Source organism: Apodemus sylvaticus, chromosome 12, assembly GCF_947179515.1.
Source record: "Apodemus sylvaticus chromosome 12, mApoSyl1.1, whole genome shotgun sequence".
Classification (NCBI taxonomy): domain Eukaryota; kingdom Metazoa; phylum Chordata; class Mammalia; order Rodentia; family Muridae; genus Apodemus; species Apodemus sylvaticus.
The window spans coordinates 104,055,552-104,127,640 of record NC_067483.1 but is presented as its reverse complement, the minus strand read 5'-3'; positions in this window follow the sequence as shown (position 1 = coordinate 104,127,640).

Genomic DNA, 72,089 nt, shown 5'->3' with positions numbered 1-72,089 from the left:
AAAACTCTCCTGTGCCTTCTCTTTTGAGGCTACACACTTAGACATACACGCAACATGAAAGCATTTCGAGTTACAATGTGTTGTTTAGGAAAAACAAGATAATCTCGCACTATGCGGGATTTCCTTAAAACGTGATTTTCTGAAAAATTTTGACGAAAGAAATTCTCCTTTGCGTTCTCTTTTGAGGCTACACGTTGAGTCGTACACGCCACACCAATTCTTTTCGAGTTACAACGTGTAGTTTAGGAGATACAAGCTAATTTTTTTACGATTCTTTATTTCTTCAGGTATAGTGTTTCCAATAAGTACGTATTTGTCTTTACTCTGCAAAATTGTATTTCCTTATAACGTGGTATTCTTACATATTCTTTCGTGGGAAAACTCTCATGTGCCTTCTCTTTTGAGGCTAAACACTTAGACATACACGCAACGTGAAAGCTTTTCGAGTTACAAAGTGTTGTTTAGGAAAAACAAGATAATTTCGCACGATGCGGGATTTCCTTAAAACGTGAATTTCTGAAAAATTTTGACGAAGGAAATTTCTCCTTTGGGTTCTCTTTTGAGGCTACACGTTTAGACGTACACGCCACACCAATTCTTTTCGAGTTACAACGTGTAGTTTAGGAGATACAAGCAAATTTTGTACGATGCATTATTTCTTCTCGTAAAGTGATTCCAATACGTACTTAATTGTCTTTACTCTGCAAAACTGTATTTCCTTATAACGTGGTATTCTTACATATTCTTTTGAGAGAAAACTTCCTGTGCCTTCTCTTTTGAGGCTACACACTTTGACATACACCCAACATGAAAGCTTTTCGAGTTACAACGTGTTGTTTAGGAAAACAAGATGATTTCGCACGATGCGGGATTTTCTTAAAATGTGATTTTCTGAAATATTTTGACGAAAGAAAATTCTCCATTGGATTCTCTTTTGAGGATACACGTTTAGACGTACACGCCACACCAATTGTTTTCGCGTTACCACGTGTAGTTTAGGAGATACAAGCTAATTTTGTATGATGCGTTATTTCTTCTCGTGTTTCCAAAACTTATGTATATGTCTTTACTCGGCAAAACTGTATTTCCTTATAACGTGGTATTCTTACATATTCTTTCGAGAGAAAACTCTCCTGTGCCTTCTCTTTTGAGGCTACATGCTTAGACATACACGCAACACAAAATCTTTTCGAGTTACAACGTGTTGTTTAGGAAAAACAAGATAATTTCGCACGATGCGGGATTTCCTTAAAACGTGATTTTCTGAAAAATATTGATGAAAGAAAATTCTCCTTTGGGTTCTCTTTTGAGGCTACACGTTTAGACGTACACGCCACACCAATTCTTTTGCGTTACAACGTGTAGTTTAGGAGATACAAGCTAATTTTGTACGATGCGTTATATCTTCTCTTAAACTGTTTCAAAAACGTATGTATATGTCTTTACTCTGCAAAACTGTATTTCATTATAACGTGGTACTCTTACATATTCTTTCGAGAGAAAACTCTCCTGTGCCTTCTCTTTTGAGGCTACACACTTAGACATACACGCAACACGAAAGCTTCTCGAGTTACAACATGTTGTTTAGGAAAAACAAGATACTTTCGCACGATGCGGGATTTCCTTAAAACGTGATTTTCTGAAAAATTTTGACGAAAGAAATTATCCTTTGGGTTCTCTTTTGAGGCTACACGTTTAGACATACACGCCACACCAATTCTTTTCGCGTTACAATGTGTAGTTTAGGAGATACAAGCTAATTTTGTACGATGCGTTATTTCTTCTCGTAAAGTGTTTCCAATACATAAGTATTTGTCTTTACTCTGCAAAACTGTATTTCCTTATAATGTGGTATTCTTACATATTCTTTTGAGAGAAAACTCTCCTGTGCCTGCTCTTTTGAGGCTACACACTTAGACATACACGCAACACGAAAGCTTTTCGAGTTACAAAGTGTTGTTTAGGAAAAACAAGATAATTTTGCATGATGCGGGATTTCCTTAAAACGTGATTTTCTGAAAAATTTTGACGAAAGAAAACTCTCCTTTGGGTTCTCTTTTGGGGCTACACGTTTAGACGTACATGCCACACCAATTCTTTTCGAGTTACAACGTGTAGTTTAGGAGATGCAAGCTAATTTTTTACGATGCGTTATTTCCTCTCGTAAAGTGTTTCCAAAACGTATGTATATGTCGTTACTCTACAAAAATGTATTTCCTTATAACGTGGTATTCTTACATATTCTTTCGAGAGAAAACTCTCCTGTGCCTTCTCTTTTGAGGCTACACACTTAGACATACACGCAACATGAAAGCTTTTCGGGTTACAACGTGTTGTTTAGGAAAAACAAGATAATTTCGCACGATGCGGGATTTCCTCAAAACGTGATTTTCTGAAAAATTTTGACGAAAGAAAATTCTCCTTTGGGTTCTCTTTTGAGGCTACAGGTTTATACTTACATGCCACACCAATTCTTTTCAAATTACAACGTGTAGTTTAGGAGATACAAGCTAATTTTGTACGATGCCTTATTTCTTCTTGTAAGGTGTTTCCAAAACGTACATATATGTCTTTACTCTGCCAAACTGTATTTCCTTATAACGTGGTATTCTTACATATTCTTTCGAGAGAAAACTCTCCTGTGCCTTCTCTTTTGAGGCTACACACTTAGGCATACACGCAACATGAAAGCTTTTCGAGTTACAACGTGTTGTTTAGGAAAAACAAGATAATTTCGCACGATGCGGGATTTCCTTAAAACATGATTTTCTGAAAAATTTTGAAGAAAGAAAATTCTCCCTTGGGTTCTCTTTTGAGGCTACACGTTTAGACGTACACACCACAACAAACCTTTTCGAGTTAAAACGTGTAGTTTAGGAGATACAAGCTAATTTTGTACGATGAGTTATTTCTTCTAGTAAAGTGTTTCCAAAACGTACGTATATGTCTGTACTCTGCTAAGCTGTATTTCCTTATAACGTGGTCTTCATTCAGATTCTTTCGAGAGAAAACTCTCTTGTGCCTTCTCTTTTGAGGCTACACACTTAGACATACACGCAACACGAAAGCTTTTCGAGTTACAACGTGTTGTTTAGGAAAAACAAGATAATTTCGCACGATGCGGGATTTCCTTAAAACGTGATTTTCTGAAAAATTTTGACGAAAGAAAATTCTCCTTTGCGTTCTCTTTTGAGGCTACACGTTTAGACGTACACGCCACACCAATTCTTTTCGCGTTACAACGTGTAGTTTAGGAGATACAAGCTAATTTTGTATGATGCATTATTTCTTCTCGTGTTTCCAAAACGTATGTATATGTCTTTACTCTGCAAAACTGTATTTCCTTATAACGTGGTATTCTTACATATTCTTTCGAGAGAAAACTCTCCTGTGCCTTCTCTTTTGAGGCTACACACTTAGACATACATGCAACACTAAAGCTTTTCGAGTTACAACGTGTTGTTTAGGAAAAACAAGATAATTTCGCACGATGCGGGATTTCCTTAAAACGTGATTTTCTGAAAAATTTTTACGAAAGTAAATTCTCCTTTGTGTTCTCTTTTGAGGCTACACGTTTAGACGTACACGCCACAACAATTCTTTTCGAGTTACAACGTGTAGTTTAGGAGATACAAGCTAATTTTGTACGATGCTTTATTTCTTCTCGTAAGTGTTTCCAATACATACGTATTTGTCTTTACTCTGCAAAACTGTATTTCCTTATAACGTCGTGTTCTTACATATTCTTTAGAGAGAAAACTCTCTTGGTCCTTCTATTTTGAGGCTACACCCTTAGACATACACGCAACACAAAAGCTTTTTGAGTTACAACGTGTTGTTTAGGAAAAACAAGATAATTTCGCACGATGCGGGATTTCCTTAAAACGTGATTTTCTGAAAAATTTTGACGAAAGAAAATTCTCCATTGGGTTCTCTTTTGAGGCTAAACGTTTAGACGTACACGCCACACCAATTCTTTTCGAGTTACAACGTGTAGTTTTGGAGATACAAGCTAATATTGTACGATGCGTTATTTCTTCTCCTAAAGTGTTTCCAATATGTACCTAGATGTCTTTACTCTGCAAAACTGTATTTCCTTTTATCGTGGTATTCTTACATATTCTTTCGAGAGAAAACTCTCCTGTGCCTTCTCTTTTGAGGCTACACACTTAGACATACACGCAGCACGAAAGCTTTTCGAGTTACAACGTGTTGTTTAGGAAAAACAAGATAATTTCGCACGATGCAGGATTTCCTTAAAACGTGATTTTCTGAAAAATTTTGACGAAAGAAAATTCTCCTTTGGGTTCTCTTTTGAGGCTACAAGTTTAGAGGTACACGCCACTCCAATTCTTTTCGAGTTACAACGTGTACTTTAGGAGATAAAAGATAATTTTGTACGATGCATTATTTCTTCTCATTGAGTGTTTCCAAAATGTAACTATATGTCTTTACTCTGCAAAACTGTATTTCCTTATAACGTGGTATTCTTACATATTCCTTCGAGAGAAAACTCTCCTGTGCCTTCTCTTTTGAGGCTACCCACTTAGACATACACTCAACACGAAACCTTTTCGAGTTACAACGTGTTGTTTAGGAAAAACAAGATAATTTCTCACGATGAGGGATTTCCTTAAAACGTGATTTTCTGAAAAATTTTGACGAAAGAAAATTCTCCTTTGGGTTCTCTTTTGAGGCTACACGTTTAGACGTACACACCACTCCAATTCTTTTCGAGTTACAACGTGTAGTTTAGGAGATACAAGATAATTTTGTACGATGCGTTATTTCTTCTTGTAAAGTGTTTCCAATTTGTACGTATTTGTCTTTACTCTGCAAAATTGTATTTCCTTAGAACGTGGTATTCTTACATAATCTTTCGAGAGAAAACTCTCCTTTGCCTTCTCCTTTGAGGCTACACAGTAAGACATAGACGCAACACGAAAGCTTTCGAGTTACATCGTGTTGTTTAGGAAAAACAAGATAATTATGCACGATGTGGGATTTCCTTAAAACGTGATTTTCTGAAAAATTTTGAAGATAGAAAATTCTCCTTTGCGTTCTCTTTTGAGGCTACACGTTTAGACGTACACCCCACACTAATTCTTTTCGAGTTACAACGTATAGTTTTGGAGATACAAGCTAAGTTTGTAGTATGCATTATTTCTTCTCCTAAAGTGTTTCCAATAAGTATGTATATGTCTTTACTCTGCAAAACTGTATTTCCTTATAACGTGGTATTCTTACATATTGTTTCGAGAGAAAACTCTCCTGTGCGTCCTCTTTTGAGGCTACACACTTAGACATACACGCAACACGAAAGCTTTTCGAGTAACAACGTGATGTTTAGGAAAAACAAGATAATTTCGCACGATGCGGGATTTCCTTAAAACGTGATTTTCTGAAAAATTTTGACGAAAGAAAATTCTTGTTTGGGTTCTCTTTTGAGGCTACACGTTTAGACGTACATGCCACACCAATTCGTTTCGAGTTACAACGTGTAGTTTTGGAGATACAAGCTAATATTGTACGATGCGTTATTTCTTCTCGTAAAGTGTTTCCAATATGTACGTATTTGTCTTTACTCTGCAAAACTGTATTTCCTTATAACGTCTTATTCTTACATATTCTTTTGAGAGAAAACTCTCCTGTGCCTTCTCTTTTGAGGCTACACACTTAGACATACACGCAGCACGAAAGCTTTTCGAGTTACAACGTGTTGTTTAGGAAAAACAAGATAATTTCGCACAATGCGGGATTTACTTAAAACGTGATTTTCTGAAAAATTTTGAAGAAAGAAAATTCTCCTTTGGGTTCTCTTTTGAGGCTACACGTTTAGACTTACACGCCACACCAATTCTTTTCGAGTTACAACGTGTAGTTTAGGAGATACAAGCTAATTTTGTACGATGCGTTATTTTTTCTCGTAAAGTATTTCCAAAAGGTACGTATATGTCTTTACTCTGCAAAACTGTATTTCCTTATAACGTGGTATTCTTACATATTCTTTCGAGAGAAAACTCTCCTGTTCCTTCTTTTTTGAGGCTACACACTTAGACATACACGCAACACAAAAGCTTTTCGAGTTACAACGTGTTGTTTCCGAAAAACAAGATAATTTCGCACGATGCAGTATTTCCAAAAAACGTGATTTTCTGAAAAATTTTGACGAAAGAAAATTCTCCTTTGGGCTCTCTTTTGAGGCTGCACGTTTAGACGTACACGCCACACCAATTCTTTTCGAGTTACAAAGTGTAGTTTAGGAGATACAAGCTAATTTTGTACGATGCGCTATTTCTTCTTGTAAAGTGTTTCCAAGATGTTCGTATTTGTCTTTACTCTGCAAAACTGTATTTCCTTAGAACGTGGTATTCTTACATAATCTTTCGAGAGAAAACTCTCCTTTGCCTTCTCCTTTGAGGCTACACAGTAAGACATAGACGCAACACGAAAGCTTTCGAGTTACATCGTGTTGTTTAGGAAAAACAAGATAATTATGCACGATGTGGGATTTCCTTAAAACGTGATTTTCTGAAAAATTTTGAAGAAAGAAAATTCTCCTTTGCGTTCTCTTTTGAGGCTACACGTTTAGACGTACACCCCACACCAATTCTTTTCGAGTTACAACGTGTAGTTTTGGAGATACAAGCTAAGTTTGTAGTATGCATTATTTCTTCTCCTAAAGTGTTTCCAATAAGTATGTATATGTCTTTACTCTGCAAAACTGTATTTCCTTATAACGTGGTATTCTTACATATTGTTTCGAGAGAAAACTCTCCTGTGCGTCCTCTTTTGAGGCTACACACTTAGACATACACGCAACACGAAAGCTTTTCGAGTAACAACGTGATGTTTAGGAAAAACAAGATAATTTCGCACGATGCGGGATTTCCTTAAAACGTGATTTTCTGAAAAATTTTGACGAAAGAAAATTCTTGTTTGGGTTCTCTTTTGAGGCTACACGTTTAGACGTACATGCCACACCAATTCGTTTCGAGTTACAACGTGTAGTTTTGGAGATACAAGCTAATATTGTACGATGCGTTATTTCTTCTCGTAAAGTGTTTCCAATATGTACGTATTTGTCTTTACTCTGCAAAACTGTATTTCCTTATAACGTCTTATTCTTACATATTCTTTTGAGAGAAAACTCTCCTGTGCCTTCTCTTTTGAGGCTACACACTTAGACATACACGCAGCACGAAAGCTTTTCGAGTTACAACGTGTTGTTTAGGAAAAACAAGATAATTTCGCACAATGCGTGATTTACTTAAAACGTGATTTTCTGAAAAATTTTGAAGAAAGAAAATTCTCCTTTGGGTTCTCTTTTGAGGCTACACGTTTAGACTTACACGCCACACCAATTCTTTTCGAGTTACAACGTGTAGTTTAGGAGATACAAGCTAATTTTGTACGATGCGTTATTTTTTCTCGTAAAGTATTTCCAAAAGGTACGTATATGTCTTTACTCTGCAAAACTGTATTTCCTTATAACGTGGTATTCTTACATATTCTTTCGAGAGAAAACTCTCCTGTTCCTTCTTTTTTGAGGCTACACACTTAGACATACACGCAACACAAAAGCTTTTCGAGTTACAACGTGTTGTTTCGGAAAAACAAGATAATTTCACGCGATGCGGTATTTCCAAAAAACGTGATTTTCTGAAAAATTTTGACGAAAGAAAATTCTCCTTTGGGTTCTCTTTTGAGGCTGCACGTTTAGACATACACGCCACACCAATTCTTTTCGAGTTACAAAGTGTAGTTTAGGAGATACAAGCTAATTTTGTACGATGCGTTATTTCTTTTGTAAAGTGTTTCCAAGATGTACGTATTTGTCTTTACTCTGCAAAACTGTATTTCCTTATAACGTGGTATTCTTACATATTCTTTCGAAAGAAAACTCTCAAGTGCCTTCCCTTTTGAGGCTACACACTTAGACATACAAGCAAGACGAAAGCTTTTCGAGTTACAACGTGTTGTTTAGGAAAAACAAGATACTTTCACACGATGCGGGATTTCCTTAAAACGTGATTTTCTGAAAAATTTTGACGAAAGAAAATTCTCCTCTGGATTCTCTTTTGAGGCTACACGTTTAGACGTACACGCCACACCAATTCTTTTCGACTTACAACGTGTAGTTTAGGAGATACAAGCTAATTTTGTATGATGTGTTATTTCTTCTCGTAAAGTGTTTCCAATACATACGTATATGTCTTTACTCTGCAAAAGTGTATTTCCTTATAACGTGGTATTCTTACATATTCTTTCTAGAGAAATCTCTCCTGTGCCTTCTCTTTTGAGGCTACACACTTAGACATACACACAACACGAAAGCTTTTCGAGTTACAACGTGTTGTTTAGGAAAAACCAGAAAATTTCGCACGATGCGGGATTTCCTTAAAACGTGATTTTCTGAAAAAATTTGACGAAAGAAAATTCTCCATTGGGTTCTCTTTTGAGGCTACACGTTTAGACGTATACGCCACACCAATTCTTTCCGAGTTACAACGTGTAGTTTTGGAGATACAAGCTAATATTGTACGATGCGTTATTTCTTCTCCTAAAGTGTTTCCAATATGTACGTAGATATCTTTACTCTGCAAAACTGTATTTCCTTTTAACGTGGTATTCTTACATATTCTTTCGAGAGAAAACTCTCCTGTGCCTTCTCTTTTGAGGCTACACACTTAGACATACACACAGCACGAATGCTTTTTGAGTTACAACGTGTTGTTTAGGAAAAACAAGATAATTTCGCAAGATGCGGGATTTCCTTAAAACGTGATCTTCTGAAAAATTTTGATGAAAGAAAATTCTCCTTTGGGTTCTCTTTTGAGGCGACACGTTTAGCCGTACACGCCACTCCAATTCTTTTCGAGTTCCAACGTGTAGTTTAGGAGATACAAGATAATTTTGTAAGATGCGTTATTTCTTCTCATAAAGTGTTTCCAAAACGTAACTATATGTCTTTACTCTGCAAAACTGTATTTCCTTATAACGTGGTATTCTTACATATTATTTTGAGAGAAAACTCTTTTGTGCCTTCTTTTTAGAGGCTACACACTTAGACATACACGCAACACAAAAGCTTTTCGAGTTACAACGTGTTGTTTAGGAAAAACAAGATAATTTCGCAAGATTCGGGTATTTCTTAAAACGTGATTATCTGAAAAATTTTGACGAAAGAAAATTCACCTTTGGGATCTCTTTTGAGGCTACACGTTTAGACGTACACGCGACAACAATTCTCTTCGAGTTACACCGTGTAGTTTAGGAGATAAAAGATAATTTTGTACGATGCATTATTTCTTCTCATTGAGTGTTTCCAAAATGTAACTATATATCTTTACTCTGCAAAACTGTATTTCCTTATAACGTGGTATTCTTACATATTCTTTCGAGAGAAAACTCTCCTGTGCCTTCTCTTTTGAGGCTACCCACTTAGACATACACTCAACACGAAACCTTTTCGAGTTACAACGTGTTGTTTAGGAAAAACAAGATAATTTCGCACGATGAGGGATTTCCTTAAAACGTGATTTTCTGAAAAATTTTGACGAAAGAAAATTCTCCATTGGGTTCTCTTTTGAGGCTACACGTTTAGACGTACACGCCACTCCAATTCTTTTCGAGTTACAACGTGTAGTTTAGGAGATACAAGATAATTTTGTACGATGCGTTATTTCTTCTTGTAAAGTGTTTCCAATTTGTATGTATTTGTCTTTACTCTGCAAAATTGTATTTCCTTAGAACGTGGTATTCTTACATAATCTTTCGAGAGAAAACTCTCCTTTGCCTTCTCCTTTGAGGCTACACAGTAAGACATAGACGCAACACGAAAGCTTTCGAGTTACATCGTGTTGTTTAGGAAAAACAAGATAATTATGCACGATGTGGGATTTCCTTAAAACGTGATTTTCTGAAAAATTTTGAAGAAAGAAAATTCTCCTTTGCGTTCTCTTTTGAGGCTACACGTTTAGACGTACACCCCATACCAATTCTTTTCGAGTTACAACGTGTAGTTTTGGAGATACAAGCTAAGTTTGTAGTATGCATTATTTCTTCCCCTAAAGTGTTTCCAATAAGTATGTATATGTCTTTACTCTGCAAAACTGTATTTCCTTATAACGTGGTATTCTTACATATTGTTTCGAGAGAAAACTCTCCTGTGCGTCCTCTTTTGAGGCTACACACTTAGACATACACGCAACACGAAAGCTTTTCGAGTAACAACGTGATGTTTAGGAAAAACAAGATAATTTCGCACGATGCGGGATTTCCTTAAAACGTGATTTTCTGAAAAATTTTGACGAAAGAAAATTCTTGTTTGGGTTCTCTTTTGAGGCTACACGTTTAGACGTACATGCCACACCTATTCGTTTCGAGTTACAACGTGTAGTTTTGGAGATACAAGCTAATATTGTACGATGCGTTATTTCTTCTAGTAAAGTGTTTCCAATATGTACGTATTTGTCTTTACTCTGCAAAACTGTATTTCCTTATAACGTCTTATTCTTACATATTCTTTTGAGAGAAAACTCTCCTGTGCCTTCTCTTTTGAGGCTACACACTTAGACATACACGCAGCACGAAAGCTTTTCGAGTTACAACGTGTTGTTTAGGAAAAACAAGATAATTTCGCACAATGCGGGATTTACTTAAAACGTGATTTTCTGAAAAATTTTGAAGAAAGAAAATTCTCCTTTGGGTTCTCTTTTGAGGCTACACGTTTAGACTTACACGCCACACCAATTCTTTTCGAGTTACAACGTGTAGTTTAGGAGATACAAGCTAATTTTGTACGATGCGTTATTTTTTCTCGTAAAGTATTTCCAAAAGGTACGTATATGTCTTTACTCTGCAAAACTGTATTTCCTTATAACGTGGTATTCTTACATATTCTTTCGAGAGAAAACTCTCCTGTTCCTTCTTTTTTGAGGCTACACACTTAGACATACACGCAACACAAAAGCTTTTCGAGTTACAACGTGTTGTTTCGGAAAAACAAGATAATTTCACGCGATGCGGTATTTCCAAAAAACGTGATTTTCTGAAAAATTTTGACGAAAGAAAATTCTCCTTTGGGTTCTCTTTTGAGGCTGCACGTTTAGACATACACGCCACACCAATTCTTTTCGAGTTACAAAGTGTAGTTTAGGAGATACAAGCTAATTTTGTACGATGCGTTATTTCTTTTGTAAAGTGTTTCCAAGATGTACGTATTTGTCTTTACTCTGCAAAACTGTATTTCCTTATAACGTGGTATTCTTACATATTCTTTCGAAAGAAAACTCTCAAGTGCCTTCCCTTTTGAGGCTACACACTTAGACATACAAGCAAGACGAAAGCTTTTCGAGTTACAACGTGTTGTTTAGGAAAAACAAGATACTTTCACACGATGCGGGATTTCCTTAAAACGTGATTTTCTGAAAAATTTTGACGAAAGAAAATTCTCCTCTGGATTCTCTTTTGAGGCTACACGTTTAGACGTACACGCCACACCAATTCTTTTCGACTTACAACGTGTAGTTTAGGAGATACAAGCTAATTTTGTATGATGTGTTATTTCTTCTCGTAAAGTGTTTCCAATACATACGTATATGTCTTTACTCTGCAAAAGTGTATTTCCTTATAACGTGGTATTCTTACATATTCTTTCTAGAGAAATCTCTCCTGTGCCTTCTCTTTTGAGGCTACACACTTAGACATACACACAACACGAAAGCTTTTCGAGTTACAACGTGTTGTTTAGGAAAAACCAGAAAATTTCGCACGATGCGGGATTTCCTTAAAACGTGATTTTCTGAAAAAATTTGACGAAAGAAAATTCTCCATTGGGTTCTCTTTTGAGGCTACACGTTTAGACGTATACGCCACACCAATTCTTTCCGAGTTACAACGTGTAGTTTTGGAGATACAAGCTAATATTGTACGATGCGTTATTTCTTCTCCTAAAGTGTTTCCAATATGTACGTAGATATCTTTACTCTGCAAAACTGTATTTCCTTTTAACGTGGTATTCTTACATATTCTTTCGAGAGAAAACTCTCCTGTGCCTTCTCTTTTGAGGCTACACACTTAGACATACACACAGCACGAATGCTTTTTGAGTTACAACGTGTTGTTTAGGAAAAACAAGATAATTTCGCAAGATGCGGGATTTCCTTAAAACGTGATCTTCTGAAAAATTTTGATGAAAGAAAATTCTCCTTTGGGTTCTCTTTTGAGGCGACACGTTTAGCCGTACACGCCACTCCAATTCTTTTCGAGTTCCAACGTGTAGTTTAGGAGATACAAGATAATTTTGTAAGATGCGTTATTTCTTCTCATAAAGTGTTTCCAAAACGTAACTATATGTCTTTACTCTGCAAAACTGTATTTCCTTATAACGTGGTATTCTTACATATTATTTTGAGAGAAAACTCTTTTGTGCCTTCTTTTTAGAGGCTACACACTTAGACATACACGCAACACAAAAGCTTTTCGAGTTACAACGTGTTGTTTAGGAAAAACAAGATAATTTCGCAAGATTCGGGTATTTCTTAAAACGTGATTATCTGAAAAATTTTGACGAAAGAAAATTCACCTTTGGGATCTCTTTTGAGGCTACACGTTTAGACGTACACGCGACAACAATTCTCTTCGAGTTACACCGTGTAGTTTAGGAGATAAAAGATAATTTTGTACGATGCATTATTTCTTCTCATTGAGTGTTTCCAAAATGTAACTATATATCTTTACTCTGCAAAACTGTATTTCCTTATAACGTGGTATTCTTACATATTCTTTCGAGAGAAAACTCTCCTGTGCCTTCTCTTTTGAGGCTACCCACTTAGACATACACTCAACACGAAACCTTTTCGAGTTACAACGTGTTGTTTAGGAAAAACAAGATAATTTCGCACGATGAGGGATTTCCTTAAAACGTGATTTTCTGAAAAATTTTGACGAAAGAAAATTCTCCATTGGGTTCTCTTTTGAGGCTACACGTTTAGACGTACACGCCACTCCAATTCTTTTCGAGTTACAACGTGTAGTTTAGGAGATACAAGATAATTTTGTACGATGCGTTATTTCTTCTTGTAAAGTGTTTCCAATTTGTATGTATTTGTCTTTACTCTGCAAAATTGTATTTCCTTAGAACGTGGTATTCTTACATAATCTTTCGAGAGAAAACTCTCCTTTGCCTTCTCCTTTGAGGCTACACAGTAAGACATAGACGCAACACGAAAGCTTTCGAGTTACATCGTGTTGTTTAGGAAAAACAAGATAATTATGCACGATGTGGGATTTCCTTAAAACGTGATTTTCTGAAAAATTTTGAAGAAAGAAAATTTTCCTTTGCGTTCTCTTTTGAGGCTACACGTTTAGACGTACACCCCATACCAATTCTTTTCGAGTTACAACGTGTAGTTTTGGAGATACAAGCTAAGTTTGTAGTATGCATTATTTCTTCCCCTAAAGTGTTTCCAATAAGTATGTATATGTCTTTACTCTGCAAAACTGTATTTCCTTATAACGTGGTATTCTTACATATTGTTTCGAGAGAAAACTCTCCTGTGCGTCCTCTTTTGAGGCTACACACTTAGACATACACGCAACACGAAAGCTTTTCGAGTAACAACGTGATGTTTAGGAAAAACAAGATAATTTCGCACGATGCGGGATTTCCTTAAAACGTGATTTTCTGAAAAATTTTGACGAAAGAAAATTCTTGTTTGGGTTCTCTTTTGAGGCTACACGTTTAGACGTACATGCCACACCTATTCGTTTCGAGTTACAACGTGTAGTTTTGGAGATACAAGCTAATATTGTACGATGCGTTATTTCTTCTAGTAAAGTGTTTCCAATATGTACGTATTTGTCTTTACTCTGCAAAACTGTATTTCCTTATAACGTCTTATTCTTACATATTCTTTTGAGAGAAAACTCTCCTGTGCCTTCTCTTTTGAGGCTACACACTTAGACATACACGCAGCACGAAAGCTTTTCGAGTTACAACGTGTTGTTTAGGAAAAACAAGATAATTTCGCACAATGCGGGATTTACTTAAAACGTGATTTTCTGAAAAATTTTGAAGAAAGAAAATTCTCCTTTGGGTTCTCTTTTGAGGCTACACGTTTAGACTTACACGCCACACCAATTCTTTTCGAGTTACAACGTGTAGTTTAGGAGATACAAGCTAATTTTGTACGATGCGTTATTTTTTCTCGTAAAGTATTTCCAAAAGGTACGTATATGTCTTTACTCTGCAAAACTGTATTTCCTTATAACGTGGTATTCTTACATATTCTTTCGAGAGAAAACTCTCCTGTTCCTTCTTTTTTGAGGCTACACACTTAGACATACACGCAACACAAAAGCTTTTCGAGTTACAACGTGTTGTTTCGGAAAAACAAGATAATTTCGCGCGATGCGGTATTTCCAAAAAACGTGATTTTCTGAAAAATTTTGACGAAAGAAAATTCTCCTTTGGGTTCTCTTTTGAGGCTGCACGTTTAGACGTACACGCCACACCAATTCTTTTCGAGTTACAAAGTGTAGTTTAGGAGATACAAGCTAATTTTGTACGATGCGTTATTTCTTTTCGTAAAGTGTTTCCAAGATGTACGTATTTGTCTTTACTCTGCAAAACTGTATTTCCTTAGAACGTGGTATTCTTACATAATCTTTCGAGAGAAAACTCTCCTTTGCCTTCTCCTTTGAGGCTACACAGTAAGACATAGACGCAACACGAAAGCTTTCGAGTTACATCGTGTTGTTTAGGAAAAACAAGATAATTATGCACGATGTGGGATTTCCTTAAAACGTGATTTTCTGAAAAATTTTGAAGAAAGAAAATTCTCCTTTGCGTTCTCTTTTGAGGCTACACGTTTAGACGTACACCCCACACCAATTCTTTTCGAGTTACAACGTGTAGTTTTGGAGATACAAGCTAAGTTTGTAGTTTGCATTATTTCTTCTCCTAAAGTGTTTCCAATAAGTATGTATATGTCTTTACTCTGCAAAACTGTATTTCCTTATAACGTGGTATTCTTACATATTGTTTCGAGAGAAAACTCTCCTGTGCGTCCTCTTTTGAGGCTACACACTTAGACATACACGCAACACGAAAGCTTTTCGAGTAACAACGTGATGTTTAGGAAAAACAAGATAATTTCGCACGATGCGGGATTTCCTTAAAACGTGATTTTCTGAAAAATTTTGACGAAAGAAAATTCTTGTTTGGGTTCTCTTTTGAGGCTACACGTTTAGACGTACATGCCACACCTATTCGTTTCGAGTTACAACGTGTAGTTTTGGAGATACAAGCTAATATTGTACAATGCGTTATTTCTTCTCTTAAAGTGTTTCCAATATGTACGTATTTGTCTTTACTCTGCAAAACTGTATTTCCTTATAACGTCTTATTCTTACATATTCTTTTGAGAGAAAACTCTCCTGTGCCTTCTCTTTTGAGGCTACACACTTAGACATACACGCAGCACGAAAGCTTTTCGAGTTACAACGTGTTGTTTAGGAAAAACAAGATAATTTCGCACAATGCGGGATTTACTTAAAACGTGATTTTCTGAAAAATTTTGAAGAAAGAAAATTCTCCTTTGGGTTCTCTTTTGAGGCTACACGTTTAGACTTACACGCCACACCAATTCTTTTCGAGTTACAACGTGTAGTTTAGGAGATACAAGCTAATTTTGTACGATGCGTTATTTTTTCTCGTAAAGTATTTCCAAAAGGTACGTATATGTCTTTACTCTGCAAAACTGTATTTCCTTATAACGTGGTATTCTTACATATTCTTTCGAGAGAAAACTCTCCTGTTCCTTCTTTTTTGAGGCTACACACTTAGACATACACGCAACACAAAAGCTTTTCGAGTTACAACGTGTTGTTTCGGAAAAACAAGATAATTTCGCGCGATGCGGTATTTCCAAAAAACGTGATTTTCTGAAAAATTTTGACGAAAGAAAATTCTCCTTTGGGTTCTCTTTTGAGGCTGCATGTTTAGACGTACACGCCACACCAATTCTTTTCGAGTTACAAAGTGTAGTTTAGGAGATACAAGCTAATTTTGTATGATGCGTTATTTCTTTTCGTAAAGTGTTTCCAAGATGTACGTATTTGTCTTTACTCTGCAAAACTGTATTTCCTTATAACGTGGTATTCTTACATATTCTTTCGAAAGAAAACTCTCAAGTGCCTTCCCTTTTGAGGCTACACACTTAGACATACAAGCAAGACGAAAGCTTTTCGAGTTACAACGTGTTGTTTAGGAAAAACAAGATACTTTCACACGATGCGGGATTTCCTTAAAACGTGATTTTCTGAAAAATTTTGACGAAAGAAAATTCTCCTCTGGATTCTCTTTTGAGGCTACACGTTTAGACGTACACGCCACACCAATTCTTTTCGACTTACAACGTGTAGTTTAGGAGATACAAGCTAATTTTGTACGATGTGTTATTTCTTCTCGTAAAGTGTTTCCAATACATACGTATATGTCTTTACTCTGCAAAAGTGTATTTCCTTATAACGTGGTATTCTTACATATTCTTTCTAGAGAAATCTCTCCTGTGCCTTCTCTTTTGAGGCTACACACTTAGACATACACACAACACGAAAGCTTTTCGAGTTACAACGTGTTGTTTAGGAAAAACCAGATAATTTCGCACGATGCGGGATTTCCTTAAAACGTGATTTTCTGAAAAATTTTGACGAAAGAAAATTCTCCATTGGGTTCTCTTTTGAGGCTACACGTTTAGACGTACACGCCACACCAATTCTTTCCGAGTTACAACGTGTAGTTTTGGAGATACAAGCTAATATTGTACGATGCGTTATTTCTTCTCCTAAAGTGTTTCCAATATGTACGTAGATATCTTTACTCTGCAAAACTGTATTTCCTTTTAACGTGGTATTCTTACATATTCTTTCGAGAGAAAACTCTCCTGTGCCTTCTCTTTTGAGGCTACACACTTAGACATACACACAGCACGAATGCTTTTTGAGTTACAACGTGTTGTTTAGGAAAAACAAGATAATTTCGCAAGATGCGGGATTTCCTTAAAACGTGATCTTCTGAAAAATTTTGATGAAAGAAAATTCTCCTTTGGGTTCTCTTTTGAGGCGACACGTTTAGCCGTACACGCCACTCCAATTCTTTTCGAGTTACAACGTGTAGTTTAGGAGATACAAGATAATTTTGTAAGATGCGTTATTTCTTCTCATAAAGTGTTTCCAAAACGTAACTATATGTCTTTACTCTGCAAAACTGTATTTCCTTATAACGTGGTATTCTTACATATTATTTTGAGAGAAAACTCTTTTGTGCCTTCTTTTTAGAGGCTACACACCTAGACATACACGCAACACAAAAGCTTTTCGAGTTACAACGTGTTGTTTAGGAAAAACAAGATAATTTCGCAAGATTCGGGTATTTCTTAAAACGTGATTATCTGAAAAATTTTGACGAAAGAAAATTCACCTTTGGGATCTCTTTTGAGGCTACACGTTTAGACGTACATGCGACAACAATTCTCTTCGAGTTACACCGTGTAGTTTAGGAGATACAAGCTAATTTTTTAAGATGCGTTATTTCTTCTCTTAAAGTGTTTCCATTACGTAAGTATTTGTCTTTACTCTGCAAAACTGTATTTCCTTATAATGTGGTATTCTTACATATTCTTTCGAGACAAAACTCTCCTGTGCCTTCTCTTTTGAGGCTACACACTTAGACATACACGCAACACAAAAGCTTTTCGAGTTACAATGTGTTATTTAGGAAAAACCAGATAATTTCACACGATGCGGGATTTCCTTAACACGTGATTTTCTGAAAAATTTTGACGAAAGAAAATTCTCCATTGGGTTCTCTTTTGAGGCTACACGTTTACACGTACACGCCACACCAATTCTTTTCGAGTTACAACGTGTAGTTTTGGAGATACAAGCTAATATTTTACGATGCGTTATTTCTTCTCCTAAAGTGTTTCCAATATGTACATATTTGTCTTTACTCTGCAAAACTATATTTCCTTATAACGTGGTATTCTTACATATTCTTTCGAGAGAAAACTCTCCTGTTCCCTCTCATTTGAGGCTACACACTTAGACATACACGCAACCCGAAAGCTTTTCGAGTTACAACATGTTGTTTTGGAAAAACAAGATAATTTCGCACGATGCGGCATTTCCATAAAACGTGATTTTCTGAAAAATTTTGACGAAAGAAAAGTCTCCTTTGGGTTCTCTTTTGAGGCTACAGGTTTAGACGTACACTCCACACCAATTCTTTTCGAGTTACAACGTGTAGTTTAGGAGATACAAACTAATTTTGTACGATGCATTATTTCTTATCGTAAAGTGTTTCCAAAATGTATGTAGATGTCTTTACTCTGCAAAACTGTATTTCATTATAACGTGGTATTCTTACATATTCTTTTGAGAGAAAACTCTCCTGTGCCTTCTCTTTTGAAGCTACACACTTAGACATATACGCAACATGAAAGCTTTTCGAGTTACAACGTGTTGTTTAGGAAAAACAAGATAATTTCGCACGATGCGGGATTTCCTTAAAACGCGATTTTCTGAAAAAATTTGAGGAAAGAAATTTCTCCTTTGGGTTCTCTTTTGAGGCTACACGTTTGGATGTACACGCCACACCAATTCTTTTCGAGTTACAACGTGTAGTTTAGGAGATACAAGCTAATTTTTTAGGATGCGTTATTTCTTCTCCTAAAGTGTTTCCAATACGTACGTATATGTCTTTACTCTGCAAAACTGTATTTCCTTTTAACGGGGTATTCTTACATATTCTTTCGAGAGAAAACTCTTCTGTGCCTTCTCATTGAGGCTACACACTTAGACATACACGCAACACGAAAGCTTTTCGAATTAAAACGTGTTGTTCAGGAAAAACAAGATAATTTCGCACGATCCGGGATTTCCTAAAAAGGTAATTTTCTGAAATATTTTGAGGAAAGAAAATTCTCCATTGGGTTCTCTTTTGAGGCTACACGTTTAGACGTACCTCCACACCAATACTTTTCGAGTTACAACGTGTAGTTTTGGAGATACAAGCTAATTTTGTACGATGCGTTATTTCTTCTCATTAAGTATTTCCAATACGTATGTATTTGTCTTTACTCTACAAAACTGTATTTCCTTATAACGTTGCATTCTTTCATATTCTTTCCCAGAAAACTCTCCTGTGCCTTCTCTTTTGAGGCTACAAACTTAGACATACCCGCAACACAAAAGCTTTTCGAGTTACAACGTGTTGTTTAGGAAAAACAAGATAATTTCACACGATGCGGGATTTCCTTAAAACGTGATTTTCTGAAAAATTTTGACGAAAGAAAATTCTCCTTTGTGTTCTCTTTTGAGACTACACGTTTATACGTACACGCCACACCTATTCTTTTCGAGTTACAAAGTTTAGTTTTGGAGATACAAGCTAATTTTTTAAGATGCGTTATTTCTTCTCATAAAGTTTTTCCACTACGTAGGTATTTGTCTTTACTCTGCAAAACTGTATTGCCTTATAACGTGGTATTCTTACATATTCTTTCGAGAGAAAATTCTCCTGTGCCTTCTCTTTTGAGGCCACACACTTAGACATACACGCAACACGAAAGCTTTTCGTGTTACAACGTGTTGTTTAGGAAAAACAAGATAATTTCGCACGATGCGGGATTTCCTTAAAACGTGATTTTCTGAAAAATTTTGAGGAAAGAAAATTCTCCATTGGGTTCTATTTTGAGGCTACACGTTTAGACGTACACGCCACACCAATTCTTTCCGAGTTACAACGTGTAGTTTTGGAGATACAAGCTAATTTTGTACGATGCGTTATTTCTTCTCATAAAGTGTTTCCAATACTTACGTATTTGTCTTTACTCTGCAAAATTGTATTTCCTTATAACGTGGTATTCTTACATATTCTTTCGAAAGAAAACTCTGCTGTGCCTTCTCTTTTGAGGCTACACACTTAGACATACACGCAGCACGAAAGCTTTTCGAGTTACAACGTGTTGTTTAGGAAAAACAAGATAATTTCGCACGATGCGGGATTTCCTTAAAACGTGATTTTCTGGAAATTTTTGACGAAAGAAAATTCTCCTTTGGGTTCTCTTTTGAGGCTACACGTTTAGACGTACACGCCACACCAATTCTTTTCGAGTTACAATGTGTAGTTTAGGAGATACAAGATAATTTTGTACCATGCGTTATTTCTTCTCATAAAGTGTTTCCAAAACGTACGTATATGTCTTTATTCTGCAAAACTGTATTTGCTTTAACGTGGTATTCTTACATATTCTTTTGAGAGAAAACTCTCCTGTACCTTCTTTTTTGAGGCTACACACTTAGACATACACGCAACACAAAAGCTTTTCGAGTTACAACGTGTTGTTTTGGAAAAACAAGATAATTTCGCACGATGAGGCATTTCCTTAAAACGTGATCTTCTGAAAAATTTTGACGAAAGAAAATTCTCCTTTGGGATCTCTTTTGAGGCTACACGTTTAGACGTACACGCCACAACAATTCTTTTCGAGTTACAACGTGTAGTTTAGGAGATAGAAGATAATTTTGTAAGATGCGTTATTTCTTCTCCTATAGTGTTTCCAAAACGTACGTATATGTCTTTACTCTGCAAAACTGTGTTTCCTTATAATGTGGTATTCTTACATGTTCTTTCGAGAGAAAACTCTCCTTTGCCTTCTCTTTTGAGGCTACACCCTTAGACATACACGCAACACGGAAGCTTTTCAAGTTACAATGTGTTGTTTAAGAAAAACAAGATAATTTTGCACGATGCGGGATTTCCTTAAAACGTGATTTTCTGAAAAATTTTGACGAAAGAAAATTCTCCATTGGGTTCCCTTTGGAGGCTGCACGTTTACACGTACACGACACACCAATTCTTTTCGAGTTACAACGTGTAGTTTTGGAGATACAAGCTAATTTTTTACGATGCGTTATGTCTTCTCGAAAAGTGTTTCCAAAAGGTAGGTATTTGTCTTTACTCTGCAAAACTGTATTTCCTTTTAACGTGGTATTCTTACATATTCTTTCGAGAGAAAACTCTCCTGTGCCTTCTCTTTTGAGGCTACACATTTAGACATACACGCAACACGAAAGCTTTTCGAGTTACAACGTGTTGTTTAGGAAAAACAAGATAATTTCACACAATGAGGGATTTCCTTAAAATGTGATTTTCTGAAAAATTTTGACGAAAGAAATTTCACCTTGGGTTCTCTTTTGAAGCTACACGTTTAGACGTACACGCCACTCCAATTCTTTTCGAGTTACAACGTGTAGTGTTGGAGATACAAGCTAATTTTGTATGATGCGTTATTTCTTCTCTTAAAGTGTTTCCAATAGGTAGGTAGTTGTCTTTACTCTGAAAACAGTATTTCCTTATAACGTGGTATTCTTACATATTCTTTCGAGAGAAAACTCTCCTGTGCCTTCTCTTTTGAGGCTACACACTTAGACATACATGCAACACCAAAACTTTTCGAGTTACAACGTGTTGTTTAGGAAAAACAAGATAATTTCGCACGATGAGGGATTTCCTTAAAACATGATTTTCTGAAAAATTTTGACGAAAGAAATTTCTCCTTTGGGTTCTCTTTTGAGGCTACACCTTTAGACGTACACGCCACACCAATTCTTTTCGAGTTACAACGTGTAGTTTTGGAGATACAAGCTAATTTTGTAGTATGCGTTATTTCTTCTTTTAAAGTGTTTCCAATACGTACATATTTGTCTTTACTCTGCAAAACTGTATTTCCTTATAACGTGGTATTCTTACATATTGTTTCGAGAGAACACTCTCCTGTGCCTTCTCTTTTGAGGCTACACACATAGAAATACACGCAACACGAAAGCTTTTCGAGTTACAACGTGTTGTTTAGGAAAAACAAGATAATTTCGCACGATGAGGGATTTCCTTAAAACGTGATTTTCTGAAAAAATTGACGAAAGAAAATTCTTCTTTGGGTTCTCTTTTGAGGCTACACGTTTAGACGTACACGCCACACCAATTCTTTTCGAGTTACAACGTGTAGTTTTGGAGATACAAGCTAATTTTGTAGAATACGTTATTTCTTCTCGTAAAGTGTTTCCAATACGTATGTATTTGTCTTTACTCTGCAAAACTGTATTTCCTTATAACGTGGTATTCTTACATATTGTTTCGAGAGAAAACTCTCCTGTGCCTTCTCTTTTGAGGCTACACACTTAAACATACACGCAACACGAAAGCTTTTCGAGTTACAAAGTGTTGTTTAGGAAAAACAAGATAATTTCGCATGATGCGAGATTTCCTTAAAACGTGATTTTCTAAAAAATTTTGAAGAAAGAAAATTCTCCTTTGGGTTCACTTTGGAGGCTACACGTTTAGACGTACATGCCACACCAATTCTTTTTTAGTTACAATGTGCAGTTTAGGAGATACAAGCTAATTTTGTACGATGCTTTATTTCTTCTCTTAAAGTGCTTCCAATACGTACGTATTTGTCTTTACTCTGCAAAACTGTATTTCCTTATAACGTGGTATTCTTACATATTCTTTCGTGAGAAATCTCTCCTGTGCCTTCTCTTTTGTGGCTACACATTTAGACATACACACAACACGAAAGCTTTTCAAGTTACAATGTGTTGTTTAGGAAAAACAAGATAATTTCGCACGATGCGGGATGTCCTTAAAACGTGATTTTCTGAAAAATTTTGACGAAAGAAATTTCTCCTTTCGATTCTCTTTTGAGGCTACACGTTTAGACGGACACGCCACACCAATTCTTTTCGAGTTACAACGTGTAGTTTAGGAGATATAAGCTAAATTGTACGATGCGTTATTTCTTCTCATAAAGTGTTTCCAATATGTACGTATATGTCTTTACTCTGCAAAACTGTATTTCCTTATAACGTGGTATTCTTACATATTATTTTGAGAGAAAACTCTCCTGTGCCTTCTCTTTTGAGGCTACACACTTAGACATACACGCAACAGGAAAGCTTTTCGTGTTACAACGTGTTGTTTAGGACAACAAGATAATTTCGCACGATGCGGGATTTCCTTAAAACGTGATTTTCTGAAATATTTTGACGAAGGAAAATTCTCCATTGGGTTCTCTTTTGAGGCTACACGTTTAGACGTACACGCCACACCAATTCTTTCCGAGTTACAACGTGTAGTTTTGGAGATACAAGCTAATTTTGTACGATGCGTTATTTCTTCTCCTAAAGTGTTTCCAATACTTCCGTATTTGTCTTTACTCTGCAAAATTGTATTTCCTTATAACGTGGTATTCTTACATATTCTTTCGAGAGAAAACTCTCCTGTGCCTTCTCTTTTGAGGCTACACACTTAGACATACACGCAACAGGAAATCTTTTCGAGTTACGACGTGTTGTTTAAGAAAAACAAGATAATTTCGCACGATGCGGGATTTCCATAAAACATGATTTTCTGAAAAATTTTGACTAAAGAAATTTCTCCTTTGGGTTCTCTTTTGAGGCTACACGTTTAGACGTACACGCCACTCCAATTCTTTTAGAGTTACAACATGTAGTTTTGGAGATACAAGCTAATTTTTTACGATGCATTATTTCTTCGCGTAAAGTGTTTCCAATACGTATGTATTTGTCTTTACTCGGCAAAACTGTATTTCCTTATAACGTGGTATTCTAACATATTGTTTCGAGAGAAAACTCTCCGGTGCCTTCTCTTCTGAGGCTACACACATAGACATACACGCAACACGAAAGCTTTTCGAGTTACAACGTGTTGTTAGGAAAAACAAGATAATTTCGCACGATGAGGGATTTCCTTAAAACGTGATTTTCTGAAAAATTTTGAAGAAAGAAAATTCTTCTTTGTGTTCTCTTTTGAGGCTACACGTTTAGACGTACACGCCACACCAATTCTTTTCGAGTTACAATGTGTAGTTTTGGAGATACAAGCTAATATTGTACGATGCGTTATTTCTTCTCGTAAAGTGTTTCCAATATGTAAGTATTTGTCTTTACTCTGCAAAACTGTATTTCCTTATAACGTGGTATTCTTACATATTCTTTCGAGAGAAAACTCTCCTGTGCCTTCTCCTTTGAGGCTACACACTTAGACATAGACGCGACACGAAAGCTTTCGAGTTACAACGTGTTGTTTAGGAAAAACAAGATAATTATGCACGATGTGGGATTTCCTTAAAACGTGATTTTCTGAAAAATTTTGACGAAAGAAAATTCTCCTTTGCGTTCTCTTTTGAGGCTACACGTTTAGACGTACACCCCACACCAATTCTTTTCGAGTTACAACGTGTAGTTTTGGAGATACAAGCTAATTTTGTAGTAAGCGTTATTTCTTCTCCTAAAGTGTTTCCAATAAGTACGTATTTGTCTTTACTCTGCAAAACTGTATTTCCTTATAACGTGGTATTCTTACATATTGTTTCGAGAGAAAACTCTCCTGTGTGTCCTCCTTTGAGGCTACACACTTAGACATACACAAAACACGAAAGCTTTTCGAGTTACAACGTGTTGTTTAGGAAAAACAAGATAATTTCGCACGATGCGGCATTTCCATAAAACGTGATTTTCTGAAAAATTTTGACGAAAGAAAAGTCTCCTTTGGGTTCTCTTTTGAGGCTACAGGTTTAGACGTACACTCCACACCAACTCTTTTCGAGTTACAACGTGTAGTTTAGGAGATACAAGCTAATTTTGTACGATGCATTATTTCTTCTCGTAAGTGTTTCCAAAACGTACTTAGATGTCTTTACTCTGCAAAACTGTCTTTCATCATAACGTGGTATTCTTACATATTCTTTCGAGAGAAAACTCTCCTGTGCCTTCTCTTTTGAAGCTACACACTTAGACATACACGCAACACGAAAGCTTTTCGAGTTACAACGTGTTGTTTAGGAAAAACAAGATAATTTCGCACGATGCAGGATTTCGTTAAAACGCGAATTTCTGAAAAATTTTGACGAAAGAAAATTCTCCTTTGGGTTCTCTTTTGAGTCTACACATTTGGATGTACACGCCACACCAATTCTTTTCGAGTTACAACGTGTAGTTTAGGAGATACAAGCTAATTTTTTAGGATGCGTTATTTCTTCTCGTAATGTGTTTCCAATACGTACGTATATGTCTTTACTCTACAAAACTGTATTTCCTTTTAACGGGGTATTCTTACATATTCTTTCGAGAGAAAACTCTTCTGTGCCTTCTTATTGAGGCTACACACTTAGACATACATGCAACACGAAAGCTTTTCGAGTTAAAACGTGTTGTTCAGGAAAAACAAGATAATTTCGCACGATGCGGGATTTCCTTAAAACGTAATTTTCTGAAATATTTTGACGAAAGAAAATTCTCCATTGGATTCTCTTTTGAGACTACACGTTTAGACGTACACGCCACACCAATACTTTCGAATTACAACGTGTAGTTTTGGAGATACAAGCTAATTTTGTACGATGCGTTATTTCTTCTCGTAAAGTGTTTCCAATACGTACGTATTTGTCTTTACTCTACAAAACTGTATTTCCTTATAACGTTGTATTCTTAAATATTCTTTCGACAGAAAACTCTCCTGTGCCTTCTCTTTTGAGGCTACACACTTAGACATACACGCAACACGAAAGCTTTTCGAGTTACAACGTGTTGTTTAGGAAAAACAAGATAATTTCGCATGATGCGGGATTTCCTTAAAACGTCATTTTCTGAAAAATTTTGACGAAAGAAAATTCTCCTTTGGGTTCTCTTTTGAGGCAACACGTTTAGACGTACATGCCACACCAATTCTTTTTTAGTTACAACGTGTAGTTTAGGAGATACAAGCTAATTTTGAAGGCTGCTTTATTTCTTCTCGTAAAGTGTTTCCAATACATACGTATTTGTCTTTACTCGACAAAACTGTATTTACTTATAACGTGGTATTCTTACATATTCTTTTGTGAGAAAACTCTCCTGTGCCTTCTCTTTTGAGGCTACACACTTAGACATACACGCAACAGAAAGCTTTTTAAGTTAAAACGTGTTGTTTAGGAAAAACAAGATAATTTCTAACGATGCGGGATTTCCTTAAAATGTGATTTTCTGAAAAATTTGACGAAAGAAATTTCTCCTTTGGGTTCTCTTTTGAGTCTTCATGTTTAGACGTACACACCACACCAATTCTTTTCGAGTTTCAACGTGTAGTTTAGGAGATACAAGCTAATTTTGCACGATGCGTTATTTCTTCTCATAAAGTGTTTCCAATACGTACGTAGATGTCTTTACTCTGCAAAACTGTATTTCCTTTTAACGTGGTATTCTTACATATTCTTTCGAGAGAAAACTCTCCTGTGCCTTCTCTTTTGAGGCACAGCTTTTCGAGTTACAACGTGTTGTTTAGGAAAAACAAGATAATTTCGCACGATGCGGGATTTCCTTAAAACGTGATTTTCTGAAAAATTTTGACGAAAGAAAATTCTTCTTTGTGTTCTCTTTTGAGGCTACACGTTTTGACGTACACACCCACCAATTCTTTTCGAGTTACAACGTTTAGTTTTGGAGATACAAGCTAATTTTGTAGTATGCGTTATTTCTTCTCGTAAAGTCTTTCCAATACGTATGTATTTGTCTTTACTCTGCAAAACTGTATTTCCTTATAACGTGGTATTCTTACATATTGTTTCGAGAGAAAACTCTCCTTTGCCTTCTCTTTTGAGGCTACACACTCAAACATACACGCAACACGAAAGCTTTTCGAGTTACAATGTGTTGTTTAGGAAAAACAAGATAATTTCGCATGATGCGGGATTTCCTTAAAACGTGATTTTCTGAAAAATTTTGACGAAAGAAAATTCTCGTTTGGGTTCTCTTTTGAGGCTACACGTTTAGACGTACATGCCACACCAATTCTTTTTTAGTTACAACGTGTAGTTTAGGAGATACAAGCTAATTTTGTACGATGCATTATTTCTTCTTGTAAAGTGTTTCCAAAACGTACGTAGATGTCTTTACTCTGCAAAACTGTATTTCCTTATAACGTGGTATTCTTACATATTCTTTCGAGAGAAAACTCTCCTGTGCCTTCTCTTTTGAAGCTACACACTTAGACATACACGCAACACGAAAGCTTTTCGAGTTACAATGTGTTGTTTAGGAAAAACAAGATAATTTCGCACGATGCAGGATTTCCTTAAAATTCGATTTTCTGAAAAATTTTGACGAAAGAAAATTCTCCTTTGGGTTCTCTTTTGAGGCTACACGTTTGGATGTACACGCCACACCAATTCTTTTCGAGTTACAACGTGTAGTTTAGGAGATACAGGCTAATTTTTTAGGATGCGTTATTTCTTCTCGTAAAGTGTTTCCAATACGTACGTATATGTCTTTACTCTGCAAAACTGTATTTCCTTTTAACGGGGTATTGTTACATATTCTTTCGAGAGAAAACTCTTCTGTGCCTTCTTCTTGAGGCTACATACTTAGACATACACGCAACACGAAAGCTTTTCGAGTTAAAACGTGTTGTTCAGGAAAAACAAGATAATTTCGCACGATGCGGGATTTCCTTAAAACGTAATTTTCTGAAATATTTTGACGAAAGAAAACTCTCCATTGGGTTCTCTTTTGAGGCTACACGTTTAGACGTACACGCCACACCAATACTTATCGAATTACAACGTGTAGTTTTGGAGATACAAGCTAAATTTGTACGATGCGTTATTTCTTCTCGTAAAGTATTTCCAATACGTACGTATTTGTCTTTACTCTACAAAACTGTATTTCCTTATAACGTTGTATTCTTACATATTCTTTCGACAGAAAACTCTCCTGTGCCTTCTCTTTTGAGGCTACACACTTAGATATACACGCAACACGAAAGCTTTTCGAGTTACAACGTGTTGTTTAGGAAAAACAAGATAATTTCGCATGATGCGGAATTTCCTTAAAACGTGATTTTCTGAAAAATTTTGACGAAAGAAAATTCTCCTTTGGATTCTCTTTTGAGGCTACACGTTTAGACGTACATGCCACACCAATTCTTTTTTAGTTACAACATGTAGTTTAGGAGATACAAGCTAATTTTGGAGGATGCTTTATTTCTTCTCGTAAAGTGTTTCCAATACATACGTATTTGTCTTTACTCGGCAAAACTTTATTTCCTTATAACGTGGTAGTCTTACATATTCTTTCGTGAGAAAACTCTCCTGTGCCTTCTCTTTTGAGGCTACACACTTAGACATACACGCAACAGAAAGCTTTTTAAGTTAAAATGTGTTGTTTAGGAAAAACAAGATAATTTCTAACGATGCGGGATTTCCTTAAAACGTGATTTTCTGAAAAATTTTGACGAAAGAAATTTCTCCTTTGGGTTCTCTTTTGAGTCTACACGTTTAGACGTACAAGCCACACCAATTCTTTTCGAGTTTCAACGTGTAGTTTAGGAGATACAAGCTTATTTTGTACGATGCGTTATTTCTTCTCATAAAGTGTTTCCAATATGTACTTAGATGTCTTTACTCTGCAAAACTGTATTTCCTTTTAACGTGGTATTCTTACATATTATTTCGAGAGAAAACTCTCCTGTGCCTTCTCTTTTGAGGCACAGCTTTTCGAGTTACAACGTGTTGTTTAGGAAAAACAAGATAATTTCGCACGATGCAGGATTTCCTTAAAACGTGATTTTCTGAAAAATTTTGACGAAAGAAAATTCTTCTTTGAGTTTTCTTTTGAGGCTACACGTTTTGACGTACACGCCCCACCAATTCTTTTCGAGTTACAACGTGTAGTTTTGGAGATACAAGCTAATTTTGTAGTATGCGTTATTTCTTCTCGTAAAGTGTTTCCAATACGTATGTATTTGTCTTTACTCTGCAAAACTGTATTTCCTTATAACGTGGTATTCTTACATATTGTTTCGAGAGAAAACTCTCCTGTGCTTTCTCTTTTGAGGCTACACACTTAAACATACACGCAACACGAAAGCTTTTCGAGTTACAACGTGTTGTTTAGGAAAAACAAGATAATTTCGCACGATGCGGGATTTCCTTAAAATTTGATTTTCTGAAAAATTTTGACGAAAGAAAATTCTCGTTTGGGTTCTCTTTTGAGGCTACACGTTTAGACGTACATGAAACACCAATTCTTTTTTAGTTACAACGTATAGTTTAGGAGATACAAGCTAATTTTGTACGATGCTTTATTTCTTCTCTTAAAGTGTTTCCAATACGTACGTATTTGTCTTTACTCTGCAAAACTGTATTTCCTTATAACGTGGTATTTTTACATATTCTTTCGTGAGAAAACTCTCCTGTGCCTTCTCTTTTGAGGCTACACATTTAGACATACACGCAACACGAAAGCTTTTCAAGTTACAACGTGTTGTTTAGGAAAAACAAGATAATTTCGCACGATGCGGGATTTCCTTAAAACGTGATTTTCTGAAAAATTTTGAGGAAAGAAATTTCTCCTTTCGATTCTCTTTTGAGGCTACACGTTTAGACGGACACGCCACACCAATTTTTTTCGAGTTACAACGTGTAGTTTAGGAGATATAAGCTAACTTTGTACGATGCGTTATTTCTTCTCATAAAGTGTTTCCAATATGTACGTAAATGTCTTTACTCTGCAAAACTGTATTTCCTCATAATGTGGTATTCTTACATATTATTTTGAGAGAAAACTCTCCTGTGCCTTCTCTTTTGAGGCTTCACACTTAGACATACACGCAACAGGAAAGCTTTTCATGTTACAACGTGTTGTTTAGGAAAAACAAGATAATTTCGCACGATGCGGGATTTCCTTAAAACGTGATTTTCTGAAATATTTTGACGAAAGAAAATTCTCCATTGGGTTCTCTTTGGAGGCTACACGTTTAGATGTACACGCCACACCAATTCTTTCCGAGTTACAATGTGTAGTTTTGGAGATACAAGCTAATTTTGGATGATGCGTTATTTCTTCTCCTAAAGTGTTTCCAATACTTACGTATTTGTCTTTACTCTGCAAAATTGTATTTCCTTATAACGTGGTATTCTTACATATTCTTTCGAGAGAAAACTCTCCTGTGCCTTCTCTTTTGAGGCTACACACTTAGACATACACTCAGCACGAAAGCGTTTCGAGTTACAACGTGTTGTTTAGGAAAAACAAGATAATTTCGCACGATGCGGGATTTCCTTAAAACGTGATTTTCTGAAAAATTTTGACAAAAGAAAATTCTCCATTGGGTTCTCTTTTGAGGCTACACGTTTAGACGTACATGCCACACCAATTCTTTTTGAGTGACAACGTGTAGTTTAAGAGATACAAGCTAATTTTGTACGATGCGTTATTTCTTCTCTTAAAGTGTTTCCAAAACATACGTATATGTCTTTCCTCTGCAAAACTGTTTTTCCTTACAACGTGGTATTCTTACATATTCTTTCGAGAGAAAACTCTCCTGTGCCTTCTCTTTTGAGGCTACACACTTAGACATACACGCAACACGAAAGCTTTTCGAGTTACAACGTGTTGTTTAGGAAAAACAAGATAATTTCGCACGATGCAGAATTTCCTTAAAACGTGATTTTATGAAAAATTTTGACGAAAGAAAATTCTCCTTTGGGTTCTCTTTTGAGGCTACACGTTTGGACGTACACGCCACACCAATTCTTTTCGAGCTACAACGTGTAGATTAGGAGATACAAGCTAATTTTGTACGATGCGTTATTTCTTCTCGTAAAGTGTTTCCAAAACGTAAGTATATGTCTTTACTCTGCAAAACTGTATTTCCTTATAACGTGGTATTCTTACATATTCTTTTGAGAGAAAACTCTCCTGTGCCTTCTCTTTTGAGGCTCCATACTTAGACATACACGCAACAGAAAGCTTTTCGAGTTACAACGTGTTGTTTAGGAAAAACAAGATAATTTCGAACGATGCAGGATTTCCTTAAAACGTGATTTTCTGAAAAATTTTGACGAAAGAAAATTCTCCTTTGGGTTCTCATTTGAGGCTACCCGTTTAGACGTACACGCCACACCAATTCTTGTTGAGTTACAACGTGTACTTTAGGAGATAGAAGCTAATTTTTTACGATGCGTTATTTCTTCTCATAAAGTGTTTACAATACGTACGTATATGTCTTTACTCTGCAAAACTGTATTTCCTTTTAACGTGGTATTCTTACATATTCTTTCGAGAGAAACCTCTCCTGAACCTTCTCTTTTTAGGCTACACACTTAGACATATACCCAACACGAAAGCTTTTCAAGTTACAAACTGTTGTTTAGGAAAAACAAGATAATTTCGCACGATGCGGGATTTTTTTAAAATGTGATTTTCTGAAAAATTTTGACGAAGGAAAATTCTCCTTTGCGTTGTCTTTTGAGGCTACACGTTTAGATGTACACGCCACACCAATTCTTTTCGAGTTACAATGTGTAGTTTTGGAAATACAAGCTAATTTTGTAAGATGCGTTATTTCTTCTCGTAAAGTGTTTCCAATACGTACGTATTTGTCTTTACTCTGCAAAACGGTATTTCCTTATAACGTGGTATTCTTACATATTCTTTTGAGAGAAAACTCTCCTGTTCCTTCTCTTTTGAGGCTACACACTTAGACATACACGCAACATGAAAGCTTTTCGAGTTACATCGTGTTGTTTATGAAAAACAAGATAATTTCGCACGATGCAGGATTTCCTTAAAACATGATTTTCTGAAAAAATTTACGAAAGAAAATTCTCCTTTGGGTTCTCTTTTGAGGCTACACGTTTAGACGTACACGCCACACCACTTCTTTTCGAGTTACAACGTGTAGTTTAGGAGATACAAGCTAATTTTGTACGATGTTTATTTCTTCTCGTAAAGTGTTTCTAATATGTATGTATTTGTCTTTATTCTGCATAACTGTATTTCCTTATAACGTGGTATTCTTACAAGTTCTTTTGTGAGAAAACTCTCCTGTTCCTTCTCTTTTGAGGCTACACATTTAGACATACACGCAACAGGAAAGCTTTTCGAGTTACAACGTGTTGTTTAGGAAAAATAAGATAATTTCGCACGATGCGGGATTTCCTTAAAAGTGATTTTCTGAAAAATTTTGACGAAAGAAATTTCTCCTTTGGGTTCTCTTTTGAGGCTACAGGTTTAGACGTACACGCCACACCAATTCTTTTCGAGTTACAACGTGTAGTTTAGAAGATACAAGCTAATTTTGTACGATGCGTTATTTCTTCTCATAAAGTGTTTCCAAAACGTATGTATATATCTTTATTCTGCAGAACTGTATTTCCTTAGAACGTGGTATTCTTACATATTCTTTCGAGAGAAAACTCTCCTGTGCTTTCTCTTTTGAGGCTACACACTTAGACATACATGCAACACAAAGCTTTTCGAGTTACAACGTGTTGTTTAGGAAAAACAAGATAATTTCGCACGATGCGGGATTTCCTTAAAACGTGATTTTCTGAAAAATTTTGACGAAAGAAAATTCTCCTTTGGGTTCTCTTTTGAGGCTACACGTTTAGACGTACACGCCACACCAATTCTTTTCGAGCTACAACATGTAGTTTAGGAGATACAAGCTAATTTTGTACGATGCTTTATTTCTTCTCCTAAAGTGTTTCCAATATGTACGTATTTGTCTTTATTCTGCAAAACTGTATTTCCTTATAACGTGGTATTCTTACATATTCTTTTGTGAGAAAACTCTCCAGTTCCTTCTCTTTTGAGGCTACACTCTTAGACATACACGCAACAGGAAAGCTTTTCGAGTTACAACGTGTAGTTTAGGAAAAACAAGATAATTTTGCACACTGCGGGATTTCCTTAAAACGTGATTTTCTGAAAAATTTTGACGAATGAAAATTCTCCATTGGGTTCTCTTTTGAGGCTACACGTTTAGACGTACACGCCACACCAATTCTTTTTGAGTTACAACGTGTAGTTTAAGAGATACAAGCTAATTTTGTACGATGCGTTATTTGTTCTCGTAAAGTGTTTCCAAAACGTACGTATATGTCTTTCCTCTGCAAAACTGTTTTTCCTTACAACGTGGTATTCTTACATATTCTTTCGAGAGAAAACTCTCCTGTGCCTTCTCTTTTGAGGCTACACACTTAGACATACACGCAACACGAAAGCTTTTCGAGTTACAACATGTTGTTTAGAAAAAACAAGATAATTTCGCACGATGCGGGATTTCCTTAAAACGTGATTTTATGAAAAATTTTGACGAAAGAAAATTCTCCTTTGGGTTCTCTTTTGAGGCTACACGTTTAGACGTACACGCCACACCAATTCTTTTCGAGCTACAACATGTAGTTTAGGAGATACAAGCTAATTTTGTACGATGCTTTATTTCTTCTCCTAAAGTGTTTCCAATATGTACGTATTTGTCTTTATTCTGCAAAACTGTATTTCCTTATAACGTGGTATTCTTACATATTCTTTTGTGAGAAAACTCTCCAGTTCCTTCTCTTTTGAGGCTACACTCTTAGACATACACGCAACAGGAAAGCTTTTCGAGTTACAACGTGTAGTTTAGGAAAAACAAGATAATTTTGCACACTGCGGGATTTCCTTAAAACGTGATTTTCTGAAAAATTTTGACGAATGAAAATTCTCCATTGGGTTCTCTTTTGAGGCTACACGTTTAGACGTACACGCCACACCAATTCTTTTCGAGCTACAACATGTAGTTTAGGAGATACAAGCTAATTTTGTACGATGCTTTATTTCTTCTCCTAAAGTGTTTCCAATATGTACGTATTTGTCTTTATTCTGCAAAACTGTATTTCCTTATAACGTGGTATTCTTACATATTCTTTTGTGAGAAAACTCTCCAGTTCCTTCTCTTTTGAGGCTACACTCTTAGACATACACGCAACAGGAAAGCTTTTCGAGTTACAACGTGTAGTTTAGGAAAAACAAGATAATTTTGCACACTGCGGGATTTCCTTAAAACGTGATTTTCTGAAAAATTTTGACGAATGAAAATTCTCCATTGGGTTCTCTTTTGAGGCTACACGTTTAGACGTACACGCCACACCAATTCTTTTTGAGTTACAACGTGTAGTTTAAGAGATACAAGCTAATTTTGTACGATGCGTTATTTGTTCTCGTAAAGTGTTTCCAAAACGTACGTATATGTCTTTCCTCTGCAAAACTGTTTTTCCTTACAACGTGGTATTCTTACATATTCTTTCGAGAGAAAACTCTCCTGTGCCTTCTCTTTTGAGGCTACACACTTAGACATACACGCAACACGAAAGCTTTTCGAGTTACAACATGTTGTTTAGAAAAAACAAGATAATTTCGCACGATGCGGGATTTCCTTAAAACGTGATTTTATGAACAATTTTGACGAAAGAAAATTCTCCTTTGGGTTCTCTTTTGAGGCTACACGTTTGGACGTACACGCCACACCAATTCTTTTCGAGCTACAACGTGTAGATTAGGAGATTCAAGCTAATTTTGTATGATGTGTTATTTCTTCTTGTAAAGTGTTTCCAAAACGTAAGTATATGTCTTTACTCTGCAAAACTGTATTTCCTTATAACGTGGTATTCTTACATATTCTTTCGAGAGAAAACTCTCCTGTGCCTTCTCTTTTGAGGCTGCACACTTAGACATACACTCAGCACGAAAGCTTTTCGAGTTACAACGTGTTGTTTAGGAAAAACAAGATAATTTCGCACGATGCGGGATTTCCTTCAAACGTGATTTTCTGAAAAATTTTGACAAAAGAAAATTCTCCATTGGGTTCTCTTTTGAGGCTACACGTTTAGACGTACACGCCACACCAATTCTTTTTGAGTGACAACGTGTAGTTTAAGAGATACAAGCTAATTTTGTACGATGCGTTATTTCTTCTCTTAAAGTGTTTCCAAAACGTACGTATATGTCTTTCCTCTGCAAAACTGTTTTTCCTTACAACGTGGTATTCTTACATATTCTTTCGAGAGAAAACTCTCCTGTGCCTTCTCTTTTGAGGCTACACACTTAGACATACACGCAACACGAAAGCTTTTCGAGTTACAACGTGTTGTTTAGGAAAAACAAGATAATTTCGCACGATGCAGAATTTCCTTAAAACGTGATTTTATGAAAAATTTTGACGAAAGAAAATTCTCCTTTGGGTTCTCTTTTGAGGCTACACGTTTGGACGTACACGCCACACCAATTCTTTTCGAGCTACAACGTGTAGATTAGGAGATACAAGCTAATTTTGTACGATGCGTTATTTCTTCTCGTAAAGTGTTTCCAAAACGTAAGTATATGTCTTTAGTCTGCAAAACTGTATTTCCTTATAACGTGGTATTCTTACATATTCTTTTGAGAGAAAACTCTCCTGTGCCTTCTCTTTTGAGGCTCCATACTTAGACATACACGCAACACGAAAGCTTTTCGAGTTACAACGTGTTGTTTAGGAAAAACAAGATAATTTCGAACGATGCGGGATTTCCTTAAAACGTGATTTTCTGAAAAAATTTGACGAAAGAAAATTCTCCTTTGGGTTCTCATTTGAGGCTACCCGTTTAGACGTACACGCCACACCAATTCTTGTTGAGTTACAACGTGTAGTTTAGGAGATAGAAGCTAATTTTTTACGATGCGTTATTTCTTCTCATAAAGTGTTTACAATACGTACGTATATGTCTTTACTCTGCAAAACTGTATTTCCTTTTAACGTGGTATTCTTACTTATTCTTTCGAGAGAAACCTCTCCTGAACCTTCTCTTTTGAGGCTACACACTTAGACATATACCCAACACGAAAGCTTTTCAAGTTACAAACTGTTGTTTAGGAAAAACAAGATAATTTCGCATGATGCGGGATTTTTTTAAAATGTGATTTTCTGAAAAATTTTGACGAAGGAAAATTCTCCTTTGCGTTGTCTTTTGAGGCTACACGTTTAGACGTACACGCCACACCAATTCTTTTCGAGTTACAATGTGTAGTTTTGGAAATACAAGCTAATTTTGTACGATGCGTTATTTCTTCTCTTAAAGTGTTTCCAATACGTACGTATTTGTCTTTACTCTGCAAAACGGTATTTCCTTATAACGTGGTATTCTTACATATTCTTTCGAGAGAAAACTCTCCTGTGCCTTCTCTTTTGAGGCTACACACTTAGACATACACGCAACATGATAGCTTTTCGAGTTACATCGTGTTGTTTATGAAAAACAAGATAATTTCGCACAATGCGGGATTTCCTTAAAACATGATTTTCTGAAAAATTTTTACGAAAGAAAATTCTCCTTTGGGTTCTCTTTTGAGGCTATACGTTTAGACGTACACGCCACACCACTTCTTTTCGAGTTACAACGTGTAGTTTAGGAGATACAAGCTAATTTTGTACGATGCGTTATTTCTTCTCTTAAAGTGTTTCCAATACGTACGTCTTTACTCTGCAAAACGGTATTTCCTTATAACGTGGTATTCTTACATATTCTTTCGAGAGAAAACTCTCCTGTGCCTTCTCTTTTGAGGCTACACACTTAGACATACACGCAACATGAAAGCTTTTCGAGTTACATCGTGTTGTTTATGAAAAACAAGATAATTTCGCACAATGCGGGATTTCCTTAAAACATGATTTTCTGAAAAATTTTTACGAAAGAAAATTCTCCTTTGGGTTCTCTTTTGAGGCTACACGTTTAGACGTACAGGCCACACCACTTCTTTTCGAGTTACAACGTGTAGTTTAGGAGATACAAGCTAATTTTGTACGATGTTTATTTCTTCTCGTAAAGTGTTTCTAATATGTATGTATTTGTCTTTATTCTGCATAACTGTATTTCCTTATAACGTGGTATTCTTACAAGTTCTTTTGTGAGAAAACTCTCCTGTTCCTTCTCTTTTGAGGCTACACATTTAGACATACACGCAACAGGAAAGCTTTTCGAGTTACAACGTGTTGTTTAGGAAAAATAAGATAATTTCGCACGATGCGGGTTTCCTTAAAAGTGATTTTCTGAAAAATTTTGACGAAAGAAATTTCTCCTTTGGGTTCTCTTTTGAGGCTACAGGTTTAGACGTACACGCCACACCAATTCTTTTCGAGTTACAACATGTAGTTTAGAAGATACAAGCTAATTTTGTACGATGCGTTATTTCTTCTCATAAAGTGTTTCCAAAACGTATGTATATATCTTTACTCTGCAGAACTGTATTTCCTTAGAACGTGGTATTCTTACATATTCTTTCGAGAGAAAACTCTCCTGTGCCTTCTCTTTTGAGGCTACACACTTAAACATACATGCAACACGAAAGCTTTTCGAGTTACAACGTGTTGTTTAGGAAAAACAAGATAATTTCGCACGATGCGGGATTTCCTTAAAACGTGATTTTCTGAAAAATTTTGACGAAAGAAAATTCTCCTTTGGGTTCTCTTTTGAGGCTACACGTTTAGAAGTACACGCCACACCAATTCTTTTCGAGCTACAACATGTAGTTTAGGAGATACAAGCTAATTTTGTACGATGCTTTATTTCTTCTCCTAAAGTGTTTCCAATATGTACGTATTTGTCTTTATTCTGCAAAACTGTATTTCCTTATAACGTGGTATTCTTACATATTCTTTTGTGAGAAAACTCTCCAGTTCCTTCTCTTTTGAGGCTACACTCTTAGACATACACGCAACAGGAAAGCTTTTCGAGTTACAACGTGTAGTTTAGGAAAAACAAGATAATTTTGCACACTGCGGGATTTCCTTAAAACGTGATTTTCTGAAAAATTTTGACGAAAGAAAATTCGCCATTGGGTTCTCTTTTGAGGCTACACGTTTAGACGTACACGCCACACCAATTCTTTTTGAGTTACAACGTGTAGTTTAAGAGATACAAGCTAATTTTGTACGATGCGTTATTTGTTCTCGTAAAGTGTTTCCAAAACGTACGTATATGTCTTTCCTCTGCAAAACTGTTTTTCCTTACAACGTGGTATTCTTACATATTCTTTTGAGAGAAAACTCTCCTGTGCCTTCTCTTTTGAGGCTACATACTTAGACATACACGCAACAGAAAGCTTTTCGAGTTACAACGTGTTGTTTAGGAAAAACAAGATAATTTCGCACGATGCGGGATTTCCTTAAAACGTGATTTTCTGAAAAATTTTGACGAAAGAAAATTCTCCTTTGGGTTCTCATTTGAGGCTACCCGTTTAGACGTACACGCCACACCAATTCTTGTCGAGTTACAACGTGTACTTTAGGAGATAAAAGCTAATTTTGTACGATGCGTTATTTCTTCTCATAAAGTGTTTCCAATACGTACGTATATGTCTTTACTCTGCAAAACTGTATTTCCTTTTAACGTGGTATTCTTACATATTCTTTCGAGAGAAAACTCTCCTGAACCTTCTCTTTTGAGGCTACACACTTAGACATACACCCAACATGAAAGCTTTTCGAGTTACAAACTGTTGTTTAGGAAAAACAAGATAATTTCGCACGATGCGGGATTTTTTTAAAATGTGATTTTCTGAAAAATTTTGACGAAAGAAAATTCTCCTTTGCGTTGTCTTTTGAGGCTACACGTTTAGACGTACACGCCACACCAATTCTTTTCGAGTTACAATGTGTAGTTTTGGAAATACAAGCTAATTTTGTATGATGCGTTATTTCTTCTCTTAAAGTGTTTCCAATACGTACGTATTTGTCTTTACTCTGCAAAATGGTATTTCCTTATAACGTGGTATTCTTACATATTCTTTTGAGAGAAAACTCTCCTGTGCCTTCTCTTTTGAGGCTACACACTTAGACATACACGCAACATGAAAGCTTTTCGAGTTACATCGTGTTGTTTATGAAAAAGAAGATAATTTCGCACGATGCGGGATTTCCTTAAAAGGTGATTTTCTGAAAAATTTTTATGCAAGAATATTCTCCTTTGGGTTCTCTTTTGAGGCTACACGTTTAGACGTACACGCCACACCAATTCTTTTCGAGTTACAACGTGTAGTTTAGGAGATACAAGCTAATTTTGTACGATGCTTTATTTTTTCTCGTAAAGTGTTTCTAATATGTATGTATTTGTCTTTATTCTGCATAACTGTATTTCCTTATAACGTGGTATTCTTACATATTCTTTTGTGAGAAAACTCTCCTGTTCCTTCTCTTTTGAGGCTACACACTTAGACATACACGCAACACGAAAGCTTTTCTAGTTACAACGTGTTGTTTAGGAAAAACAAGATAATTTCGCAGGATGCGGGATTTCTTTAAAACGTGATTTTCTGAAAAATTTTGACGAAAGAAATTTCTCCTTTGGGTTCTCTTTTGAGACTACAGGTTTAGACGTACACGCCACACCAATTCTTTTCGAGTTACAACGTGTAGTTTAGGAGATACAAGCTAATTTTGTACGATGCGTTATTTCTTCTCATAAAGTGTTTCCAAAACCTACGTATATATCTTTACTCTGCAAAACTGTATTTTCTTAGAACGTGGTATTCTTACATATTCTTTCGAGAGAAAACTCTCCTGTGCCTTCTCTTTTGAGGCTACACACTTAGACAAACACGCAACACGAAAGCTTTTCGATTTACAACATGTTGTTTAGGAAAAACAAGATAATTTCGCACGATGCGGGATTTCCTTAAAACGTGATTTTCTGAAAAATTTTGACGAAAGAAAATTCTCCTTTGGGTTCCCTTTTGAGGCTACACGTTTAGACGTACACGCCACACCAATTCTTTTCGAGTTACAACGTGTAGTTTTGGAGATACAAGCTAATTTTGTACGATGTGTTATTTCTTCTCATAAAGTGTTTCCAATATGTACGTATTTGTCTTTACTCTGCAAAACTGTATTTCCTTATATCGTGGTATTCTTACATATTCTTTCGAGAGAAAACTCTCCTGTGCCTTCTCTTTTGAGGCTACACACTTAGACATACACGCAACACGAAAGCTTTTCGAGTTACAATGTGTTGTTTCGGTAAAACAAGATAATTTCGCACGATGCGGGATTTCCTTAAAACGTGATTTTCTGAAAAATTTTGACGAAAGAAAATTCTCCTTTGGGTTCTCTTTTGAGGCTACACGTTTAGACTTACACGCCACACCAATTCTTTTCGAGTAACAACGTGTAGTTTAGGAGATACAAGCTAATTTTGTTCGATGCTTTATTTCTTCTCGTAAAGTGTTTCCAAAACGTAAGTATATGTCTTTACTCTGCAAAACGGTATTTCCTTACAATGTGGTATTCTTACATATTCTTTCGAGAGAAAACTCTCCTGTGCCTTCTCTTTTGAGGCTATACACTTAGACATACACGCAACATGAAAGCTTTTCGAGTTACAACGTGTTGTTTAGGAAAAACAAGATAATTTCGCACGATGCGGGATTTTCTTAAAACGTGATTTTCTGAAAAATTTGACGAAAGTAATTTCTCCTTTGGTTTCTCTTTTGAGGCTACACGTTTAGACGTACCTGCCACACCAATTCTTTTCGAGTTACAACGTGTAGTTTAGGAGATACAAGCTAATTTTGTACAATGCGTTATTTCTTCTCGTAAAGTGTTTCCAAAACGTACGTATATGTCTTTCCTCTGCAAAACTGTTTTTCCTTACAAGGTGGTATTCTTACATATTCTTTCGAAAGAAAACTCTCCTGTGCCTTCTCTTTTGAGGCTACACACTTAGACATACACGCAACCCGAAAGCATTTAGCGTTACAACGTGTTGTTTAGGAAAAACAAGATAATTTCGCAGGATGCGTGATTTCCTTAAAACGTGATTTTCTGAATAATTTTGACGAAAGAAATTTCTCCTTTGGGTTCTCTTTTGAGGCTACACGATTAGAGGTACACGCCACACCAATTCTTTTCGAGTTACAACGTGTAGTTTTGGAGATACAAGCTAATTTTGTATGATGTGTTATTTCTTCTCATAAAGTGTTTCCAATATGTACATATTTGTCTTTACTCTGCAAAACTGTATTTCCTTATATCGAGGTATTCTTACATATTCTTTCGAGAGAAAACTCTCCTGTGCCTTCTCTTTTGAGGCTACACACTTAGACATACACGCAACAGGAAAGCTTTTCGAGTTACAACTAGTTGTTTAGGAAAAACAAGATACTTTCGCACTATGCGGGATTTCCTTAAAACGTGATTTTCTGAAAAATTTTGACGAAAGAAAATTCTCCTTTGGGTTCTCTTTTGAGGCTACACGTTTAGACGTACATGCCACACCAATTCTTTTCGAGTTACAACGTGTAGTTTAGGAGATACAAGCTAATTTTGTACGATGCTTTATTTCTTCTCGTAAAGTGTTTCCAATACGTACGTATTTGTCTTTACTCTGCAAGACTGTATTTCCTTAAAACGTGGTATTCTTACATATTCTTTTGTGAGAAAACTCTCCTGTGCCTTCTCTTTTGAGGCTACACACTTAGACATACACACAACACGAAAGCTTTTCGAGTTACAACGTGTTGTGTAGGAAAAACAAGATAATTTCGCATGATGTGGGATTTCCTTAAAACGTGATTTTCTGAAAAATATTGACTAAAGAAATTTCTCCTTTGGGTTCTCTTTTGAGGCTACAGGTTTAGACGTACACGCCACACCAATTCTTTTCGAGTTACAACGTGTAGTTTAGGATATACAAGCTAATTTTGTACGATGCGTTATTTCTTCTCGTAAAGTGTTTCCAAAACGTACATATACGTCTTTACTCTGCAAAACTGTATTTACTTACAACGGGGTATTCTTACATATTCTTTCGAGAGAAAACTCTCCTGTCCCTTCTCTTTTGAGGCTACACACTTAGACATACACGCAACACGAAAGATTTTCGAGTTACAACGTGTTTTTTAGGAAATCAAGATAATTTCGCACGATGCGGGATTTCCTTAAAACGTGTTTTTATGAAAAATTTTGACAAAAGATAATTCTCCTTTGGGTTCTCTTTTGAGGCTACACGTTTGGACATACACGCCACACCAATTCTTTTCGAGCTACAACGTGTAGATTAGGAGATACAAGCTAATTTTGTACAAGGCGTTATTTCTTCTCGTAAAGTGTTTCCAAAACGTAAGTATATGTCTTTACTCTGGAAAACTGTATTTCCTTATAACGTGGTATTCTTACATATTCTTTCTAGAGAAAACTCTCATGTGCCTTCTCTTTTGAGGCTACATACTTAGACGTACACGCAACACGAAAGCTTTTCGAGTTACAACTAGTTGTTTAGGAAAAACAAGATAATTTCGCACGATGCGGGATTTCCTTAAAACGTGATTTTCTGAAAAATTTTGACGAAAAAAAATTCTCCTTTGGGTTCTCTTTTGAGGCTACACGTTTAGACGTACAAGCCACACCAATTCTTTTCGAGTTACAACGTCTAGTTTAGGAGATACAAGCTAATTTTGTACGATGCTTTATTTCTTCTCGTAAAGTGTTTCCAATACGTACGTATTTGTCTTTACTCTGCAAAACTGTATTTCCTTAAAACGTGGTATTCTTACATATTCTTTTGTGAGAAAACTCTCCTGTGCCTTCTCTTTTGAGGCTACACACTTAGACATACACACAACACGAAAGCTTTTCGAGTTACAACCTGTTGTGTAGGAAAAACAAGATAATTTCGCATGATGTGGGATTTCCTTAAAACGTGATTTTCTGAAAAATATTGACTAAAGAAATTTCTCTTCTGGGTTCTCTTTTGAGGCTACAGGTTTAGACGTACACGCCACACCAATTCGTTTCGAGTTACAACGTGTAGTTTTGGAGATACAAGCTAATTTTGTACGATGCGTTATTTCTTCTCGTAAAGTGTTTCCAAAACGTACATATACGTCTTTACTCTGCAAAACTGTATTTCCTTACAACGGGGTATTCTTACATATTCTTTCGAGAGAAAACTCTCCTGTGCCTTCTCTTTTGAGGCTACACACTTAGACATACACGCAACACGAAAGATTTTCGAGTTACAACGTGTTTTTTAGGAAAAACAAGATAATTTCGCACGATGCGGGATTTCCTTAAAACGTGTTTTTATGAAAAATTTTGATGAAAGATAATTCTCCTTTGGGTTCTCTTTTGAGGCTACACGTTTGGACATACACGCCACACCAATTCTATTCGAGCTACAACGTGTAGATTAGGAGATACAAGCTAATTTTGTACAATGCGTTATTTCTTCTCGTAAAGTGTTTCCAAAACGTAAGTATATGTCTTTACTCTGGAAAACTGTATTTCCTTATAACGTGGTATTCTTACATATTCTTTCTAGAGAAAACTCTCATGTGCCTTCTCTTTTGAGGCTACATACTTAGACATACACGCAACACGAAATCTTTTCGAGTTACAACCTGTTGTTTAGGAAAAATAAGATAATTCCGCACGATGCGGGATTTCCTTAAAACGTCATTTTCTGAAAAATTTTGACGAAAGAAAATTCTCCTTTGGGTTCTCATTTGAGGCTACCCGTTTAGACGTACACGTCACACCAATTCTTGACGAGTTACAACGTGTAGTTTAGGAGACAGAAGCTAATTTTGTGCGATGCGTTATTTCTTCTCATAAAGCGTTTCCAATATGTACGTATATGTCTTTACTCTGCAAAACTGTATTTCCTTTTAACGTGGTATTCTTACATATTCTTTCGAGAGAAAACTCTCCTGTGCCTTCTCTTTTGAGGCTACACACTTAGACATACACGCAACACCAAAGCTTTTAGAGTTACAAACTGTTGTTTAGGAAAAACAAGATAATTTCGCAAGATTCGGGATTTTAAAAATGTGATTTTCTGAAAAATTTTGACGAAAGAAAATTCTCCTTTGCGTTGTCTTTTGAGGCTACACGTTTAGACGTACACGCCACACCAATTCTTTTCGAGTTACAATGTGTAGTTTTGGAAATACAAGCTACTTTTGTACGATGCATTATTTCTTCTCGTAAAGTGTTTCCAATACGTACATATTTGTCTTTACTCTGCAAAATGGTATTTCCTTATAAAGTGGCATTCTTACATATTCTTTCGAGAGAAAACTCTCCTGTGCCTTCTCTTTTGAGGCTACACACTTAGACATACACGCAACATGAAAGCTTTTCGAGTTACATCGTGTTGTTTATGAAAACAAGATAATTTCGCACGATGCGGGATTTCCTTAAAACGTGATTATTTGAAAAAATTTGAAGAAAGAAAATTCTCCTTTGTGTTCTCTTTTGAGGCTACACGTTTAGCCGTACACGCCACACCAATTCTTTTCGAGTTACAACGTGTAGTTTAGGAGATACAAGCTAATTTTTTACGATGCTTTATTTCTTCTCGTAAAGTGTTTCCAATATGTACGTATTTGTCTTTATTCTGCAAAACTGTATTTCCTTATAACGTGGTATTCTTACATATTCTTTTGCGAGAAAACTCTCCTGTTCCTTCTCTTTTGAGGCTACACACTTAGACATACACGCAACAGGAAAGCTTTTCGAGTGACAATGTGTTGTTTAGGAAAAACAAGATAATTTCGCACGATGCGGGATTTCCTTAAAACGTGATTTTCTGAAAAATATTGACGAAAGAAATTTCTCCTTTGGGTTCTCTTTTGAGCCTACAGGTTTAGACGTACACGCCAAACCCATTCTTTTCGAGTTACAACGTGTAGTTTAGGAGATACAAGCTAATTTTGTACGATGTGTTTTTTCTTCTCATAAAGTGTTTCCAAAATGTACGTATATATCTTTACTCTGCAAAACTGTATTTCCTTAGAACGTGGTATTCTTACATATTCTTTCGAGAGAAAACTCTCCTGTGCCTTCTCTTTTGAGGCTGCACACTTAGACATACACGCAACACGAAAGCTTTTCTAGTTACAACATGTTGTTTAGGAAAAACAAGATAATTTCGAACGATGCGGGATTTCCTTAAAACGTGATTTTCTGAAAAATTTTGACGAAAGAAAATTCTCCATTGGATTCTCTTTTGAGACTACACGTTTAGACGTACACGCCACACCAATACTTTCGAATTACAACGTGTAGTTTTGGAGATACAAGCTAATTTTGTACGATGCGTTATTTCTTCTCGTAAAGTGTTTCCAATACGTACGTATTTGTCTTTACTCTACAAAACTGTATTTCCTTATAACGTTGTATTCTTAAATATTCTTTCGACAGAAAACTCTCCTGTGCCTTCTCTTTTGAGGCTACACACTTAGACATACACGCAACACGAACGCTTTTCGAGTTACAACGTGTTGTTTAGGAAAAACAAGATAATTTCGCATGATGCGGGATTTCCTTAAAACGTCATTTTCTGAAAAATTTTGACGAAAGAAAATTCTCCTTTGGGTTCTCTTTTGAGGCAACACGTTTAGACGTACATGCCACACCAATTCTTTTTTAGTTACAACGTGTAGTTTAGGAGATACAAGCTAATTTTGAAGGCTGCTTTATTTCTTCTCGTAAAGTGTTTCCAATACATACGTATTTGTCTTTACTCGACAAAACTGTATTTACTTATAACGTGGTATTCTTACATATTCTTTTGTGAGAAAACTCTCCTGTGCCTTCTCTTTTGAGGCTACACACTTAGACATACACGCAACAGAAAGCTTTTTAAGTTAAAACATGTTGTTTAGGAAAAACAAGATAATTTCTAACGATGCGGGATTTCCTTAAAATGTGATTTTCTGAAAAATTTTGACGAAAGAAATTTCTCCTTTGGGTTCTCTTTTGAGTCTTCATGTTTAGACGTACACACCACACCAATTCTTTTCGAGTTTCAACGTGTAGTTTAGGAGATACAAGCCAATTTTGCACGATGCGTTATTTCTTCTCATAAAGTGTTTCCAATACGTACGTAGATGTCTTTACTCTGCAAAACTGTATTTCCTTTTAACGTGGTATTCTTACATATTCTTTCGAGAGAAAACTCTCCTGTGCCTTCTCTTTTGAGGCACAGCTTTTCGAGTTACAACGTGTTGTTTAGGAAAAACAAGATAATTTCGCACGATGCAGGATTTCCTTAAAACGTGATTTTCTGAAAAATTTTGACGAAAGAAAATTCTTCTTTGTGTTCTCTTTTGAGGCTACACGTTTTGACGTACACACCCACCAATTCTTTTCGAGTTACAACGTTTAGTTTTGGAGATACAAGCTAATTTTGTAGTATGCGTTATTTCTTCTCGTAAAGTCTTTCCAATACGTATGTATTTGTCTTTACTCTGCAAAACTGTATTTCCTTATAACGTGGTATTCTTACATATTGTTTCGAGAGAAAACTCTCCTTTGCCTTCTCTTTTGAGGCTACACACTCAAACATACACGCAACACGAAAGCTTTTCGAGTTACAATGTGTTGTTTAGGAAAAACAAGATAATTTCGCATGATGCGGGATTTCCTTAAAACGTGATTTTCTGAAAAAATTTGACGAAAGAAAATTCTCGTTTGGGTTCTCTTTTGAGGCTACACGTTTAGATGTACATGCCACACCAATTCTTTTTTAGTTACAACGTGTAGTTTTGGAGATACAAGCTAATTTTGTACGATGCATTATTTCTTCTTGTAAAGTGTTTCCAAAACGTACGTATATGTCTTTACTCTGCAAAACTGTATTTCCTTATAACGTGGTATTCTTACATATTCTTTCGAGAGAAAACTCTCCTGTGCCTTCTCTTTTGAAGCTACACACTTAGACATACATGCAACACGAAAGCTTTTCGAGTTACAATGTGTTGTTTAGGAAAAACAAGATAATTTCGCACGATGCAGGATTTCCTTAAAATTCGATTTTCTGAAAAATTTTGACGAAAGAAAATTCTCCTTTGGGTTCTCTTTTGAGGCTACACGTTTGGATGTACACGCCACACCAATTCTTTTCGAGTTACAACGTGTAGTTTAGGAGATACAGGCTAATTTTTTAGGATGCGTTATTTCTTCTCGTAAAGTGTTTCCAATACGTACGTATATGTCTTTACTCTGCAAAACTGTATTTCCTTTTAACGGGGTATTGTTACATATTCTTTCGAGAGAAAACTCTTCTGTGCCTTCTTCTTGAGGCTACATACTTAGACATACACGCAACACGAAAGCTTTTCGAGTTAAAACGTGTTGTTCAGGAAAAACAAGATAATTTCGCACGATGCGGGATTTCCTTAAAACGTAATTTTCTGAAATATTTTGACGAAAGAAAACTCTCCATTGGGTTCTCTTTTGAGGCTACACATTTAGACGTACACGCCACACCAATACTTATCGAATTACAACGTGTAGTTTTGGAGATACAAGCTAAATTTGTACGATGCGTTATTTCTTCTCGTAAAGTATTTCCAATACGTACGTATTTGTCTTTACTCTACAAAACTGTATTTCCTTATAACGTTGTATTCTTACATATTCTTTCGACAGAAAACTCTCCTGTGCCTTCTCTTTTGAGGCTACACACTTAGATATACACGCAACACGAAAGCTTTTCGAGTTACAACGTGTTGTTTAGGAAAAACAAGATAATTTCGCATGATGCGGAATTTCCTTAAAACGTGATTTTCTGAAAAATTTTGACGAAAGAAAATTCTCCTTTGGATTCTCTTTTGAGGCTACACGTTTAGACGTACATGCCACACCAATTCTTTTTTAGTTACAACATGTAGTTTAGGAGATACAAGCTAATTTTGGAGGATGCTTTATTTCTTCTCGTAAAGTGTTTCCAATACATACGTATTTGTCTTTACTCGGCAAAACTGTATTTCCTTATAACGTGGTAGTCTTACATATTCTTTCGTGAGAAAACTCTCCTGTGCCTTCTCTTTTGAGGCTACACACTTAGACATACACGCAACAGAAAGCTTTTTAAGTTAAAATGTGTTGTTTAGGAAAAACAAGATAATTTCTAACGATGCGGGATTTCCTTAAAACGTGATTTTCTGAAAAATTTTGACGAAAGAAATTTCTCCTTTGGGTTCTCTTTTGAGTCTACACGTTTAGACGTACAAGCCACACCAATTCTTTTCGAGTTTCAACGTGTAGTTTAGGAGATACAAGCTTATTTTGTACGATGCGTTATTTCTTCTCATAAAGTGTTTCCAATATGTACTTAGATGTCTTTACTCTGCAAAACTGTATTTCCTTTTAACGTGGTATTCTTACATATTATTTCGAGAGAAAACTCTCCTGTGCCTTCTCTTTTGAGGCACAGCTTTTCGAGTTACAACGTGTTGTTTAGGAAAAACAAGATAATTTCGCACGATGCAGGATTTCCTTAAAACGTGATTTTCTGAAAAATTTTGACGAAAGAAAATTCTTCTTTGAGTTTTCTTTTGAGGCTACACGTTTTGACGTACACGCCCCACCAATTCTTTTCGAGTTACAACGTGTAGTTTTGGAGATACAAGCTAATTTTGTAGTATGCGTTATTTCTTCTCGTAAAGTGTTTCCAATACGTATGTATTTGTCTTTACTCTGCAAAACTGTATTTCCTTATAACGTGGTATTCTTACATATTGTTTCGAGAGAAAACTCTCCTGTGCTTTCTCTTTTGAGGCTACACACTTAAACATACACGCAACACGAAAGCTTTTCGAGTTACAACGTGTTGTTTAGGAAAAACAAGATAATTTCGCACGATGCGGGATTTCCTTAAAATTTGATTTTCTGAAAAATTTTGACGAAAGAAAATTCTCGTTTGGGTTCTCTTTTGAGGCTACACGTTTAGACGTACATGCCACACCAATTCTTTTTTAGTTACAACGTATAGTTTAGGAGATACAAGCTAATTTTGTACGATGCTTTATTTCTTCTCTTAAAGTGTTTCCAATACGTACGTATTTGTCTTTACTCTGCAAAACTGTATTTCCTTATAACGTGGTATTTTTACATATTCTTTCGTGAGAAAACTCTCCTGTGCCTTCTCTTTTGAGGCTACACATTTAGACATACACGCAACACGAAAGCTTTTCAAGTTACAACGTGTTGTTTAGGAAAAACAAGATAATTTCGCACGATGCGGGATTTCCTTAAAACGTGATTTTCTGAAAAATTTTGAGGAAAGAAATTTCTCCTTTCGATTCTCTTTTGAGGCTACACGTTTAGACGGACACGCCACACCAATTTTTTTCGAGTTACAACGTGTAGTTTAGGAGATATAAGCTAACTTTGTACGATGCGTTATTTCTTCTCATAAAGTGTTTCCAATATGTACGTAAATGTCTTTACTCTGCAAAACTGTATTTCCTCATAATGTGGTATTCTTACATATTATTTTGAGAGAAAACTCTCCTGTGCCTTCTCTTTTGAGGCTTCACACTTAGACATACACGCAACAGGAAAGCTTTTCATGTTACAACGTGTTGTTTAGGAAAAACAAGATAATTTCGCACGATGCGGGATTTCCTTAAAACGTGATTTTCTGAAATATTTTGACGAAAGAAAATTCTCCATTGGGTTCTCTTTGGAGGCTACACGTTTAGATGTACACGCCACACCAATTCTTTCCGAGTTACAACGTGTAGTTTTGGAGATACAAGCTAATTTTGGATGATGCGTTATTTCTTCTCCTAAAGTGTTTCCAATACTTACGTATTTGTCTTTACTCTGCAAAATTGTATTTCCTTATAACGTGGTATTCTTACATATTCTTTCGAGAGAAAACTCTCCTGTGCCTTCTCTTTTGAGGCTACACACTTAGACATACACTCAGCACGAAAGCGTTTCGAGTTACAACGTGTTGTTTAGGAAAAACAAGATAATTTCGCACGATGCGGGATTTCCTTAAAACGTGATTTTCTGAAAAATTTTGACAAAAGAAAATTCTCCATTGGGTTCTCTTTTGAGGCTACACGTTTAGACGTACATGCCACACCAATTCTTTTTGAGTGACAACGTGTAGTTTAAGAGATACAAGCTAATTTTGTATGATGCGTTATTTCTTCTCCTAAAGTGTTTCCAATAAGTACGTATATGTCTTTACTCTGCAAAACTGTTTTTCCTTACAACGTGGTATTCTTACATATTCTTTCGAGAGAAAACTCTCCTGTGCCTTCTCTTTTGAGGCTACACACTTAGACATACACGCAACACGAAAGCTTTTCGAGTTACAACGTGTTGTTTAGGAAAAACAAGATAATTTCGCACGATGCAGAATTTCCTTAAAACGTGATTTTATGAAAAATTTTGACGAAAGAAAATTCTCCTTTGGGTTCTCTTTTGAGGCTACACGTTTGGACGTACACGCCACACCAATTCTTTTCGAGCTACAACGTGTAGATTAGGAGATACAAGCTAATTTTGTACGATGCGTTATTTCTTCTCGTAAAGTGTTTCCAAAACGTAAGTATATGTCTTTACTCTGCAAAACTGTATTTCCTTATAACGTGGTATTCTTACATATTCTTTTGAGAGAAAACTCTCCTGTGCCTTCTCTTTTGAGGCTCCATACTTAGACATACACGCAACAGAAAGCTTTTCGAGTTACAACGTGTTGTTTAGGAAAAACAAGATAATTTCGAACGATGCAGGATTTCCTTAAAACGTGATTTTCTGAAAAATTTTGACGAAAGAAAATTCTCCTTTGGGTTCTCATTTGAGGCTACCCGTTTAGACGTACACGCCACACCAATTCTTGTTGAGTTACAACGTGTACTTTAGGAGATAGAAGCTAATTTTTTACGATGCGTTATTTCTTCTCATAAAGTGTTTACAATACGTACGTATATGTCTTTACTCTGCAAAACTGTATTTCCTTTTAACGTGGTATTCTTACATATTCTTTCGAGAGAAACCTCTCCTGAACCTTCTCTTTTTAGGCTACACACTTAGACATATACCCAACACGAAAGCTTTTCAAGTTACAAACTGTTGTTTAGGAAAAACAAGATAATTTCGCACGATGCGGGATTTTTTTAAAATGTGATTTTCTGAAAAATTTTGACGAAGGAAAATTCTCCTTTGCGTTGTCTTTTGAGGCTACACGTTTAGATGTACACGCCACACCAATTCTTTTCGAGTTACAATGTGTAGTTTTGGAAATACAAGCTAATTTTGTACGATGCGTTATTTCTTCTCTTAAAGTGTTTCCAATACGTACGTATTTGTCTTTACTCTGCAAAACGGTATTTCCTTATAACGTGGTATTCTTACATATTCTTTTGAGAGAAAACTCTCCTGTTCCTTCTCTTTTGAGGCTACACACTTAGACATACACGCAACATGAAAGCTTTTCGAGTTACATCGTGTTGTTTATGAAAAACAAGATAATTTCGCAAGATGCGGGATTTCCTTAAAACATGATTTTCTGAAAAAATTTACGAAAGAAAATTCTCCTTTGGGTTCTCTTTTGAGGCTACACGTTTAGACGTACACGCCACACCACTTCTTTTCGAGTTACAACGTGTAGTTTAGGAGATACAAGCTAATTTTGTACGATGTTTATTTCTTCTCGTAAAGTGTTTCTAATATGTATGTATTTGTCTTTATTCTGCATAACTGTATTTCCTTATAACGTGGTATTCTTACAAGTTCTTTTGTGAGAAAACTCTCCTGTTCCTTCTCTTTTGAGGCTACACATTTAGACATACACGCAACTGGAAAGCTTTTCGAGTTACAACGTGTTGTTTAGGAAAAATAAGATAATTTCGCACGATGCGGGATTTCCTTAAAAGTGATTTTCTGAAAAATTTTGACGAAAGAAATTTCTCCTTTGGGTTCTCTTTTGAGGCTACAGGCTTAGACGTACACGCCACACCAATTCTTTTCGAGTTACAACGTGTAGTTTAGAAGATACAAGCTAATTTTGTACGATGCGTTATTTCTTCTCATAAAGTGTTTCCAAAACGTATGTATATATCTTTACTCTGCAGAACTGTATTTCCTTAGAACGTGGTATTCTTACATATTCTTTCGAGAGAAAACTCTCCTGTGCCTTCTCTTTTGAGGCTACACACTTAGACATACATGCAACACGAAAGCTTTTCGAGTTACAACGTGTTGTTTAGGAAAAACAAGATAATTTCGCACGATGCGGGATTTCCTTAAAACGTGATTTTCTGAAAAATTTTGACGAAAGAAAATTCTCCTTTGGGTTCTCTTTTGAGGCTACACGTTTAGACGTACACGCCACACCAATTCTTTTCGAGCTACAACATGTAGTTTAGGAGATACAAGCTAATTTTGTACGATGCTTTATTTCTTCTCCTAAAGTGTTTCCAATATGTACGTATTTGTCTTTATTCTGCAAAACTGTATTTCCTTATAACGTGGTATTCTTACATATTCTTTTGTGAGAAAACTCTCCAGTTCCTTCTCTTTTGAGGCTACACTCTTAGACATACACGCAACAGGAAAGCTTTTCGAGTTACAACGTGTAGTTTAGGAAAAACAAGATAATTTTGCACACTGCGGGATTTCCTTAAAACGTGATTTTCTGAAAAATTTTGACGAATGAAAATTCTCCATTGGGTTCTCTTTTGAGGCTACACGTTTAGACGTACACGCCACACCAATTCTTTTTGAGTTACAACGTGTAGTTTAAGAGATACAAGCTAATTTTGTACGATGCGTTATTTGTTCTCGTAAAGTGTTTCCAAAACGTACGTATATGTCTTTCCTCTGCAAAACTGTTTTTCCTTACAACGTGGTATTCTTACATATTCTTTCGAGAGAAAACTCTCCTGTGCCTTCTCTTTTGAGGCTACACACTTAGACATACACGCAACACGAAAGCTTTTCGAGTTACAACATGTTGTTTAGAAAAAACAAGATAATTTCGCACGATGCGGGATTTCCTTAAAACGTGATTTTATGAACAATTTTGACGAAAGAAAATTCTCCTTTGGGTTCTCTTTTGAGGCTACACGTTTGGACGTACACGCCACACCAATTCTTTTCGAGCTACAACGTGTAGATTAGGAGATTCAAGCTAATTTTGTATGATGTGTTATTTCTTCTTGTAAAGTGTTTCCAAAACGTAAGTATATGTCTTTACTCTGCAAAACTGTATTTCCTTATAACGTGGTATTCTTACATATTCTTTCGAGAGAAAACTCTCCTGTGCCTTCTCTTTTGAGGCTACACACTTAGACATACACTCAGCACGAAAGCTTTTCGAGTTACAACGTGTTGTTTAGGAAAAACAAGATAATTTCGCACGATGCGGGATTTCCTTCAAACGTGATTTTCTGAAAAATTTTGACAAAAGAAAATTCTCCATTGGGTTCTCTTTTGAGGCTACACGTTTAGACGTACACGCCACACCAATTCTTTTTGAGTGACAACGTGTAGTTTAAGAGATACAAGCTAATTTTGTACGATGCGTTATTTCTTCTCTTAAAGTGTTTCCAAAACGTACGTATATGTCTTTCCTCTGCAAAACTGTTTTTCCTTACAACGTGGTATTCTTACATATTCTTTCGAGAGAAAACTCTCCTGTGCCTTCTCTTTTGAGGCTACACACTTAGACATACACGCAACACGAAAGCTTTTCGAGTTACAACGTGTTGTTTAGGAAAAACAAGATAATTTCGCACGATGCAGAATTTCCTTAAAACGTGATTTTATGAAAAATTTTGACGAAAGAAAATTCTCCTTTGGGTTCTCTTTTGAGGCTACACGTTTGGACGTACACGCCACACCAATTCTTTTCGAGCTACAACGTGTAGATTAGGAGATACAAGCTAATTTTGTACGATGCGTTATTTCTTCTCGTAAAGTGTTTCCAAAACGTAAGTATATGTCTTTACTCTGCAAAACTGTATTTCCTTATAACGTGGTATTCTTACATATTCTTTTGAGAGAAAACTCTCCTGTGCCTTCTCTTTTGAGGCTCCATACTTAGACATACACGCAACATGAAAGCTTTTCGAGTTACAACGTGTTGTTTAGGAAAAACAAGATAATTTCGAACGATGCGGGATTTCCTTAAAACGTGATTTTCTGAAAAAATTTGACGAAAGAAAATTCTCCTTTGGGTTCTCATTTGAGGCTACCCGTTTAGACGTACACGCCACACCAATTCTTGTTGAGTTACAACGTGTAGTTTAGGAGATAGAAGCTAATTTTTTACGATGCGTTATTTCTTCTCATAAAGTGTTTACAATACGTACGTATATGTCTTTACTCTGCAAAACTGTATTTCCTTTTAACGTGGTATTCTTACTTATTCTTTCGAGAGAAACCTCTCCAGAACCTTCTCTTTTGAGGCTACACCCTTAGACATATACCCAACACGAAAGCTTTTCAAGTTACAAACTGTTGTTTAGGAAAAACAAGATAATTTCGCATGATGCGGGATTTTTTTAAAATGTGATTTTCTGAAAAATTTTGACGAAGGAAAATTCTCCTTTGCGTTGTCTTTTGAGGCTACACGTTTAGACGTACACGCCACACCAATTCTTTTCGAGTTACAATGTGTAGTTTTGGAAATACAAGCTAATTTTGTACGATGCGTTATTTCTTCTCTTAAAGTGTTTCCAATACGTACGTATTTGTCTTTACTCTGCAAAACGGTATTTCCTTATAACGTGGTATTCTTACATATTCTTTCGAGAGAAAACTCTCCTGTGCCTTCTCTTTTGAGGCTACACACTTAGACATACACGCAACATGAAAGCTTTTCGAGTTACATCGTGTTGTTTATGAAAAACAAGATCATTTCGCACAATGCGGGATTTCCTTAAAACATGATTTTCTGAAAAATTTTTACGAAAGAAAATTCTCCTTTGGGTTCTCTTTTGAGGCTACACGTTTAGACGTACACGCCACACCACTTCTTTTCGAGTTACAACGTGTAGTTTAGGAGATACAAGCTAATTTTGTACGATGTTTATTTCTTCTCGTAAAGTGTTTCTAATATGTATGTATTTGTCTTTATTCTGCATAACTGTATTTCCTTATAACGTGGTATTCTTACAAGTTCTTTTGTGAGAAAACTCTCCTGTTCCTTCTCTTTTGAGGCTACACATTTAGACATACACGCAACAGGAAAGCTTTTCGAGTTACAACGTGTTGTTTAGGAAAAATAAGATAATTTCGCACGATGCGGGTTTCCTTAAAAGTGATTTTCTGAAAAATTTTGACGAAAGAAATTTCTCCTTTGGGTTCTCTTTTGAGGCTACAGGTTTAGACGTACACGCCACACCAATTCTTTTCGAGTTACAACATGTAGTTTAGAAGATACAAGCTAATTTTGTACGATGCGTTATTTCTTCTCATAAAGTGTTTCCAAAACGTATGTATATATCTTTACTCTGCAGAACTGTATTTCCTTAGAACGTGGTATTCTTACATATTCTTTCGAGAGAAAACTCTCCTGTGCCTTCTCTTTTGAGGCTACACACTTAAACATACATGCAACACGAAAGCTTTTCGAGTTACAACGTGTTGTTTAGGAAAAACAAGATAATTTCGCACGATGCGGGATTTCCTTAAAACGTGATTTTCTGAAAAATTTTGACGAAAGAAAATTCTCCTTTGGGTTCTCTTTTGAGGCTACACGTTTAGAAGTACACGCCACACCAATTCTTTTCGAGCTACAACATGTAGTTTAGGAGATACAAGCTAATTTTGTACGATGCTTTATTTCTTCTCCTAAAGTGTTTCCAATATGTACGTATTTGTCTTTATTCTGCAAAACTGTATTTCCTTATAACGTGGTATTCTTACATATTCTTTTGTGAGAAAACTCTCCAGTTCCTTCTCTTTTGAGGCTACACTCTTAGACATACACGCAACAGGAAAGCTTTTCGAGTTACAACGTGTAGTTTAGGAAAAACAAGATAATTTTGCACACTGCGGGATTTCCTTAAAACGTGATTTTCTGAAAAATTTTGACGAAAGAAAATTTGCCATTGGGTTCTCTTTTGAGGCTACACGTTTAGACATACACGCCACACCAATTCTTTTCGAGGTAAAACGTGTAGTTTAGGAGATACAAGCTAATTTTGTACGATGCGTTATTTCTTCTCCTAAAGTGTTTCCAATACATAAGTATTTGTCTTTACTCTGCAAAACTGTATTTCCTTATAACATGGTATTCTTACATATTCTTTTGTGAGAAAACTCTCCTGTTCCTTCTCTTTTGAGGCTACACACTTAGACATACACGCAACAGGAAAGCTTTTCGAGTTACAACGTGTTGTTTAGGAAAAACAAGATAATTTCGCACGATGCGGGATTTCCTTAAAATGTGATTTTCTGAAAAATTTTGACGAATGAAATTTCTCCTTTGGGTTCTCTTTTGAGGCTACAGGTTTAGACATACACGCCACACCAATTCTTTTGGAGTTACAACGTGTAGTTTAGGAGATACATGCTAATTTTGTATGATGCGTTATTTCTTCTCGTAAAGTGTTTCCAAAACATACGTATATGTCTTTACTCTGCAAAACTGTATTTCCTTATAACGTGGTATTCTTACATATTCTTTCGAGAGAAAACTCTCCTGTGCCTTCTTTTTTGAGGCTACACACTTAGACATACACGCAAAACAAAAGCTTTTCGAGTTACAACGTGTTGTTTAGGAAAAGCCAGATAATTTCGCACGATGCTGGATTTGCTTAAAACGTGATTTTCTGAAAATTTTTGATGAAAGAACATTCTCCTTTGGGTTCTGTTTTGAGGCTACAGGTATAGATGTACACGCCACACCAATTATTTTCCTGTTACAACGTGTAGTTTAGGAGATACAAGCTAATTTTGTACAATGCATTATTTCTTCTCGTAAAGCGTTTCCAAAACGTACGTATATGTCTTCACTCTGCAAAACTGTATTTCCTTATAACGTGGTATTCTTACCTATTCTTCCGAGAGAAAACTCTCCTGTGCGTTCTCTTTTGAGGCTACACACTTAGACATACACGCAACACGAAAGCTTTTCTACTTACAACGTGTTGTTTAGGAAAAACAAGATAATTTCGCACGATGCGGGATTTCCATAAAATGTGACTTTCTGAAATATTTTGACGAAATAAAATTCTCCTTTGGGTTCTCTTTTGAGGCTACAGGTATAGACGTACACGCCACACCAATTATTTTCGAGATACAACGTGTAGTTTAGGAGATACAAGCTAATTTTGTACGATACATTATTTCTTCTCGTAAAGTGTTTCCAAAACGTAATTATATGTCTTTATTTTGCAAAACTGTATTTCCTTATAACGTCGTATTCTTACATAACCTTTCGAGAGAAAACTCTCCTGTGCCTTCTCTTTTGATGCTACACACTTAGACATACACGCAACCCGAAAGCTTTTCGAGTTACAACGTGTTGTTTAGGAAAAACAAGATAATTTCGAACAATGCGGGCTTTCCTTAAAACGTGATTTTCTGAAAAATATTGATGAACGAAAATTCTCCTTTGGGTTCTCTTTAGAGGCTACACGTTTAGACGTACACGCCACACCAATTCTTTTCGAGTAGTTTAGGAGATACAAGCTAATTTTGTACGATGCGTTATTTCTTCTCGTAAAGTGTTTCCAAAACATAATTATATGTCTTTTCTCTGCAAAACTGTATTTTTTTATAACGTGGTATTCTTACATATTCTTTCGAGAGAAAACTCTCCTGTGCTTTCTTTTTTGAGGCTACACTCTTAGACATACACGCAACACAAAAGCTTTTCGTGTTGCAACGTGATGTTTAGGAAAAACAAGATAATTTCGCACGATGCGGGATTTCCTTAAAACGTGATTTTCTGAAAAATTTTGACGAAAGAAAATTCTCCTTTGGGTTCTCTTTTGAGGCTACACGTTTAGACGTACACGCCACACCAATTCTGTTCGAGTTACTACATGTACTTTAGGAGATACTAGCTAATTTTGTACTATGCGTAATTTATTCTCGTAAAGTGTTTCCAAAAAGTATGTATTTGTCTTTACTCTGCAAAACTGTATTTCCTTATAACGTGACATTCGTACATATTCTTTAGAGAGAAAACTCTCCTTTGCCTTCTCTTTTGAGGATACACACTTAGACATACACGAATCACGAAAGCTTTTCGAGTTACAACGTGTTGTTTAGGAAAACAAGATAATTTCGCACGATGCTGGATTTCCTTAAAACGTGATTTTCTGAAAAATTTTGACGAAAGAAAATTCTCCTTTGGATTCTCTTTTGAGGCTACATGTTTAGATGTACACACCAAACCAATTCCTTTCGAGTTACAACGTGTAGTTTAGGAGATACAAGATAATTTTGTACGATGCATTATTTCTTCTCATAAAGAGTTTCCAAAATTTACGTATACGTCTTTACTATGAAAAACTGTATTTCCTTATAACATGGTATTCTTACATATTCTTTCGAGAGAAACTCTCCTGTGCCTTCGTTTTTGAGGCTACACACTTAGACATACACGCAACACAAAAGCTTTTCGAGTTACAACGTGTTGTTTAGGAAAAGCAAGATAATTTCGCACGATGCGGGAGTTCCTTAAACGTGATTTTCTGAAAAATTTTGACGAAAGAAAATTCTCCTTTGGGTTCTCTTTTGAGGCTACACGTTTAGACGTACACACCACACCAATTCTTTCGAGATACAACGTGTAGTTTAGGAGAGACAAGCTAATTTTGTGCGATGCGTTACTTCTTCTCATAAAGTGTTTCCAATACGTTCGTATTTGTCTTTACTCTGCAAAACTTTATTTCCTTATAACGTGGTATTCTTACATATTCTTTCGAGAGAAAACTCTCCTGTGCCTTCTCTTTTGAGGCTACACACTTAGACATACACGCAACACGAAAGCTTTCGAGTTACAAGTGTTGTTTAGGAAAAACAAGATAATTTCGCACGATCCGGGATTTCCTTAAAACGTGATTTTCTGAAAAATTTTGACGAAAGAAAATTCTCCTTTGCGTTCTCTTTTGAGGCTACACGTTTAGAGGTATACGGCACACCAATTCTTTTCGAGTTACAAAATGTAGTTTTGGAGATACAAGCTAATTTTGTACGATGCGTTATTTCTTCACGTAAAGTGTTTCCAATACGTATGTATTTGTCTTTACTCTGCAAAATTGTATTTCCTTATAAAATGGTATTCTTACATATTGTTTCGAGAGAAAACTCTCCTGTGCCTTCTCTTTTGAGGCTACACACTTAGACATACACGGAGCACGAAAGCTTTTCGAGGTACAACGTGTTGTTTAGGAAAAACAAGATAATTTCTCACAATGCCGGATTTCCTTAAAACGTGATTTTCTGAAAAATTTTGACGAAAGAAAATTCTCCTTTGGGTTCTCTTTTGAGGCTACACGTTTAGACGTACATGCCACACCAATTCTTTTCAAGTTACAACGTGTAGTATAGGAAATACAAGATAATTTTGTATGATGCCTTATTTCTTCTCATAAAGTGTTTCCAAAATGTATGTATATGTCTTTACTCTGAAAAACTGTATTTCCTTATAACATGGTATTCTTACATATTCTTTCGAGAGAAACTCTCCTGTGCCTTCTTTTTTGAGGCTACACACTTAGACATAGACGCAACACAAAAGCTTTTCGAGTTACAACGTGTTGTTTAGGAAAAACAAGATAATTTCGCACGATGCGGAATTTCCTTAAAACGTGATTTTCTGAAAAATATTATCGAAAAAAAAATTCTCCTTTGGGTTCTCTTTTGAGGCTAAAGGTATAGGCGTACACGCCACACCAATTATTTTCGAGTTACAACGTGTAGTTTTGGAGATACAAGCTAATTTTGTACGATGCGTTATTTCTTCACGTAAAGTGTTTCCAATACGTACGTATTTGTCTTTACTCTGCAAAATTGTATTTCCTTATAAAATGGTATTCTTACATATTGTTTCGAGAGAAAACTCTCCTGTGCCTTCTCTTTTGAGGCTACACACTTAGACATACACGGAGCACGAAAGCTTTTCGAGTTACAACGTGTTGTTTAGGAAAAACAAGATAATTTCTCACAATGCCGGATTTCCTTAAAACGTGATTTTCTGAAAAATTTTGACGAAAGAAAAGTCTCCTTTGGGTTCTCTTTTGAGTCTACAGGTTTAGACGTACATGCCACACCAATTCTTTTCAAGTTACAACGTGTAGTATAGGAAATACAAGATAATTTTGTATGATGCGTTATTTCTTCTCATAAAGTGTTTCCAAAATGTATGTATATGTCTTTACTCTGAAAAACTGTATTTCCTTATAACATGGTATTCTTACATATTCTTTCGAGAGAAACTCTCCTGTGCCTTCTTTTTTGAGGCTACACACTTAGACATAGACGCAACACAAAAGCTTTTCGAGTTACAACGTGTTGTTTAGGAAAAACAAGATAATTTCGCACGATGCGGAATTTCCTTAAAACGTGATTTTCTGAAAAATATTATCGAAAAAAAATTCTCCTTTGGGTTCTCTTTTGAGGCTAAAGGTATAGGCGTACACGCCACACCAATTATTTTTGAGTTACAACGTGTAGTTTTGGAGATACAAGCTAATTTTGTACTATGCGTTATTTCTTCTCGTAAAGTGTTTCCAATACGTATGTATTTGTCTTTACTCTGCAAAACTGTATTTCCTTATAACGTGGTATTCTTACATATTCTTTCGAGAGAAAACTCTCCTGTGCCTTCTCTTTTGAGGCTACACACTTAGACATACACGCAACACGAAAGCTTTTCGAGTTACAATGTGTTGTTTCGGAAAAACAAGATAATTTCGCACGATGCGGGATTTCCTTAAAACGTGATTTTCCGAAAAATTTTTACGAAAGAAAATTCTCCTTTGGGTTCTCTTTTGAGGCTACAGGTTTAGACGTACATGCCACACCAATTCTTTTCGAGTTACAACGTGTAGTTTAGGAGATACAAGCTAATTTTGTACGATGCATTATTTCTTCTCGTAAAGTGTTTCCAAAACGTACGTATATGTCTTTACTCTGCAAAACTGTATTTCCTTATAACGTGGTATTCTTGAATATTCTTTCGAGAGAAAACTCTCCTGTGCCTTCTTTTTTGAGGCTACACACTGAGAAATACACGCAACACAAAAGCTTTTCGAGTTACAACGTGTTGTTTAGGATAAACAAGATAATTTCGCACGATGCGGGATTTCCTTAAAACGTGATTTTCTGAAATATTTTGACGAAAGAAAATTCTCCTTTGGGTTCTCTTTTGAGGCTACAGGTTTAGACGTACACGCCACACCAATTCTTTTCGAATTACAACGTGTAGTTTAGGAGATACAAGCTAATTTCGTACGATGCGTTATTTCTTCTCGTAAAGTGTTTCCAAAACGTATGTATATGACTTTACTCTGCAAAACTGTATTTCCTTATAACGTGGTATTCTTACATATTCTTTCGATAGAAAACTCTCCTGTGCCTTCTTTTTTGAGACTACACACTTAGACATACACGCAACACAAAACCTTTTCGAGTTACAACGTGTTGTTTAGGAGAAACAAGATAATTTCGCACTATGCGGGATTTCCTTAAAACGTGATGTTCTGAAAAATTTTATCGAAAGAAAATTCTCCTTTGGGTTCTCTTTTGAGGCTACAGGTATAGACGTACACGCCACACCAATTATTTTCGAGTTACAACGTGTAGTTTAGGAGATACAAGCTAATTTTGTACGATGCTTTATTACTTCTCATAAAGTATTTCCAATACTTACGTATTTGTCTTTACTCTGCAAACCTGTATTTCCTTATAACGTGGCATTCTTACATATTCTTTCGTGAGAAAACTCTCCTGTGCCTTCTCTTTTGAGGCTACACACTTAGACATACACGCAACACGAAAGCTTTACGAGTTACAACGTGTTGTTTAGGAAAAACACGATAATTTCGCACGATGCGGGATTTCCTTAAAACGTGATTTTCTGAAAAATTTTGACGAAAGAAAATTCTCCTTTGGGTTCTCTTTTGAGGCTACACGTTTAGATGTACATGCCACACCAATTCTTTTCGAGTTACAAAGTGTAGTTTTGGAGATACAAGCTAATTTTGTACGATGCGTTATTTCTTCTCATAAAGTGTTTCCAATACGTACGTATATGTCTTTACTCTGCAAAATTGTATTTCCTTATAACGTGGTATTCTTACATATTCTTTCGAGAGAAAACTCTCCTGTGCCTTCTCTTTTGAGGCTACACACTTAGACATACAAGCAACACGAAAGCTTTTCGAGTTACAACGTGTTGTTTAGGAAAAACAAGATAATTTCGCACGATGCGGAATTTCCTTAAAACGTGATTTTCTGAAAAATATTATCGAAAAAAAATTCTCCTTTGGGTTCTCTTTTGAGGCTAAAGGTATAGGCGTACACGCCACACCAATTATTTTCGAGTTACAACGTGTAGTTTTGGAGATACAAGCTAATTTTGTACTATGCGTTATTTCTTCTCGTAAAATGTTTCCAATACGTACGTATTTGTCTTTACTCTGCAAAACTGTATTTCCTTATAACGTGGTATTCTTACATATTCTTTCGAGAGAAAACTCTCCTGTGCCTTCTCTTTTGAGGCTACACACTTAGACATACACGCAACACGAAAGCTTTTCGAGTTACAACGTGTTGTTTAGGAAAAACCAGATAATTTCGCACGATGCGGGATTTCTTTAAACTTGATTTTCTGAAAAATTTTGACGAAAGATATTTCTCCCTTGGGTTCTCTTTTGAGGCTACACGTTTAGACGTACACGCCACACCAATTCTTTTCGAGTTGCAACGTGTAGATTTGGAGATACAAGCTAATTTTGTACGATGCGTTATTTCTTCTCATAAAGTATTTCCAATAGGTACATATATGTCTTTACTCTGCAAAACTGTATTTCCTTATAACGTGTTATTCTTACATATTCTTTCGAGAGAAAACTCTCCTGTGCCTTCTCTTTTGAGGCTACACACTTAGACATACACGCAACACGAAAGCTTTTCGAGTTACAACTAGTTGTTTAGGAAAAACAAGATAATTTCGCAAGATGCAGGATTTCATTAAAACGTGATTTTCTGAAAAATTTTGATGAAAGAAAATTCTCCTTTGGGTCCTCTTTTGAGGCTACACGTTTAGACGTACACACCACACCAATTCTTTTCGAGTTACAACGTGTAGTTTAGGAGATAAAAGCTAATTTTGTAGGATGCGTTATTTCTTCTCGTCAAGTGTTTCCAATATGTACGTATTTGTCTTTACTCTGCAAAACTGTAAATCCTTATAACTTGGTATTCTTACATATTCTTTCGAGAGAAAACTCTCCTGTGCCTTCTCTTTTGAGGGTACACACTTAGACATACACGCAACACGTAAGCTTTTCGACTTACAACGTTTTGTTTAGGAAAAACAAGATAATCTCTCACTATGCAGGATTTCTTTAAACGTGATTTTCTGAAAAATTTTGAAGAAAGAAAATTCTCCTTTGGGTTCTCTTTTGAGGCTACAGGTTTAGACGTACACACCACACCAATTCTTTTCGAGTTACAACGTGTAGTTTAGGAGATACAAGCTAATTTTTTACGATGCATTATTTCTTCTCATAAAGTGTTTCCAAAACGTACGTATGGGTTTTTACTCTGCAAAACTGTATTTCCTTATAACGTGGTATTCTTACATATTCTTTCGAGAGAAAACTCTTCTGTGCCTTCTCTTTTGAGGCTACACACTTAGACATACACGCACCACGAAAGGTTTTCAAGTTACAACGTTTAGGAAAAACAAGATAATTGTGCACGATGAGGGATTTTCTTAAAACGTGATTTTCTGAAAAATTTTGACGAAAGAAAATTCTCCTTTGGGTTCTCTTTTGAGGCTACACGTTAAGACGTACACGCCACACCAATTCTTTTCGAGTTACAACGTGTAGTTTAGGAGATACAATCTAATTTTGTACGATGCGTTATTTCTTCTCGTAAAGTGTTGCCAGTACATACGTATTTGTCTTTACTCTGCAAAACTGTATTTCCCTATAACGTGGTGTTCTTACATATTCTTTCGAGAGAAAACTCTCCTGTGCCTTCTCTTTTGAGGCTACACACTTAGACATACACGCAACGCGAAAGCTTTTCGAGTTACAACGTGTTGTTTAGGAAAAACAAGATAATTTCGCACGATGCGGGATTTCCTTAAAACGTGATTTTCTGAAAAATTTTGACGTAAGAAAATTCTCCTTTGGGTTCTCTTTTGAGGCTACACGTTTAAACGTACACGCCACACCAATTCTTTCGAGTTACAACGTGTAGTTTAGGAGATACAAGCTTATTTTGTACGATGCGTTATTTCTTCTTGTAAAGTGTTTCCAATATGTACATATATGTCTTTACTCTGCAAAACTGTATTTCCTTATAACGTCGTATTCTTACATATTCTTTTGAGAGAAAACTCTCTTGTGTCTTCTCTTTTGAGGCTACACACTTAGACATACACGCAACATGAAAGCTTTTCGAGTTACAACGTGTTGTTTAGGAAAAACAAGATAATTTCGCACGATGCGGGATTTCCTTAAAACGTGATTTTCTGAAAAATTTTGACGAAAGAAAATTCTCCTTTGGGTTCTCCTTTAAGGCTACACGTTTAGACGTACACGCCACACCAATTCTTTTCGAGTTGCAACGTGTAGTTTTGGAGATACAAGCTAATTTTGTATGATGCGTTATTTCTTCTCATAAAGTGTTTCCAATAAGTACATATTTGTCTTTACTCTGCAAAACTGTATTTCCTTATAACGTGGTATTCTTTCATATTCTTTCGAGAGAAAACTCTCATGTGCCTTCTCTTTTGAGGCTACACACTTAGAAATACACGCAACACGAAAGTTTTCGAGTTACAACGTGTTGTTTAGGAAAAACAAGATAATTTAGCACGATGCGGGATTAACGTAAAACGTGATTTTCTGAAAAATTTTGACGAAAGAAAATTCTCCTTTAGGTTCTCGTTTGAGGCTACATGTTTACACGTACATGCCACACCAATTCTTTTCGAGTTGCAACGTGTAGTTTTGGAGATACAAGCTAATTTTGTACGATGCGTTATTTCTTCTCGTAAAGTGTTTCCAATACATACGTATTTGTCTTTACTCTGCAAAACTGTATTTCATTATAACGTGGTATTCTTACATATTCTTTCGAGAGAACACTCTCCTGTGCCTTCTTTTTGAGGCTACACACTTAGACATACACACAACACGAAAGCTTTTCGAGTTACAACATGTCGTTTAGGAAAAACAAGATAATATCGCACGATGCTGGATTTTCTTAAAACGTGATTTTCTGAAAAAATTTGACGAAAGAAAATTCTCCTATGTGTTCTCTTTTGAGGATACAGGTTTAGACGTACATGCCACACCAATTCTTTTCGAGGTACAACGTGTAGTTTTGGAGATACAAGCTAATTTTGTACGGTGCGTTATTTCTTCTCGTAAAGTGTTTCCAATATGTATGTATTTGTCTTTACTCTGCAAAACTGTATTTCCTTATAACGTGGTATTCTTACATATTCTTTCGAGAGAAAACTCTCCTGTGCCTTCTCTTTTGAGGCTAATCACTTAGACATACACGCAACACGAAAGCTTTTCGAGTTACAACGTGTTGTTTAGGAAAAACAAGATAATTTCGCACGATTTGGGATTTCCTTAAAACATGATTTTCTGAAAAATTTTGACGAAAGAAAATTCTCCTTTGGGTTCTCTTTTGAGGCTACACGTTTAGACGTACACGCCACACCAATCCTTTTCGAGTTACAACGTGTAGTTTAGGAGATACAAGCTAATTTTGTACGATGCGTTATTTCTTCTCGTAAAGTGTTTCCAAAACGTACGTATATGTCTGTACACTGCAAAACTGTATTTCCTTATAACGTGGCATTCTTACATATTCTTTCGAGAGAAAACTCTCCTGTGCCTTCTCTTTTGAGGCTACACACTTAGACATACACGCAACACGAAAGCTTTTCGAGTTACAAAGTGTTGTTAAGGAAAAACAAGATAATTTCGCACAATGCGGGATTTCCTTAAAACGTGATATTCTGAAAAATTTTGACGAAAGAAAATTCTCCTTTGGGTTCTCTTTTGAGGCTACACGTTTAGACGTACACGCCACACCAATTCTTTTCTAGTTACAACGTGTAGTTTTGGAGAAACAAGCTAATTTTGTACGATGCGTTATTCTCGTAAAGTGTTTCCAACACATAAGTATTTGTTTTTACTCTGCAAAACTGTATTTCCTTATAACGTGGTATTCTTACATATTCTTTCGAAAGAAAACTCTCCTGTGCCTTCTCTTTTGAGGCTGCACACTTAGCCATACACGCAACACGAAAGCTTTTCGAATAACAACGTGTTGTTTAGGAAAAACAAGATAATTTCGCATGAGGCGGGATTTCCTTAAAACGTGATTTTCTGAAAAATTTTGAGGAAAGAAAATTTTCCTTTGGGTTCTCTTTTGAGGCTACACGTTTAGACGTACATGCCACACCAATTCTTTTCGAGTTAAAACGTGTAGTTTAGGAGATACAAGCTAATTTTGTACGATGGTTTATTTCTTCTCGTAAAGTGTTTCCAAAACGTACGTAGATGTCTTTACTCTGCAAAACTGTATTTCTTTAAAACGTGGTATTCTTACATATTCTTACGAGAGAAAACTCTCCTGTGCCTTCTGTTTTGAGGCTACACACTTAGACATACACGCAACACAAAAGCTTTTCGAGTTACAACGTGTTGTTTAGGAAAACAAGATAATTTCGCAGGATGCGGGATTTCCATAAAACGTGATTTTCTGAAAAATTTTGACGAAAGAAAATTCTCCTTTGGGTTCTCTTTTGAGGCTGCACGTTTAGATGTACACGCCACACCAATTCTTTTTTTTTATTCGATATAATTTATTTACATTTCAAATCATTTCCCCTTTTCTAGCCCCCCCACTCCCCTATAGTCCCGTAAGCACTCTTCTCTTCCCCTGTCCTCCCTCCCACCCCTTCCAACTTCCCCGTTCTGGTTTTGCCGAATACTGTTTCACTGAGTCTTTCCAGAACCAGGGGCCACTCCTCCTTTCTTCTTGTATCTCATTTGATGTTTGGATTAAGTTTTGGGTATTCCAGTTTTCTAGGTTAATAACCACTTATTAGTGAGTGCATACCATGATTCACCTTTTGAGTCTGGGTCACCTCACTTAGTATGATGTTCTCCAGCTCCATCCATTTGCCTAAGAATTTCATGAATTCATTGTTTCTAATGGCTGAATAGTACTCCATTGTGTAGATATACCGCATTTTTTGCATCCACTCTTCTGTTGAGGGATACATGGATTCTTTCCAGCATCTGGCAATTATAAAGAGGGCTGCTATGCACATAGTAGAGCATGTATCCTTATTACATGGTGGGGAATTCTCTGGATATATGCACAGGAGTGGTATAGCAGGATCTTCTGGAAGTGAGGTGCCCAGTTTTCGGAGGAACCGCCAGACTGATTTCCAGAGCCACACAAATTCTTTTCGAGTTACAACGTGTAGTTTGGGAGATACAAGCTAATTTTGTACGATGCGTTATTTCTTCTCGTAAAGTGTTTCCAAAACGTACGTATATGTCTTTACTCTGCAAAAGTGTATTTCCTTATAACGTGGTATTCTTACATATTCTTTCGAGAGAAAACTCTCCTGTGCCTTCACTTTTGAGGCTACACACTTAGACATACACGCAACACGAAAGCTTTTCGAGTTACAACCTGTTGTTTAGGAAAAACAAGATAATTTCGCTCGATGCGGGATTTCCTTAAAACGTGATTTTCTGAAAAATTATGACTAAAGAAAATTCTCCTTTGGGTTCTCTTTTGAGGCTACACGTTTAATCGTACACGCCACACCAATTCTTTCGAGTTACAACGTGTAGTTTAGGAGATACAAGCTTATTTTGTACAATGCGTTATTTCTTCTCATAAAGTGTATCCAATACGTAAGTATATGTCTTTACTCTGCAAAACTGTATTTCCTTATAACGTGTAATTCTTACATATTCGTTCGAGAGAAAACTCTCCTGTGCCTTCTCTTTTGAGGCTACACACTTAGACATACACGCAACACGAAAGCTTTTCGAGTTACAACGTGTTGTTTAGGAAAAACAAGATAATTTCGAACGATGCTGGATTTCCTTAAAACATGATTTTCTGAAAAATTTTGACGAAAGAAAATTCTCCTCTAGGTTCACTTTTGAGGCTACAGGTTTAGACGTACATGCCACACCAATTTTTTTCGAGTTACAACGTGTAGTTTAGGAGATACAAGCTAATTTTGTACGATGCGTTATTTCTTCTCGTAAAGTGTTTCCAAAACGTACGTATATGTCTTTACTCTGCAAAACTGTATTTCCTTATAATGTGGTATTCTTACATATTCTTTCGAGAGAAAACTCTCCTGTGCCTTCTCTTTTGAGGCTACACACTTAGACATACATGCAACACGAAAGCTTTTCGAGTTACAACATGTTGTTTAGGAAAAAAAGATAATTTCACACGATGCGGAATTTCCTTAAAACCTGATTTTCTGAAAAATTTTGACGAAACAAAATTCTCCTTTGGGTTCTCTTTTGAGGCTACACGTTTAGACGTACACGCTACAACAATTTTTTTCGAGTTACAACATGTAGTTTTGGAGATACAAGCTAATTTTGTACGATGCGTTATTTCTTCTCGTATAGTGTTTCCAATACGTACATATTTGTCTTTACTCTGCAAAACTGTATTTCCTTATAACGTGGTATTCTTACATATTCTTTCGAGAGAAAACTCTCCTGTGCCTTCTCTTTTGAGGCTACATACTTAGACATACACGCAAAGCTTTTAGAGTTACAACGTGTTGTTTAGGAAAACAAGATAATTTCACACGATGCGGGATTTCCTTAAAACGTGATTTTCTGAAAAATTTTGACGAAAGAAAATTCTCCTTTGGGTTCTCCTTTGAGGCTACACGTTGAGACGTACACGCCACACCAATTCTTTTCGAGTTGCAACGTGTACTTTTGGAGATACAACCTAATTTTTTAGGATGCGTTATTTCTTCTCATAAAGTGTTTCCAATACGTACGTATTTGTCTTTATTCTGCAAAACTGTATTTCCTTATAACGTGGTATTCTTTCATATTTTTTCTAGAGAAAACTCTCCTGTGCCTTCTCTTTTGAGGCTAAACACTAACACATACACGCAACACGAAAGCTTTTCGAGTTACAACGTGTTGTTTAGGAGAAACAAGATAATTTCACAGGATGCGGGATTTCCTTAAAACGTGATTTTCTGAAAAATATTATCGAAAGAAAATTCTCCTTTGGGTTCTCTTTTGAGGCTACACGTTTAGACGTACACGCCACACCAATTCTTTCGAGTTACAACGTGTAGTTTAGGAGATACTAGCTTATTTTTTACAATGCATTATTTCTTCTCATAAAGTGTTTCCAATAGGTACATATATGTCTTTACTCTGCAAAACTGTATTTCCTTATAACGTGTTATTCTTACATATTCATTCGAGAGAAAACTCTCCTGTGCCTTCTCTTTTGAGGCTACACACTTAGACATACACGCAACACGAAAGGTTTTCGAGTTACAACGTGTTGTTTAGGAAAAACAAGATAATTTCGCAGGATGCTGGATTTCCATAAAACGTGATTTTCTGAAAAATTTTGACGAAAGAAAATTCTCCTTTGGGTTCTCCTTTGAGGCTACACGTATAGACGTACACGCCACTCCAATTCTTTTCGAGTTGCAACATGTAGTTTTGGAGATACAAGCTAATTTTGTACGATGCGTTATTTCTTCTCATAAAGTGTTTCCAATATGTACGTAAGTATTTGTCTTTACTCTGCAAAACTGTATTTCCTTATAACGTGGTATTCTTTCATATTCTTTCGAGAGAAAACTCTCCTGTGCCTTCTCTTTTGAGGCTACACACTTAGACATACACGCACACGAAAGCTTTTCGAGTTACAACGTGTTGTTTAGGAAAAACAAGATAATTTCGCATGATGCGGGATTTCCTTAAAACGTGATTTTCTGAAAAATTTTGGCGAAAGAAAATTCTCCTTTGGGTTCTCTTTTGTGGCTACACGTTTAGACGTACACGCCACACCAATTCTTTACGAGTTATAACGTGTAGTTTTGGAGATACAAGCTAATTTTGTACGATGCGTCATTTCTTCTTGTAAAGTGTTTCCAATACGTACTTATATGTCTTTACTCTGCAAAACTGTATTTCCTTATAACGTGGTATTCTTTCATATTCTTTTGAGAGAAAACTCTCCTGTGCCTTCTCTTTTGAGGCTACACACTTAGACATACACGCAACACGAAAGCTTTTCGAGTTACAACGTGTTGTTTAGGAAAAACAAGATAATTTCGCACGATGCGGGATTTCCATAAAACGTGATTTTCTGAAAAATTTTACCGAAACAAAATTCTCCTTTGGGTTCTCTTTTGTGGCTACACGTTTAGACGTACACGCCACACCAATTCTTTTCAATTTACAACGTGTAGTTTAGGAGATACAAGCTAATTTTGTTTGATGCGTCATTTATTCTAGTAAAGGGTTTCCAATAAGTACTTATATGTCTTTACTCTGCAAAACTGTATTTCCTCATACCGTGGTATTCGTACATATTCTATGGAGAGAAAACTCTCCTGTGCCTTCTCTTTTGAGGCTACTCGTTTAGACGTACACGCCACACCAATTCTTTTCGAGTTACAACGAGTAGTTTTGGAGATCTAAGCTAATTTTTTATGATGCGTTATTTCTTCTTGTAAAGTGTTTCCAATACGTACATATTTGTCTTTACTCTGCAAAACTGTATTTCCTTATAACGTGGTATTCTTACATATTCCTTAGAGAGAAAACTCTCCTGTGCCTTCTCTTTTGAGGCTACACACTTAGACATACACGCAACACGAAAGCTTTTCGAGTTACAAAGTGTTGTTTAGGAAAAACAAGATAATTTCGCACGATGCTGGATTTCCTTAAAACGTGATTTTCTGAAAAATTTTTACGAAAGAAAATTCTCCTTTGGGTTCTTTTTTGAGGCTACAGGTTTAGACGTGCACGCCACACCAATTCTTTTCGAGTTACAACGTTTAGTTTAGGAGATACAAGGTAATTTTTTACGATGAGTTATTTCTTCTTGTAAAGTGTTTCCAAAATGTACGTATATGTCTTTACTCTGCAAAACTGTATTTTCTTATAATGTGGTATTCTTAAATATTCTTTCGAGAGAAAACTCTCCTGTGCCTTCTTTTTTGAGGCTACACACTGAGAAATACACGCAAAACAAAAGCTTTTTGAGTTACAACGAGTTGTTTAGGAAAAACAAGATAATTTCGCACAATGCGGGATTTCCTTAAAACGTGATTTTCTGAAATATTTTGACGAAAGAAAATTCTCCTTTGGGTTCTCTTTTGAGGCTACAGGTTTAGACGTACACGCCACACCAATTCTTTTCGAATTACAGCGTGTAGTTTAGGAGATACAAGCTAATTTTTTACGATGCGTTATTACTTCTCGTAAAGTGTTTTCAAAACCTATGTATATGACTTTACTCTGCAAAACTGTATTTCCTTATAACGTGGTATTCTTACATATTCTTTTGAGAGAAAACTCTCCTGTGCCTTCTTTTTTGAGACTACACACTTAGAAATACACGCAACACAAAAGCTTTTCGAATTACAACGTGTTGTTTAGGAGAAACAAGATAATTTCACAGGATGCGGGATTTCCTTAAAACGTGATTTTCTGAAAAATATTATCGAAAGAAAATTCTCCTTTGGGTTCTCTTTTGAGGCTACAGGTTTAGACGTACATGCCACACCAATTATTTTCGAGTTACAACGTGTAGTTTAGGAGATACAAGCTAATTTTGTACGATGCTTTATTACTTCCCATAAAGTGTTTCCAATATGTACGTATTTGTCTTTACTCTGCAAACCTGTATTTCCTTATAACGTGGTATACTTACATATTCTTTCGAGAGAAAACTCTCCTGTGCCTTCTCTTTTGAGGCTACACACTTAGACATACACGCAACACGAAAGCTTTTCGAGTTACAACGTGTTGATTAGGAAAAACAAGATAATTTCGCACGATGCGGGATTTCCTTAAAACGTGATTTTCTGAAAAATTTTGACGAAAGAAGTTTCTCCTTTGGGTTCTCTTTTGAGGCTACAGGTTTACACATACAC